At 42.4% G+C, this 72,089-nt stretch overlaps 2 protein-coding genes and 1 non-coding gene across 3 annotated transcripts in view; 1 reads left to right on the top strand and 2 right to left on the bottom strand.

Annotated features, from left to right (window-relative positions):
- The first annotated feature begins 3,356 nt into the window (after nucleotides 1–3,356).
- On the top strand, nucleotides 3,357–3,430 carry TRNAI-AAU (transfer RNA isoleucine (anticodon AAU)). The gene has a single exon. It is a non-coding gene; the product is annotated as a tRNA-Ile (tRNA).
- Nucleotides 3,431–16,514: 13,084 nt separating this feature from the next.
- On the bottom strand, nucleotides 16,515–35,284 carry LOC136885889 (apolipoprotein D). Its single transcript, XM_067158578.2, has 4 exons — nucleotides 35,150–35,284; nucleotides 23,908–24,023; nucleotides 21,960–22,334; nucleotides 16,515–18,085 (listed from the first exon to the last, which is right to left on the bottom strand). Exons 2-4 carry the CDS (start codon nucleotides 24,019–24,021, stop codon nucleotides 17,792–17,794), a joined length of 783 nt encoding a protein of 260 aa, XP_067014679.1. The 5' UTR covers nucleotides 24,022–24,023; nucleotides 35,150–35,284; the 3' UTR covers nucleotides 16,515–17,791.
- A 22,377-nt stretch (nucleotides 35,285–57,661) lies between these two features.
- Nucleotides 57,662–72,089, bottom strand: part of LOC137503380 (apolipoprotein D-like) — a 20,768-nt gene continuing 6,340 nt past the window's right edge. The window contains exon 4 of the mRNA XM_068230964.1: nucleotides 57,662–57,892. Within this exon, the coding sequence (XP_068087065.1) occupies nucleotides 57,662–57,892 (231 nt within the window). The remainder of the gene's footprint in view (nucleotides 57,893–72,089) is intronic.

The raw sequence follows: 72,089 nt of genomic DNA on the forward strand, positions 1-72,089 counted from the left end.
TGCTATGAAGGAACTGGCCTGTTCTGTGTGTGGCCCTTGAGGCAGGGGATTCACCTAGTTTGCACCCGGCACTAAAACGCCTACAAGTTTTAGCTCACCGGCTCGCAGGCAGGGGGTTAATCCCAGTGAAACTCACAGATCAGGTGAGTACAGACATTCACTTTTATTATTATTATTATTATTATTATTATTATTATTATTATTATTATTATTATTATTATTATTATTATTATTATTATTATTATTATTATTATTATTATTGCTCATTATTTGAGATCGGATTTCTTGGCGGATCTTAGCGGGTTTTTAGTAGTATTTAGCGGATCTTGAAAATATAAGTTGACAACACTGTTCCCGAATACCGAACAGAAGATTAAATTGTATGACATGTCCGGGATTCTCCGGACTTCTGATAACCTTTCTCTTGGCGGAGATGTATGAAAATTTACTCGACTGGAAGTACCGGTACTCGTAATTTTTTTCTACAATGTTTGCTTTACGTCGCACCCATCCATATTAAGTCTTACGGCGACGATGGGATAGGAAACGGCTAGGATCTGGAAGGAAGTGATCATGGCCCCAGCATTTGCCCGGTGTGAAAATGGAAAACCACGGAAAACTATCTTCAGGTCTGTCGACAGTGGGGTTCGAACCCACTGTTTCCCAATGCAAGCTCGCAGCTACGTGGCACAAGGCACGTGGCTGTTCGCTCCGTGGCTTGAAATAAATAAAAATGCCTGCATGCAACTGCAAAGCAGGTGCAAAAGTTAATTTTACTGCATACAACAATGAGCTCCATCCCAGTATTAAAATATAGGTACGTTAATATTACTTTATATGACAGTGGGTTTATTTAATTTCTATCTCCTGAAAGAATTTCATAAACCTTATCGTTATACCTCAGTCTGCATTCCTTTCCGTGAATTTCTTTCTCGCCGCTTTAGAAGCAAATAATATCGCTATTTTGTGTTGGCGCATGAGGTGAATGTTGCTCTCGGCTACACCGACTTCTCTTGCAGTCTACCTTTCATGTTTTTCTCCATAAAGTATTGCCTTCCCCTTGAAGCTCGCTTCGTACGAAACCTTTCGCTATTTGGCTTCCATATTTTCATTAAGTCAAACTCACAACGCAAGTCCTAATGAAGGCTTTTATTATCAACAGTGCCACCTAAAATACAGCATCGATAAAATGAAACACGAAAGCGCGCCAAGCGGAAATGGACCCGAGCTAAGCCGAACAGAGCCGAGGCATACGATTCTACCGCGCATTCTAATTTCGGCGATTAAACAGCTGAAAAAAAAGTGTTCTTTAGATTCGAATAAATATGGAAGGCTAATTATCTTGGAAGTGCAGTACCGGTATTAACTCAAAATGACTATTACTTTCCACTACCATAAATGCATAATTGACATTAAAAGTTAATTGAACTCTGATAAAGGTGAGGTATGAACACACGTGTAGCTTCATTCTTAATCAATCCTGAATATAACAAAAGTTGCAATAAAGGATTCCATCACTCGAATTAAAACCTTCCTTGGAATATCGTTTAGCACATGTTTTAACGGAAACAGAAATGGTTGTTCGTACCATATTCACAACCACATCTAAGAGGAAATATATATTATTGATTTTTACTTCCCACAACTACTTTTTTGTTTTTGGAGACGCCGAGGTGCCCGAATTTTATCCCGCCGGAATTCTTTAACGTGTCAGTAAAACGAGGCTGCCGTATAAGAAGAAAGAAATTAAACAGTGGTGATAATGGCAAACCCTCTGTGGTGTAGACGTTAGTGTGATCAGCTGCCACCCCCGGGTTCGATTCCCGGCTCTGCCATGAAATTTGAAAAGTGGTACGAGGGCTGGAACGGGGTCCACTCAGCCTCGGGAGGTCAACTGAGTAGACTGGTTTTCCACTTCTCCTCCAGGCAAATGCCGGGATTGTTCTTAACGTAAGGCCACGGCCGCTTCCTTCCCTCCTCCTTGTCTATCCCTTTCAATCATCCCATCCCCCCACAAGGCCCCTGTTCAACATAGCAGGTGAGGCCACCTGGGCGAGGTGCCGCTCCTCCTCCGCAGTTGTATCTCCCGGACGAAAAGTCTCACACTCCAGGACACTGCCTTTGCGGCGGTAGAGGTAGGATCCCTCTTGAGTCTGAGGGAAAAACCAACCCTGGAGCGTAAACGGATTAAGAAAGACAGATAATGACAGACACCCTCTACCCTCTTCCCATCCTTGTTTGGCGACGGTTGGGTGTAAAATCTCGGCGTTTCTACCCCAGGACAAAAATTCGCCTATTTTGTTCTCCAGAGCACACCTGTAGAACCCGTTACATTAGGTTTGCCTACAGGATAACCAAGTGCTTCATTCTCAGGAATATTTCTGGATGTCATTTCAGAAATTTAACTGAACCACAAAACTTTATCCAACAGGAAACAGCCTTAAAATATATCGGTGTGAAATTCACTATAAAACGACACGACCGTGGCAATTCGCAATAAATTGTGATGGTTTTATCATCATCATCATCATCATCATCTGTTTACCCTCCAGGTTCGGTTTTTCCCTCGGACTTAGCGAGGGATCCCACCTCTACCGCCAGGGCAGTGTCCTGGAGCTTCAGACTCTTGGTCGGGGGATACAACTGGGGAGTATGACCAGTACCTCGCCCAGGCGGCCTCACCTGCTATGCTGAACAGGGGCCTTGTGGAGGGATGGGAAGATTGGAAGGGACTGGCAAGGAAGAGGGAAGGAAGCGGCCGTGGCCTTAAGTTAGGTACCATCCCGGCATTCGCCTGGAGGAGAAGTGGGAAACCACGGAAAACCACTTCCAGGATGGCTGAGGTGGGAATCGAACCCACCTCTACTCAGTTGATCTCCCGAGGCTGAGTGGACCCCGTTCCAGCCCTCGTACCACTTTTCAAATTTCGTGGCAGAGCCGGGAATCGAACCCGGGCCTCCTGGGGTGGCAGCTAATCACGCTAACCACTAATGGTTTTATCCACATATTATTAATCAGAACCCCTTAGTTTGTGAACGTTAGTAAAGGTGAATTCTGTATCTAACATGATGTGATTATTGCGATCTCCACAAGTACCTGCGCGTATATGCGTGCCTATTATCGGAGGGGGGTAGAAAGACTCCAGATTGTAGCCGAACCTTCACTGTGACCCCAGCGGATCATCGGAGCATTTGTATGTCCATCACATACATTAGTAGATCAAGTTATCTTGTTCAATAACTGTGGCGGGCGTGGTATATGGTAAGAACTTGAAACCATGCGACTCTGTTCTAAATCTGTGCGCCAAAGATAAATCTACTTGAATATTACCTTATATTTCTTCTACACAGCACGTCGGCCCGTTAGCTCAGTTGGTTAGAGCGTCGTGCTAATAACGCGAAGGTCGTGGGTTCGATCCCCCCACGGGCCACTGTTTTTTTTTTTTTTTCTTTCCATTTGAACAGTCTTCTATTGCAGGTTGCGACTCTATTTCCTTCATTGCAACACCACTGGACGTTTCTTACAATGCTTCGTATGCAAGGTATTTTTTTATTGAAGACATTAATACATGCGATAAGCAGTTAGTTTCGGATTTGATCGCCAGGCTGCAGCACGAGACAGCAACTGAAAGGAAGGTGATCAGGCCAGAGCTTGTTGGTGTCCTTTGAATTATCCGCCATGTTTATGCCATCCATATGAAGTCGCTGCTGTTAACAAATTACAAAGTAATTGTTAATTTAATTCTTACATTCATATCCATCTGGATTCGAGTGATATGAAGACTAACAGCAGGAAAACTCATTGTTTTCACAGAATGATACATGTTTCAGATATTGTAAAGTATCTGCTGCTTCCCTTACTTATTTTAAATTCCAGCCAGTTCTATTTCTGGATAGTGTTTACAGTGCACTATATCTTCTGGTTCAAGCTAAAGCAAGTGTGTTACTTTCATCGACATGTCTTTGTGTCATCTTAGCGCTGCTGGAGGGTCGCAGGTCACGTGGCGTGGTATGTCACTGTCTTCGTGAGGTCCAGGTCATACTGTAATGCTGGTGACGTCACACTTTGGGTGGGACTTGGAGGCGATGGGCATTTGCTGCGCTTGAATAACGTGCTGTTTTAAACTACTTAAGAAACTGTCAGTACCTTATAAAACCGAACACTATCAATAAATAGTTGTTAATCCCGTAACGTTCCATTTCTCGCGTAAATTCGTCGTTTCCGTGAGTATAGGCTTATACTTCGCAACATATTCTTGCGATCTCCATCCATTTTTCTAGTCAACTGAAACATTCACATCATACATACTAATAGAAAATATGTAACCAAATACCAATATATATTGTATATTATTTCTGAACCTCGCTGTTTCCACCCCCACGAACACTGCAGCTTTCCTTGCCCTCTAGCCTCCAACAATAACAAAACAAAATGTTCCCTGCCACTGTCATGAAATTAAGCTACTATTAAAAACAAGTAGGTTGTGAAACAGCAAATTACGCCTATACAGTTATGTTCATGTTCCGTTTTCATGGAATAACTCAGTACTGTCGCCCAAGATTTGGAGTTTGACGGGCAAAATCTCAGCAGTCTTATTCCACAACACATTTCGACTTGAATGTTCAAATACATGGAACTCAGATAAGCCGTACGCCCGATGAGATAAAAAAAAATAAAAATAAAAAAAACACAGTTCTAGCCCTTCGGGGAAGCAACTCAATGTTGAAAATAAGATGTGAGCTACGACTTATAATAATAATGTTATTGGCTTTACGTCCCATTAACTATTTATTTTAGAGACGCCGAGGTGCCGGAATTTAGTCGCACAGGAGTTCTTTTACGTGCCAGTAAATCTACCGGCACGAGACTGACGTTTCTCAGCACCTTCAAATACCACCGGACTGAGCCAGGAGCGAACCTGCCACGTTGCGGTCAGAAGGCCAGCGCCTCAACCGCCTGAGCCACTCAGCCCGGCGAGTTACGAATTTTAGGTAAATAAAATATAATGAAGTATGAGAATACATTGCTTCTTTATTCCTAAGAATTGCAATCCTTTTCTTAATCATCGTTATCTGGTCATTAGATTAGCAGTTTGCCTTTGTCTACCGCTACGAGCGCTAAGGTGAGTCACTTAAGCCCTTATAACTACATTCGGCGAGGACTTTTTTTCAAAATATCAAAAAATACCTGAGAGTATTGAAATGAGGAACACATTAGAGAAAGCAAAAGCAAAGTCACCTCCGTACAGGCCATGAAGGCCCTTGGAGGAGTGGAAGGTAAAGGCTTCCACCACTGTTAAACTCGGCACGTGATGGGGTAGAGTGGTTAGCTTTACGCCCGGCCGCCTTTGCCCCCAGGAATTAACCTGGTACTCATTTTTGGTGTAGGCTGAGTGAACTTCAAGGCCATATGCACCTCCGGAAGTGGAAATCTCGTTTCTTAAATTTTACGACTTCCTGACGGGGATTCGAACCCACGTCCTTCTGGGTGAACCGAGCACACCTTTACCGCCTCGGCGAGGCAGCCCCTACATTACAGAAAGAATTATGTAAATAAATTAATTTGGCTGGGATTTGAAACAAAAAGAAGACGAGTAATGAAACGAGCTATTTTAGGCTGTTTTTCCGGAACTGCATTTAGGTAGGAAGCTATTTTCGATATTTTTTTATAGAGCCATCCAAGACTGTCCGACTCATTCGCTGAATGGTCAGCATTGAGGCCTTCGGTTCAGACGGTCCCGGATCGGGGATTTTAATCGCGTCTGATTAATTCTTCTGGCTCGGGGACTGGGTGTTGTGTTCGTGCCAACACTTTCCTCTTCATATTCAGACAACATTCTACACTTCGTAAACACGCAATAGTGATTAGGGCCTACATCCTTCCATATCGGGTTGGCGTCAGGAAGCGCATCCGGCTGTAAAACAGGGCCAAATCCATGTGTGAGACGCAGTTCGCACCCGCGACCTCGCAGCTGTGGGACAAGCGGAAGAAGAAGAAGAAGAAGAAGAAGAAGAAGAAGAAGAAGAAGACTCACAATTTGAAACCTTTCTGAGCCCTTTAGTCCTTCAACTTTCGGCACAATTGAGGAAATTGCTTAATTTGACGTTTTTCGTAGTATGGCGACTCCTACTTTGTCTGTTTTCAACATTTAAATAAATTCAAAGACGCTGAAAATAGATGGGGGAAGGCGATCTCCGTATGCTCCTAGAAATAGACCAAATATGTGCGGAAAACAATCACACAGGCTTAGATTTACCTAAATAAAATTATTTATCCCTGTCTAGTACACTTGTTACAGGTACGGAACTGGTTTGTACTCTTGAAGGATGTGAAACCACTTCCGTTCTCATTTCTTTTCACATGTCTCAATTAATGCCATCTTCTGATAAATAGTGCTCTTTTGTCAGATGTATTTTCTTCGGATAGTTCCTGACAACTTTAACAATAAATTGTGCGTTGAATTGTTACTGTTCGTAAGTTCTTGGTCCAGCAGCCAAGAAAGTTAGTAAAATTTTACTCTATGTATCTTTTTACATGACACGACACAGGCAGGTTCTATGGTGACGATGCAATAGGAATGGGCTAGAAGTGGGAAGGAAGCGGCCGTGCTCTTAAATGAGGTAGCTGGTGTGAAAATTGGAAAGAACAGAAGACCGTCTTCAGGACTGCAGACATTGGGGTTCAAATCCACTATACACGTAAAATAACGTAAAATCTCAAGCTATAATAATTTCACATCCTCGACTTTGTTCAAAAACTATAAGCAAATTCACTTTACCAAAACTCTACCTAGAAAATTCACCCATTGATTTCAGTGAATCTGTCAAAGATCTCGGCGTTATGATAGACGAACATCTTTCTTGGAAGCAGCAGGTTACCAGCATCTCCAGGAAAGTATTTGCGACACTTAACTCACTTAGAAGATTCCGCAACATATTTTCTCGAGTACTAAAAGAACGCCTCATTTGCACTCTGGTATTCATTTCGACTACTGACAACGACCTGACTGCTACTCTTAACGACAAACTACAACGCGCGCAAAACGCCTGTATTCGCTACATATGTGACCTACGTTACTTTGACCATGTTACACCTGCCTACGATGAACTCGGTTGGCTAAAACTCAAACAGCGCCGTAATCTTCATGCTTTATGCCTTCTTCGTCGAATACTCTCCTCATGCTCACCTCCCTATTTGTACAATCAATTTCACCACCTCTCATCCAAATCACAGTTTTGGAACACGGTCAAAATCTGATACACTCTTATCTATTCCACCTCACCGCACCATACGATACACAAACTCATTTGTTATTTCTTCGGCACGACAATGGAATGCACTACCCGTCTCTGTCAGAGGAGCCTGCTAGTTTTAGGCAACTTTGTCACCGCTACCTACTAAGTAATGCTATGGAAATATTGTAGATTTAGCCTTCCTCAAACTATAGACTTTATATAATCCCACTGTTATTACCAAGGATAATAGAAATTAGCTAATCATGTCATAATTGTGTAAATAATCATCTTCATCACCATCATCATCATCATCATTCTCTTATTTTTTTCGTATTTTTATTTTTTATCATAATATTGTATTGTTTAGTGGTTGCAAGATGTTTCAATTGTAAGTGTATTAATTTCAATTTTGCACATGTAGAAACTGTATTTTCTGGTTAGATGGAAGAGACGGCCTAATGGCCTTATTAATCTTGCCAGACAAAATAAATCCATTGTATTGTATTGTATTGTATTGTACACGAATGCAAGCTAACAGCTACGTGACTCAGACCGCTTAGCCGCCTGGCTCTGTAATGTTACTAAACGCATGTAATGACAACCTACAGGCACCAGCTTATACGGTGTACTTTAGAGTCAAATAATGGACAAGACATTGGACTCCGTAGTTGGTGTCGTTGCATACAAGAATCTAAGAAAAAATAGAAATAAATTAAGTATATGTTAGCACACAAGTAAGGGTCCCCATTCTAAGGAAAACGTAAAATTAAGGAATTTCCTGAATTCTGTCGAAAGTTGAAGGGCTAAAGGTCCAGACAAGGTTAATTGTGAGTCTTGAGTAGCTCTATCAAAGGAAAAAATGAATATCGAAAATCACTACCTACAGTTCCGGATCACAGCTTGTTTCTCTACTCGTTGTCTTTTTCATTCTAATCCTACCAAATTAACTAATTTACATAATTCTGTCTGTAATGTGTTCCTTGGTTCAATACCTCCCGGTGATTATTTTATCTTTGAAAGCTGTCCGCATGGAATGTAGTTATAAGAGCTTAAGTGAAATTCTGCATTGACTCACATTAGCGCTCATAGTGGTTGAAAAACGCAAACTGCTAATCTAATCGATCAGATAACGATGATTAAGAAAAGGATTGCAATTTTCAGGAATAAATAAAGAACATATTCTCATAATTTATTATATTTTATTTGTCTAAAATTAGTAGCCTCAGAATTGTTTTGCTTGCCTGAAGGGCTAGAACTGTGGATTATTTTTACAAGTTGCTTTAGGTCGCACCGACGCAGATAGATTTTTTGGCGACGGAAAGAGCTAGAAGTGAGCACGATTCGACCGTGGGCGTAATTAAAGTACAGTGCCTCGTGTGAAAATGGGAAACCACGACAAACCATCTTCAGGGTTGCCGACACTGTGGTTTGAACCCACTACACACAGCTGTGCGACCCTAACGGCACGGCTAACCAGCTCGGTAAGAAGATAAACTGTCATCTATATCAACTTAAATGTCTACACTGGCACAACAGCCTTGAAGAGCCATGGCCTATCAGGCGACCGCTGCTCAGCGCGAAGGCCCTGTGGTCAGCACGACGAGTCTTCTCGGCTTTCTGGACCGGGGACGCTACCTCACCGTCGGATGGCTCCTCAGTTGTAATCACGCAGGCTGACTCGACCTCGAACTAGCCCTCAGATCCAGATAAAATCCACAGTTAACTCAATGTTGAAAACTTCCTACGGTTGTGAGCTACGAATTTTAGGTAAATGAAATTACAAAATTACAATCATTTTCTTAATCATCGTTATCTGATCGATTAGATCACGGCCGACTTGATGCGTCGCTCTAGCTAGCTCCTTACCGGCCTTGACAATCGGGTCTACGCACTGTAATCGGAGTAGTTACACAGCTCGACACGTGGCGCTGGCGGCCGACCTATTTGCGGTTAGCATTAAAAATCCCTAACTTGGCCGGGAATCGAAATCGGGGTCTCCGAGTAAGAGACAGACACGCTACCCCTACACCGCAGTAAAAATATAAAGGAGACAATTTTGTCTCATCGGTCCTTCTAGTGTCAAAACAATAATCACCAGCACCATCCATCTTGTTTTGAACAAATCAGAAAGGAATTCGTGAGCTTATCCAGAAACATGCTATTAAAAGTAATTGTATGTCTCCTTCAAGGAAGGCACGCCCCTTCCTGTTCAGCGGCAATAAACACTGCTCTTAGTTCGTGGTCAAGGTTGTGCCTGCATTACAGCTTACTTCTGGATATTCATAGCAAGGCTTTGACAAGAATGGAGACTCGGCATACAAGCTACGTGCAAAGACTCACCTGTTGCTGCCTTTGCTTCTTTCTTTCTTAATCTGTATACCCTCCAGGGTTGGATTTTTCCTCAGACTGCGAGAGATCCCACCTCTACCGCCTCAAGGGCAGTGTCCTGGAGCTTCAGACTCTTGGTCGGCGGGATACAACTGGGGAGTATGACCAGTACCTCGCCCAGGCGGCCTGACCTGCTATGCTGAACAGGGGCCTTGTCGGGGGATGGGGAGATTGGAAAGGGTAGAGAAGGAAGAGGGAAGGAAGCGGCCATGGCCTTAAGTTAGGTACCATCCCGGCATTCGCCTGGAGAAGAAGTGGGAAACCACGGAAAACCACTTCGAGGATGGCTGAGGTGGGAATCGAACCCACCTCTACTCAGTTGACCTCCCGAGGCTGAGTTGACCCCGTTCCAGCCCTCGTACCACTTTTCAAATTTTCGTGGCAGAGCCGGGAATCGAACCCGGACCTCCGGGAGTGGCAGCTAATCACGCTAACCACTACACCACAGAGGCGGACACTTTTGTGAACAACTGATTGAAAAAGTGTTTCTTTCGTTTAGTGCAGTGTTTTTATAATCGTAGTGATATGTCTGAAAGTTCAGGAGACGAACCTGTATCTAAAAGGAAACGAGGAGTGGTAGACAAACAAACTCACACGCGTAATATTACTCGGAATGCAAGGGTAAAAGGAGAAGTTTATATTTCTTACTCAGGCAAGGAAGTACTAGGTCTGAGCCCTACATTATTCTTTGTTACTGTTTGTTTTAGGTGCCCATCAATATCAAGAAGATGTGATGAGATATGAACACCTGGCCTACTACACAGACAGAATGTGCTGTGGAGTTTATTTATGAGGATTGTTTATCTCCTGTCATGATGAGCAGGCATTATTGATTTCATCCTTTTGATAATTATATTTGTAGTCTAAACCTATTAAAATATTTTATATTTCCTCAAATACGGGTTTCATGACAAAATCCTTTCAAAATTTAATAATTATCCCATAAAAATATGTTTGCAACACTCGTTTATTTCAAAAACCAGTTAAGTGGAAAAATTTTGGAGTTTTTTACAGCATAATTAATAAGCACAAAATAATTTTCCTTAGATAGAAAGTATTAAAAGATAGAATACTTTCAAGCTAAAATATTAAAACCCCTATTATAACATTTTGTCTGATGCTGGACATTTTTTTTTCATTTTCCCAAAAATGACAGACTTGGCGCTTGACTGGTTTCTGAAATAATCGATTCAATTACTTAATCAATCAATATTGATCTGCATTAAGGGTATTCGCCCCCCGGTGGCCGATTCCCTATCTTTTGTTTTCTTAGCCCTTTCTTAAATGATTGAAAAGAATTTGGAAATTTATTGAACATCTCCCTTGGTTATTCCAATCCCTAACTCCCCTTCCTATAAACGAATATTTGCCCGAATTACAACTTTGTCTTCATAATATGAGCTTTCCTACTTTTAAAGACACCATTCAAACTCATTCGTGTACTGACGTCATTCCACGCCATCTATCCACTGACAGCTCGGAACATACCACTTAATCGACCAGCTCGTCTTCTTTCTCCCAGCCCAAACTTTCCAACATTTTTGTAACGCTACTCTTTTGTCGGAAATCACCCAGAACAAATCGAGCTGCTTTTCTTGGGATTGTTTCCAGTTCTTGAATCAAGTAATCCTGGTGAGGGTCCCATACACTCGAACCATACTCTAGTTAGGGTCTTACCAGAGACTTACATGCCCTCTCCTTTACATCCTTACTACAACCCTAAACACCCTCATAACCATGTGGAGAGATCTGTACCCTTTATTTACAATCCCATTTATGTGATTACTCCAATGAAGACTTTTCTTTTTATTAACACCTATGTACTTACAATGATCCCCATAAGGATCCTTCACCCCATCAATGCAGTAGGTAAAACTGAGGAAACTGAAACTGATGCTGACAAGGAAGGAGTTATATGAAATTGAAAAATCAAACCGTAGGAGGAATCCTTATCAACTGAAAAGAACTAACGCCCTTCTTACAGACCCTTTCTGAAGGTGATCTCCAATGAAGTATCTACAATTTGGGTTCGATTCCCGGTACTGCCAGAAATTTAAGAATGGCAGGAGGGCTGGTATGTGGTGCAAGCAGCTCACCTCCAATGGGGCTGTGCCTGAAAAGAACTGCGCCACCACGAGTTTTCTTTATTATCACATTTTCGAATTAATTTTACACACTCATAAATAAGCATTGTGCAGAATAAGATGTAAAGTAGACAAGCAATAGATTAAGAAGCAGAATGTTTAAAGGGACAGTTCGTAAAAGGAAAAGAACAATCATAAATAATAATGTTATTGGCTTTACGTCCCACTACCTACTGTTATGGTTTGCGGAGTCGCCGAGGTGCCGGAATTTAGTCCCACAGAAGTTCTCTTATGTGCCAGTAAATCTACCGACACGAGGTTGACGTATTTGAGCACCTTCAAATACCACCTGACTGAGCCAAGACCGAAGCTGCCAAGTTAAGGTCAGAAGTCCAACGCCTCAACCGTCTGAGTCACTCAGCCCGGCAAAAGACAATCAATGCGAAGATGAAATATCAAAATGAATTGAATGTTGAGTTCCCTTGCGAGGAGGAGCACAGAATACATCGCAGATATCCACAGCCTGCTGTAAGACGTGACTGACTTTTCTTGCAGTCTCCGATTGCTCCAACCGAGGAAGCTAACACAAGCTCATGAGTAGGATCCGTATGTTTTGATCTAAAAATCTCCCAAATATGCTCTTAAAATAGCTAGATTTTTATTTTTATCCACAGCCTGTTTCCAGTCATTCGACCGGGTCAGGAATGTAACGTATGAGGACCCCATCTAGCGGCGAGGATAGGAATTGGGCCGGCTACCGAAGACTTTCGCACTCCTCTGAGGCAATGATTAATGGCTGACAAGTGAAATTATACTGGAGAGTGTTGCTGGAATGAAATATGACAGGGAAAACCGGAGTACCCGGAGAAAAACCTGTCTCACCTCCGCTTTGTCCGGCACAAATCTCACATGGATTGACCGGGATTTGAACAATGGAACCCAGGAGTGAGGAGCCGGCCCACTGCCGCCTGAGCCACGGAGGTTCCAAAAATAGCTAGATATGACCCAAGATATGAGCAAACTTATTTAGTTCCAGCCAGTGATCTTTGTCACTATTTCTTTTAAAGGTACAGTTCATTATACAACCTTATTGCACTACTTCAATTTATTAATATCCTCGCTAGTTATTTTAACGTAATACCATTAGTCTCTATCTTCTTCTTCTTCTTCTTATTCCACTTTTCCCACACCTGTGGGGTCGCGGGTGCGAACTGCGTCGCACATGTGGATTTGGCCCTGTTTTACGGCTGTTTTACGTAGGGATGTAATCACTAGCGTGTTTCTCTGGTGGTTGGTAGTGTGGTATGTTGTCTGAATATGATGAGGAGAGTGTTGGGACGGACGCATATACCCTGTCCCCGAGCCAGAAGAATTATTCAGAAGCGATTAAAATCCCCGAAGCAGGCGGGAATCGAACCCGGGACCTCTGAAATGAAGGCCAGTACGTTGGCCTTTCAGCCAACGAGTCGGACCATTAGTCTCTATCATAAACTCATTATCAATCATTAAACTGTGGTTGGTAATATTAATACTGGAGTGCTACACAATAGTGACAGAGACCAGATCGCTGCTCTTGCAAACCAAAGAAAATCGTCTTTCATTCTTTCTTTCTTTCTTTCTTCATTTCTTTCTTAATCCCACCTCTACCGTCTCAAGAGCAGTGTCCTGGAGCGTGAGACCTTGGGTCGGGGGATACAACTGTTCAGGAGGACTAATACCTCGTCCAGGCGGGCTCACCTCATATGCTGAATAGGGGCCTTGTATTGTACGGGATGGAAAGATTGGAAGGGATAGGCAAGGGTAGGAAGCGGCCGTGAACTGAAGTTAAGTAACATCCCGATATTTGCCTGGAGGAGAAGTGGGAAACTACGGAAAATCACTTCGAGGATGGCTCAGGTGGGAACTGAACTCCCCTCTACTCAGTTGACCTCCCGAGGCTGAGTGGACCCTGTTCCAGCCCTCGTACCACTTTTCAAATTTCGTGGCAGAGCCGAGAATCGATCCCGGGCCTCCGGGGGTGACAGCTAATCACGCTAACTACTAAACCACCGAGGCGGACACAAAATTAAGAATGCGCCGACAGTCACCCGATCACCCTAAACAGGTAATCTCGTAGTCGAGCGTGTTGGACTGATAGAACCGACTAAATGTAAGCTGCGATATACATGCAGCTGTTGCCAACTGCACTTTTTACTCTCATAAAAAAACTGAAAGTCTTTGAGAAGTGCGCTGCACAATGGCGCTGATATATATATTTTTTTTTTAAAGTGCGCAAAGTGAATGACTTCATTTGACAACACTGTGCGGTTCAGGTTGAACCCCAATAATGAGCCTACCGGGCGAGTTGGCCGTGCGCGTAGAGGCGCGCGGCTGTGAGCTTGCATCCGGGAGATAGTAGGTTCGAATCCCACTATCGGCAGCCCTGAAGATGGTTTTCCGTGGTTTCCCATTTTCACACCAGGCAAATGCTGGGGCTGTACCTTAATTAAGGCCACGGCCGCTTCCTTCCAACTCCTAGGCCTTTCCTATCCCATCGTCGCCATAAGACCTATCTGTGTCGGTGCGACGTAAAGCCCCTAGCAAAAATAATAATAATAATAATAATAATGAGCCTTAAAGAAGCTCATTTCGCAAAGTGAGCCGGCAGCGAGCTTGGGAGGCCTCTAGTACTGTTCGAGATAGCTGCAGGAAATTAATACAAGTGGCGCCGCCTTTGGAGGGGGGGAAGGCGTTTTCTGCCCTCAAAATTCATATTAGGAGGCAGAGTGACATTTTGTCCCCCAAAAAATCTCACCGCTGGGTTCCGTTGTTCAAATCCCGGTTACTCCATGTGAGATTTGTGCTGGACAAAGCAGAGGTGGAACAGGTTTTTTCCGTAGGCAACGCCCTGACCCGGTCGAATGACTGGAAACAAGCTGTGGATTTTTTACTCACTGGATACTCTGTGCCGATAATACACAACTATCACGCAATGTGTGTTCTACTGAAAACGTGCAGACGTCACCCTAACGCAGCTCCGTTCGATTCCCCCAGTCACTTTTGTTTTATATAAAATGTTCCAAATATCATGTTCTTTTTCCTTTATCATAATCGTTAGTTCTTTTTATTTCTTCCTGCAATAAGAACCTCCTAATTTGAAATTCTTTGTATCCAAGAGATACGCAGCATACAACTTGGCATGAGAGCCTCCGTGGCTCAGACGACGGCGCGTCGGCCTATCACCGCTGAATACCGTGGTTCAAATCCCGGTCGCTCCATGTGAGATTCGTGCTGAACAAAGCGGATGCGGGACAGGTTTTCTCCGGGTACTGGTTTTCCCTGTCATTCTTCATTCCAGCAACACTCTCCATTCTCATTTCATAACATCTATCACTCATTAATAAATCACTTCGGGAGTGGCGAACCCATTGTACTAATAGCCTATATCTGCTTCATTCATTACACCCCTGACCCGGCCAATGATTGGAAAATAGGTTGTAGGTTTTCATTTTCACTACTTGGCATGCGTTCTTTTCTCGATTTTAGTATCTAGAATAAAACTGCCACATCATAGCAGAACATAATGATTACCACCTAATCAAACACGTTCCGTGTCATAAAATGAAACCGGATCTGCTTATAGTCTGCAGTTTAATGAAGTTGCGAGTTTCCTCATTTCTTCGTTCAGTCAATTCCAATAACAATCTGTTGCGTTATGTTACCAAGTGATTCCCACGGTCAATATTGTTATTCCTGAGTTCCTCCAGCAGTTCTCTCCTCACCTAAAAACGAGGACGAGCTCCCGTCGTAACTTTAAAGTGTTTGGGATGAAAATAGCGAACAAACTTAACGTTATTATTATTACACTTTTATTTTACATCGCACCGACACATATAGGTTTTATTGTGACGATGAGATAGGAAAGGGTAGGAATGGGAAGGAAGCGACCGTGGCCTTAATGAAAGGAAAGAACTGAAAACCATGTTCAGGGCGGTTCGAAGTTATTATTTGTTAATTTATCGTATGGCTTTTACATGAGTTTTGGTGCTGGAAGTGTCAGCTCGTCTGGAGCAGATATTTCTATTTGACGTACAAGGGCGACCTGCGCGTCAAGATGTGGGATGCTAATAGGGAGGTGTAGAGAGAGTGAAACCCGGTGTCTGCACATAACCTACTCCTGTCGAATAACACCAAGGAGTCTGTTCAAGGTTTAATGTCTCATTCAACATCAACAGAGTCATATACCCTCGCCTCGCTCCATGCGAACACTGGCACGCAATCTGTCGTACCCTGCCAGCTAACGCCACCTTAACGATCACGGCCAAAAGTCGTACTGATTGGACACTATGCTCATAAGTCTCTGGTGTCTTGATCATCTCTTATTCTCTTTCACAGTTCCATCTCTCCAGCTCTTTTTACCCTTCTCTTTCCCAAGCGATATCACAGAACTGTACCTTGTTATTAGAGGACCGAGCTCGATAGGTGCAGTCCCTGAAGTGCGGCCAGTATCCAGTAGATAGTGGGTTCGAACCCCATTGTCGGCAGCCCTGAAGATGGTTTTCCGTGGTTTCCCATTTTCACACCAGGCAAATGCTGGGGCTGTACCTTAATTAAGGCCACGACCGCTTCCTTCCCACTCCTAGCCCTTTCCTGTCCCATCGCCGCCATAAGACATATCCGTGTCGGTGCGACGTAAAGCGACTAGCAAAAAAACAAGTTATTAAAGGATGGACAACTTCCTTTCATCCTTTATCTCTCCCAGGAACAGGATATTCATCACACAGGAAGGACGAGTTCAAGCACATAAACAGAATAAAGACACAAAGGATATTTCTTTTCCGCTTTTATTAACAAGTGAAGCATTACAAACATCTTGTGAAATGCTCTGGTAGGACTAGGAGTTCTACATTGATCAGTCTTGCCAAAAACATGGATATTTAAAACAATATGTTTTCCTACGCTCATAATATCATGGTCCCATTAAATTTCACATCACACACACATACACGCACACACACACATACATACACAACAATTAATCAAACCAGACGAGTTTTTCATCTCGTCCGTTGAACAAGATTAAATCGAGATGTTTTTCATTGTTCATGATTATCTTTGAAACAGTTAACAACTAAAGTCTTTGGTCCAACAGAACGTTCATCATTCGTTGTCGACATTTCCTGGCCACAGTACAAAGAACATAAGACGGCAAGCACTTCATTGTAGTTCATACAATCTCCATTAGGTACCTCCACTGACAAAATGCGTGAGCTATGTCTTATAGTGATGCTTGTTTACATTGAGTATGAGGCATGTAACAGTGTTCCAGAAGCTCCATGATAAACACTGTTTACACCTTGGATAAGATGGCCATTGTAGTTTAGCTTTGTTTCTGAACAATTATACTATACAATGTGCCTGCTTGCACTCATTAATTCTTTAAAAGAAGAAGAAAGCAGAGAGTGTGGCAGTGTTCTAAACATTTAATACTAGTTGTGAATCTTCCCCACTTCTTTGATCTTTTAAAGGCATAGTCTCATATGTTACGTACACGTAAGAATGCCCAGGCTTTTGACTGTGAATTCCTAATGTATTTCGTCGAATCGAACGTGCTTCTACCAAACTACGAGTAGCCTAATTAAACAAATATGCAGTGCTCTGGAATTATTTTCTAGCATTTACTGAATTCTCTCTTCAGCAAATAGAGAGTGACAAACGTTGTATAATGAAAATGATTTATTAAGCACTTAAACAAAACTGATATAGGAATATCATTAAAACAGTATCTTACAAGAACAAATTGCTTAGAACAGTTCTTGAGAGACTGTATCTTGTACCAATAACCTACAATCCAAACAAGCTTTTTCAAAATTGAACATGTAACAAGGATGCGCTGGTTTTAATTGATAAAGAGGAATGATTGAAGAAACAATGCAATAAGCTCTAACATTCTAACAAGAGCGTTGCATCATCATTTAGGCAACATATTCTATTTTCAGCTCGGACACTAAGTAGACAGGCCGACATTCTTATAGAAATAGGCTCAGATTTTGAGCCATCGCCAGGTTATGTTCTTTGTGCTGTGGTCAAACGAGAGACCCCTGTTCAAGGCAGCCACTCAGCGTCGTTGCTATCATTGGTATTACTGAGTTCCTCGCGATCCCTGTCCCCTGATCCTTTCTTTCCACGGTTGTAAAGGTTCTTGGCTCCCTCCGCCACGAACTCGACGCCGTCTCCCAGCTTGTCTCCTGCAGTGCGCACGACTCCGGCGATGTTCTCTGGACTGAAGGTGTCTGGGTTGATGTCTATGTTGACTCCTTCGCCAGTGGGACAGTCCTTGTGGGAAATGATGCTCAGGTCAAATGGGTCCACATTGTAAGAGCTCAAACGGTTACGGATCTGAAAAATAAACAAGTACATAAATGTTATGTTTCGTAGATCTATATGTTGGCCACACTGAAGGATTATGGGATCAAATTAGGCTACAATGACAAATGATGGTAGAACGAGTTCTTGGTTCAAAAGTAATTGCAAAGGTTAGACAAGGTTGATATCTAGTCAACACCGCCTTACGAAGTAGAGACTTAGACTGTCAAAGCTTCTTTCGTGTACAGATTGGAGGCCTTTGAAATGTGGTTACACAGGAGAATGCTCAGAATAGCCTGGACAGATCTTGTAACCAATGATGAAGAGCCGAGTGTGAGCTGGCAAACACATCAAGAAAGCCAGGGAATTGGCCATGTTCTACGAGGTAGAAGACAAGCGAGAGCTTACTGGACGTACATCAACAACACCGAACCACTCTTCAAGTTGGCTAAAGAAAGGGCTACTTTCTCCAGGGTCATCGCAAAAATTTGAGGGATTGGATATCACACTTTGAGAAGAAGATTTTTTTCTTTTAAAAGTGGCTTTACGCCGCATCTGTGGCCGTAGCCGTAATTAAGGTACAGGCTCGGCATTTGGCAGTTGTGAAAACGGGAAACTACGGAAAACCGTCTTCAAGGCTGCCGACAGTGGAGTTCGAACCCACTATGTTCCGAATGCAAGCTCACAGCTGCGCGCCCTTAACCGCACGGCCAGCTCACTCGGTAGAAGAACAAGAAAAAGACATGGGTGTAATGTTCCGTCTTAATGTTGATAGTTTCCATGGATCACTTCCTGAAAGGTTTAAAATGGCAGACAGGGATTCAGTTGGGTGAAGACACTCGCGTGCCTGCAGACTTCCCCGCGAGAAAATAAATAAATAAATAAATAAATTTACCGAAATGCCATTCTGAACGGGAAACGATGCTCTTGTTGAAAAACAGGGTTTATACAATTCATAAGTAGATATTAGATAAGTGTATCTAGCTGCAATTATTAAAAATTTATTTTATTTATTTATTTATTTATTTATTTATTTATTTATTTATTTATTTATTTATTTATTTATTTATTTATTTATTTATTTATTTGCTGCTGCCATCGGGGATCACCTTAAGTCTTGTTACATTTGACAGCAAACTTTGTTTTCTTTTTAGCCTAGAATTCCTTCATTCTTTGTGAATTGGCCTGCTTGCATTCCTCTGTGTAAGGGACACTGTGTCTTCTTTTCGACTGTTCGTCTCCCTTTAGCCCGTTCGTCACTATATTTTTTCGAAAAACACATCAAAGGCGTCTTCCAGTTAAATCGGTAGCCCTTGAAGGCCTTATTTGGTGTTTCCAAACGAAGGCATCGTGGTGTTGTTGAGTCTAGCACAGCCGTCTCTCGTAATATGAGCGACATACTCTCCTACAAAACGTAACCAAAGGAAGGATTCACCATGACAACCTCTGTAACCGACTTAACATAGCAGCAAGTGTCCCAGGTACACGGTTGGTGTTTAACCAGGTTCTAACTCGTCCTGTTCACCCAACGATCACTTTGGAAACTAGAACTACAAAGAACTAGAAAGGATATGACCCAAGATAGATTCATTGAAATAAGCCTGCTCAGCGTGGAATGTAAAAGGACAAGATCCACTGATGTCAGTGAAATCCCCAACACTTGTGCATCCCAGAAAGCTGCCGCATGGCCCACAATTTCATTAGACTTCGATGTGAGTACAGTTAAGTTACAAACAGATTAAAACAAAAGACAGAAGTTCTGTTTATATTTGCTGCAGTTAAATTTATGTTTTATAAATTTCTTCGACGGAGCCCAACTATAATTCTGCAAGCGGGCCCACCTTTGTGGCAGTTAGGGCTTGGTCTCAGTGACATCAGCTAACGTGTACATTTTGAACTGTGAGCGTTCCACTTTGCTGTAGGAAATGGCAGGATAAATCAGCCATAACACTGTCTAGCCCAGTCCAAGCCACAAGAGCACAGCAGCGCATGTATTATTTAGTGCGAAGTCTTGCAGCAAGGTCAGGAAGTTCACACGAGGTTGTTAATTTCTGATGAATCAGCTGTATCCTCTTTCGAGAGAATGACTCAAGCACAAGCAGGGCGAATGACTCAAGCAAGAGAGGCCAAGCTAGACATATCGAACTTAACAATGAACAGAATTTACAGTATTTACTTTCAGCTTCAGATAGCTCCAGATTCCAGTTCGTGCCTATGGTGCTACTGACTTTTGCGAAAACATGCACTACTCTACCTTACGGAGTTACATTATTGGTAAGAGTAAATTATTATTATTATTATTATTATTATTATTATTATTATTATTATTATTACCCTTCAGGGTTGACTTTTCTCTCGGACTCTGCGAGGGTTCCCACCTCTACCGCCTCAAGAGCAGTGTCCTGGAGTGTGAGACTCTGGGTCGGGAGATACAACTGAGGAAGATGACCAGTACCTCGCCCAGGCAGCCTCACCTTGGGGATAGGAAGATTGGAAGGGATAGACAAGGAAGAGGGAAGGAAGCGGCCGTAGCCTTAAGTTAGGTACCATCCCGGCATTTGCCTGGAGGATAAGTGGGAAACCAGGGAAAACCACTTCTAGGTTGACTGAGGAGGGAATCGAACCTCCCTCTACTCATTTGACCTCACGACACTGTGTGGACCCCGTTCCAGCCCTCGTACCACTTTTCAAATTTCGTGGCAGAGCCGGGGATCGAACCCGGGCGTCTGGGGGTGGCAAGTAATCACACTAACCACTACAACACAGAGGCAGATACGAGTAAATTCATATCAATAAAACTATAATTTTAGTTTGTGACTATTCCGTAACATTGGACAATCTTCACTTCTACTGGCTCATGATGGGGCACTCTCCCTGTGGCTGGTCGTAAGAGGCGACTAAAAGGGGTCCCAGGGGCTCTGAACTTTAGAGTGTGGACTGGCGAGAGTGGTGCCCTTGGCTAAATCTCGGCATTGTTTGTACTTATTTGTGCCAGGCTCCTCACTTTCATCTATCCCATCCGACCTTCCTTGGTCAACTCTTGTTCTTTCCGACCCCGATGGTATTAGGTTTCGAATCCTAGGGAGTCTTTCATTTTCATGCCCTTGTGTCTCTTTGGCCGATACCTTCATTTTTGGAAGTGTCGGACCGCTTGCTCTTTTCTCCTCTGATTAGTGTTAATAGAGGATGGCTGCCCAGTTGTACTTCCTCTTAAAACAATTATCACCACCACCAGCACTCATGATGGGGCACTGCGCTGCATGACACGAGGACTGTTCTGTTATTGTTTATACGCCCCACTAACTACTTAGGACTACTTTAGGAGACTCCGAGGTGCCGGAGTATTGTCCCGCAGGAATTCTTTCACGTGCCAGTAATCTACCGACAAGAGGCTGGCGTATGTTGTATGTATGTTGGGTATTCAGCCCGAAGGCTGGTTGGATCCTCAACAGATTCACCATTAGCTGTCATAGATGGCCTAGGTGTCACTGAAGAGGCGTACTAGGGAAATGAGGAGTGACAAATACCACCGGACTAAGCCAGGATCGAACCTGCCAAGTTGGGCTCAGAAGACCAGCGCCTAAGCCGTCTGAGCCTTTCCGCCCGGCAGCTAGAACTATTCTTAGCTATTCTCTTGTGCTGCCAGTCACAACATCCAACCTCTGAATGACGGTTCACAACAACCAATTATAAATAAAACTTTGTTTAAAACGTTCAAAGCTCATTTAAATATTTGGTGCCGATTTAGTAATATATTCATAACTTTGGTACCTAAAAACTTATTTTCTTTCCAGTTCTAAAATTCGAGGTCTAATTATGTCAGACTAATTATTTTATAGAGTTAGCGGTTTCTTATACAGATATTCAAACAGCATGCATCTCGCTGAATAATGTGGGAAAATCTCACCTTGTCCAGCGTCTGCTTGTCGAGGGTCGGTTTTCGAGACAGGATGGAGGCAGACTGACGATGTGCGAAGGCCAGTTTCTGGCACGTGAAGACCCCGGCGTAGGTCTCGTAGTCCGTCATGAAGACGACGTAGGAAGCGGTTCCTGCTACGCTCAGAGGGAAGTTCACTACCATCTTAGCAGGGGTGTTGGCTTTGGGCACGCTGAGTTTCCCCGTGTAGCGGTAGATGTGGTCCACACTGGTGAGCCCCAGCAGGAGATGTTCACTCTCTTGTTCCAGCAGGTAGCCTCCCGTCTCGTTATCCACCTTGTAGTTGTTGACGAGGCAGCGACTACCCGTGGATGTCTTCTGGATGACGTACCACTTGCCCAGGAACTGGAACATAACACACATTGCCATAGAAACGCACTGCCCGCCAGTTATCACTCTGGTGCACTCAAGGTAGCTAAGAGAGGAAGTACAACTGGGCAACCATCCTCTATATAACACTAATCAGGGGGAAAAAAAAGCAAGGGGTCCGTCACTTCGAAAAATGAAGGTATCAGCCAAAGAAAGGCAACAGACTCCTTAGGCCTCAGAAAGCTGTCACCGTCGGGGTCGGAAAAGAACAAGAGTTGACCAAGGGAGGTCGGACGGGATAGATGAGAGAGAGAGAGAGAGAGAGAGAGAGAGAGGAGCCTGGCACAAATAAGTACAAAGAATGTCAAGACTTAGCTAAGGGCCCCACTGTCGCCACCCCACGCTCTGTGATCTTTGTCTTTCTTTGGTAGATACCTTCATTTTTTAGAAGTGTCGGACGCCTTCCATTATTTTCCTCTGATAGATTTTAACAGGGGATGCTTGCCCAAAGATTAAAACAGTAATCACCACCACCACCACCACGACTTTGGAATGGACAAATCAACAACAATTATGCCGTTCTAAGCCTAAAGGGCATTTTATGTGGGGGTTTTTTTTCGCCATAGTAATGTTTAGGCATCACTCTATGCATTTCTCGAGTGAAGTAGCCGTACCTCAAACCAAACCAAACCAAACCCCATGGCACTACAGCCCTTGAAGGGCCTTGGCCTACCAAGCGACCGCTGCTCAGCCCGAAAGCCTGCAGATTACGAGGTGTCGTGTGGTCAACACGACGAATCCTGTCGGCCGTTATTCTTGGCTTTCTAGACCGGGGCCGCTATCTCACCGTCAGATAGCTCCTCAATTCTAATCACGTAGGCTGAGTAGACCTCGAACCAGCCCTCAGGTCCAGGTAAAAATCCCTGACCTGGCCGGGAATCGAACCCGGGGCCTCCGGGTAAGAGGCAGGCACGCTTCCCCTACACCACGGGGGTCGGCCCGTACCTCAAAAGTTTATTGAAATCCTTCGTGAATTAGCAGTATCGTGTTTTCCTTAACAATGTAGCCTTAACTCTGAATCTCCTGTGGGGAGGAGTGGTAAAATAATAATATCCATGGTATCGCCTGCCTGTCCTAAGAGGCGACCAAAAGAGATTCCAAGAGCCGTGGTAGCTTGGGTTGGCAACCACGGGGCCATTAGCCGAGTCCTAACATTGCTTCAACTCACTTGTGCCAAGCTCCTCACTTTTACCTATCCTATGCGATCTCGCTTGGTCAATTCTTGTTCTTTTCCGACTCCGACGGTATTAGGCTTTCTAGTTTGACGATATCTTCATTGTTAGAAGCGTCGGACCTCTTACAATTATCCCTCTGTTTAGTGTTAATAGAGGATGGTTGCCCAGTTGTACTTCCTGTTAAAACAGTAATCACCACCACCACTACAAACACCTTAACTGTAAGATATATAAAGAACTGAAATTGGTATCAATGCACAATATAAAAACATGACACTATGATTTTAAAAGCGATGCGGTTCGTAATTTAGTAAATTGTTCATTAGCGAAACGTTTGAAGCCCTTTAGGCTTAGGACAACAGAACTGTACTCACCCTGTTCATCTGGAAGTCGGGCATGGGTTCCACTGAGGGGCAACTGCCCAGGTGGTAGGAGTGGCCGTGGACGAGCCCGAGGAGGGCCCCTAGTACCAGAAGAGTCACCGACATTCCTGGAAACATGAGAAACACCACATGAGACATGACGCACCTCTCTCTCTCTGCTAGGCCCGCCGGTCATATTCCTAGAGGTTAGACTAACCAGCTACTGCACTTTACGTAACAGACAATGTTGAATACTGTACAGCTTTTCCAAGAGTAACTTGATGTCAACTGGGAAGAAACCTAAGAGGACACGTTGGTCATTTCAAGTACATAACTACTACAGCCTACATCTGCTCTAATCTGCTTGTCATATTCATACCTTAGTCCGCCCCTACCGTTCTTACCACCTACACTACCTTCAAAAACCAACTAAACAAGTCCTGGGTGTTTTAAGATGTGTCTTATCATTTTATCTCTTCTCCCGGTCAAATTTCGCTAAAACGTTCTTCTTTCACCAATTGGATTCACTTTCCCTTCATTCGTGATTCGATCTAAACTTTTCACCGTCAGCATTCTTCTGTAACACCACATTTCAAGAACAATATGTATATACTCTTTGTAAATGCATAAACTTGGATACATTTACTTGTTTACATAAATAATACAGGTTTTATGTAAACAATGTTTTCGCAACATTTCGTATGACATCTATCATCCATGTCGATAATCCATAGAGAATCTCTGTTTAAAATTTTAAGACACCTTGGACTACACCCCAAATTAATAAACATGATAAAACTGACTCTCACCAACACCAAATCAAAAGTGAAGTTTAGGGGTGAAACGTCAGAGATATTTGAAATTAAAACTGGACTACGGCAGGGAGATGGGCTCTCACCACTATTATTAAATTGTGCTCTAGAAATGGTAATGAGGTAATGGTTTAGGAAATGTCCCCCAAAAATAAAGATTGGCCGAAAAATGAAAACAAATTGCCTGGGTTTTGCTGATGATTTAGCATTACAAGCAGTGGACGTAAAAGAAGCAAAAACCCAGATATCAGAACTTCAAAACATTGCAAATAAAATTGGCCTCAAAATATCATTTGAAAAAACAGAAATTATGCCCCAAAAACCAACACAACTAAAAGAAGTCGCCATAAATGGTAATAAAATCAAAATAGTAACTCAGTTTAAATATCTTGGAGAAGTAATAACACATAACTTAAATGAAAAAATCTCAATCCAAGTAAGAACAAATAGATTAGCTAAAACACAAACATTAACATGGGATATCTACAAAAAGAAATGTCTATCAATAAATACACAAATAAAACACTACAACTCAGTTATAAAACTGGAAGCTACATATGCAGCAGAAACACTTTTTCACCTGAATAAACAATCAAAGACTGACAGACTTCAGAAAATTGAAAGGAGGATTGGAAGAACCTGTATCAACAAAAAATATCAGAAAGATGGACAGTGGCGGTTAATACCTAACAAAGTCGTGTACAAAGAGCTAGAACCCATTACAGATACTATGCGTAAGAAGAGACTGGGATTCTTTGGACATATCATGAGGATGCAGGATCCGAGACTTCTGAAACAACTAGTACAACACAATCTCGTCTCAAAAAATACCACAACAGGATGCAAATGGATCAGAGAAGTAAGAGAGGATCTGAAGGAAATAGGCCTTACAACAGAAGACACCACCAATAAGATAAAATTGAATAGAAAACTCAAGAATACAAACCTCCACTTTACCCTTACAGAAAACAAACTAACAACACGCATATTTTCAACTGAGGAAAGGGCATGAAGATCGGAGCATCTGAAGAAGTACTGGGAGGACCGCAAAGCCCGAACAATCCCTTCAAAGAGACCTGAACGACGGACTGACTAAAGTGATCCTATGTGGTCATAAAATAATAATAATAATAATAATAATAATAATAATAATGTTATAGATTTTAGGTCCAACGAACAACTTTTAAGGTTTTTAGTGACGCTGGAGTGCCAAAGTTTTGTGTCAGTTTCTTTGTGTGGTGGCGTATTTGAGCATCTTCCAATTGCACCGGGCTGAACCAGGGTCGGAAAACTCTATAGTTATAAATTTAGATGGTTGAAGTACAGATATTGCAGAATACTGATCTACCGAGTTGGCAGAACATACTTTTGCTAGTGTTTTAACGCCGGACCAATTCAGAACAGATTATTATGGCGACGATTGGATGGGAATGGGTAACCGTGATCATAAGGTACAACTCAGATGTAAAAATGGGAAACCAAGAAAAACCACCTCAGCGCTGCCGAAAGTGGGCTTCGGACATATGAGCTAGCTACACTACGCAGCCAACAGAATTCTATATGGGAAGCGAGGAATGTCCTCCGCAATCACAACCTACACAACCATTGTAATATGTTAAATCGTCTGTAGGTTGACTCTGAACACGCGACCGAAGGCTCTTGAATGGTCTCGTTTTCGCAACCTAAATATTGCGCCATCTAGACAAGAAGTACATGAGATGTTTTAGTGTATCTGATGTAGGGCGTGAACTTGGTCTCCTGAACAAAGTGTAAGGCGGAATGTTGATGTACGGTACTTAAAATGCTTTCCCACCCTCTATTCCTGGTAAGACTTCGCACCAGGGAGAAAATCACCTCATTTATACTATTTTTCAATAAGAGAAATATGAAACACAATTAATGTGACCATCATCACATTGTGCTCTGTCTAATGGCAGGTCCCAGGCACCTCCTCCTGTCCCACATCTGTTCTCCTCGCCTCTTCACATGGCTCACCGTTGCTATTCTTCATCATTTTTTCGTTCTTTTCTCCTCCTACAGTACCTTCGAGAGCTATTGTTAGAAGCCCTTTCCCCCTCTCGTATAAACCCCCCTGTGAGTCGGGGCGGTAGAATTCTCCCATGATATCCCCTGCCTGTTGTAAGAGACGACTAAAAGGGGCCCCAGGGGCTCTCAACTTGGGAGCGTAGGTTGGTGAGCACGAGGCCCTTAGCTGAGCCCTGCCATTGCTTCCACTTACTTGTGCCAGGCGCCTCAGTTTCATATATCCTGTCTGACCTTCCTTGATCAACTCTCAGGCACCAACGGTGTTAAAGTAGTCAAGGCCTAGGAAGTCTTAAATTTTCACGTCCTTTATCGTTCTTGCCTTTCATTAGTCGATACCTACACTTTTCGAAGTGTTGACCCCCCTTCTATTTCTTCCCTCTGATTAGTGCTAATAGAGGATGGCTGCCTAGTTGTACTTCCTCTTAAAACAACAATCAGCCACCTGGGCGACTGCCCTAAATGCAGATCAGTATTGATTGATTGATTGATTGATTGATTGATTGATTGATTGATTGATTGATTGATTGATTGAAACATTAAAGAATATATCTTTTCTTTTTACAGATCTAGAAAAATCGAAACTATTAAATATGAATCCAGGTTTACCCACAGTTAAAGCCCTCCCTAAAATACATAAAATTGACGTTCCTATCCAGCCTATTATTAACAATAAACCCAGTCCTCTATATAAAATTGCGCAATTTGCTCAACGATTTTTAACTAAGAACTATCAATTTCTCTCTAAAAAATCCATCCTCAACTAATTGAAAAAAATGAAGTCATTTAATGTACAACCCAACCATACCCTTCATTCTTTCGACATAGTAAATATGTATCCAAGCATGCCCACAACCAAACTTTTCTCCATTATTGAAGATAACTTAAACAAACAGAGCTCTCCCAGCAAATTAGAAATACAAGATTTTATTTCTCTTCTGAAACTTGTCATCATCAACTACCACATCTCGTAATATAGGCTATCCAGTTGGCTTCTCTTTTTAAAGCAGTATTCACGAGAGTTATCTGCTCTTCCACTCTTTTTAATACTTGTTCATTCATTTTTCACTCAATCCGAAGACCACAGGACCATATAGTAGCCACTTGTTTTGTTCTTTATTTTTTTATTCTCCAACAAACTGATATTTCAAAAGCTTCGATCCTAACCTTAACTCCGTACATCCATACTTCACCACCGAACACTCCATACGAAACATTCCACAAGTATTTTCCTTCATTCTAATTCCATTCGACTATGACTAGCGTTTCTTTTAGTTAAATGCTTCCTTTGCCATGACAATTGCTCTTATCTATCACTTAGCCGATTTTCATTTACCACGCACCCTAGAAATCGATACTGGGTTTTATTTTTTTGCTAGTGGCTTTACGTCGCACCGACACAGATAGGTCTTATGGCGACGATGGGATAGGAAAGGCCTAGGAGTTGGAAGGAAGCGGCCGTGGCCTTAATTAATGTACAGCCCCAGCATTTGCCTGGTGTGAAAATGGGGAAACCACGGAAAACCATCTTCAGGGCTGCCGACAGTGGGATTCGAACCCACGATCTCTCGGATGCAAGCTCACAGCCTTCTGATGTCATCTCCATATCTTGTCGATCGTATATTTTCATGACTAGTGCCCAGATGTTGACAAGTCTTACTTTTATCGAGTGTTCAGTTGCAATGCTCCTCTTTTCATGACACCTCGATTATAAATATATTATTTTTGTTTTGCATTATTTGTATTTTTTAATTTTAAGAGTATTTTCTTTGATTTTGGAGAATTTTTCGGTCATGTTTTCAAGACTTTTGTCTCTTTAGCGTCATTTTGTTCCGTTTGTTTGTCATGTTATCATATTTTATTAAATTACGTATGAAAGCGTTAACTAGTAGTTATACAAATTAAACATTTCAGTATAATATTAAGTAGTCGAGCTCGATAGCTGCAGTCGTTTAAGTGCGGCCAGTATCCAGTATTCGGGAGACAGTAGGTTCGAACCCCACTGTCGGCAGCCCTGAAGATGGTTTTCCGTGGTTCCCCATTTTCACACCAGGCAAATGCTGGGGCTGTACCTTAATTAAGGCCACGGCCGCTTCCTTCCAACTCCTAGGCATTTCCTATCCCATCGTCGTCATAAGACCTGTGTCGGTGCGACGTAAAACAACTTGCTTCTTTCGAGTCCCTTTTTCTCAATCATACTTATATTTTAATTTTTTTAGAAAATAATTTCTCATGTTGTTTCTTATAAAAGTTTTTGCAGATTTTTATTTCAAATTCGTCTTTTATTATTTCGAGTTATTTCGACTCTGCTATGGAGGGTAAGAGAAGTAGAGGTAGACCAAGACGACGATGGTTAGACTCGGTTTCTAACGATTTAAAGATAAGAGGCATAGAACTAAATAAGGCCACAACACTAATTGCAAATCGAGGATTGTGGCGACGTTTAGTAAATTCACAGAGGCTTGCAGACTGAACGCTGAAAGGCATAACAGTCTATAATGATAATGTATGTATGTATGTATGTATGCATTTTCAAACTGTTTCTTTTTCAACCAATATTCTTTGTCGTCGAGCAGCCTCTAAATAAAAGACTTTTATTATGTAATTTGTAAGTTTGTGTCTAACCTATTATTTTTTGAAGGGTTCTTAAACACTAATTTTTAACATTTTCAAGTGCATTTCGTAATATTATTTACGTCATCAGTATTCGGACTTTACTCATGACCTTCATTTCTTAAGGTTTATTTCATCCCGTTTCCCAACAGGAAAATGATGTAATATATTTCAGCAAAGCTCCAAGTCGTTCAACATTACCTGAGCTACAAACATGAAATTTTCAACTTCATTTTTTTAAGTAGGTTCTGACATCATGTCTATCCAGAAATAACTAGCAGAAAAAATTGTTGTATCTTCCAAACACACCGTATACTGTTATCCCTGAAGTTAAATACGGAATTTCGAGAGATGATCTTTAGCCGTTTCTCCATGATGACATTACAAACAGGCAGAACAAGAATTGAGCCCACTTTCGAGTTTAATACATCTAATCGAGCATAAAAACGAAATGTCTGGCAAAGAATTGAAGTGTACTGACAATTATAATCAGGACAGTAAAACCATAAATGCCACCATGTCAAGGGTCAAGGATTGAGGAGGAAGAAATGGCCATGTCGACAACACTGAAACTACATTTAGCAACAGTTAAGCTATATTACTGTTGTGTTCACATCCGAACGGCTGACAAACGAAAAGTAGCTTCAGAGTCCCTTAGTCCAACGCATCACTATACTGTGTTTTCCGCACGAAATAAACACACCGGAAGCAGAGCCACTGTGGGAATATCGCCCACTTCACACACCGTTCCGGATGGTTTTGTCCTTAACTACCACACCCTTCTGTGTAGCTCTTTATTCTAGGGCTAAAACCTTGTTTCACGAGGCAAGCATGGCCTTTCGTTCCCATAGCAATGCAATAATAGCTAAGGTTGCCATAAGGTTCAGGATGAAATTCAGGACACCAACATCGTCAAGTTCCAAACATAGGCGTCGACTCCAAAGGCAGCACTTGCCCCCATGTATCAGTGGTAGGGGGACGCAAACGAGTGTATTTGGTTAATTCCATGTGAAGTGTCCCATCCATAACCGAAAGACACACTTGTTATATGATGATAATGTTAAAAATCAAGTAGAGAAATAATAAGAAAGCATACCTTAAGTAAAATACCTACTTTAACGACCACTCCAAAAATATATATAATTTTCAATATTATTTGCATAGATTTTTAAGTTACAGATGGGACATGCCCTTCCAAAAGCATCTGAACAAAATTTTAAATAATTTGCTTTGATTTTTAAAATTCAGGATATTTAGGGATTTTTAAACATTCAGTCAGGATGTCGGGACTCATGCTGATACTCAGGACAATCCCGCTTTTTCAGGACGTATGGCAACCTTAAATAGCGCTCTAAGTCACTGCCTTCTAGACTTGTTAACAAAGCAGAGTAAGCACGGCCCCTCCAACAACAGCAGCAGCTTTCCTGGGAGCAAAGAGAAGCTAAGAAACACAATAACATGTTGTTATAATTGCCTTGGGAAGTGAAGGGTTATCTTCCTTAACCTCAACAACTTCCTCATCAAGGCTGGCACTGTCGCCGATTCTCACTTCTGTCCTCTCTCGACTGGCTACGTAGCAATCAGAATCAGTAGCGGCCCTTTGTCTCTCAGTGCATCTTAAAACGTACCATTGAAGACACATTAAATCCATATTATTATTATTATTATATATAACTGTTATGCCTTGCAGTGCCCAGTCTGCAAGTCTCTCAATTAACTACTACGCGCCTCGAACATATTATTTTTGTAAGTAAGTCCATGACCTCGTCCAGTTCTACATCTCTTATCATAGAATAATCAATAACTAAATCCAACCATCGTCGTCTTGGTCTCCCTCTGTCCCCTTTACCCTCAGTGGCCGAGTACATTATTATCCCCCATTTTCCTGACATGACCCCACCATCGAAACCTGTTCCGTACATCCAGATTATTCCTACCTCAGCCTTGATCATTTCATTCCGAATGTCCTCCTGTTACTACACCCATCCCCCTGTCGGTGGGGGCAGTAGAACAACATCAACGGTATCCCTTCCCTGTCGCAAGAGATGACTAAAAGGAACGTCGGTTGACGACCTCCGGGCTCTTATCCAGAGTCCTGGCATTGGTTCCTCTTACTTGTGCCCGGCTCCTCACTGTTATCTATCCTGTCCGACCTTCCTTGGTCAACACGTGCTCTTTTCCGACCCCGACGGTATTAGAACATTATTATTATTATTATTATTATTACTGCTAGGGGCTATACGTCGCACCGAGACAGATAGGTCTTATGGCGACGATGGTATAGGAAAGGCCTAGGAGTTGGAAGGAAGCGGCCGTGGCCTTAATTAAGGTACAGCCCCAGCATTTGCCTGGTGTGAAAATAGGAAACCACGGAAAACCATCTTCAGGGCTGCCGATAGTGGGATTCGAACCTACTATCTCCCGGATGCAAGCTCACAGCCGCGCGCCTCTACGCGCACGGCCAACTCGCCCGGTAGGTATTAGAACATTCGAGGCCCATGGAGTCTTTCATTTTCACGCCCTTTGTGGCCTTTGTCTTTCTTTGCCAGATACCTTATTTTTTTCGAAGTGTCTGATCTCTTCCATTTTCTTTCCTTCTGACTGCCTAGTTGCACTTCATCTTAAAACAATAATGACCAACACTTCCAACTTACTAATCAGACTGGGAATTAAAGGAGATGTTTTTTAAGTGGGCAGAAATTCGGTTAAATAAATAAATACCGAGTGAGATGGTCGTGCGGTTAGGGGCGCGCAGCTGTGTTTTTACATCCGGGGGACAATGGGTTCCAACCCCACTGTCGGCAGCCCTGAAAATGGTTTTCCGTGGTTTCGTATTTTCATACCAGGCGAATGCTGGGACTGTACCTTAATTAAGGCCACGGCCGCTTCCTTCCCACTCCTAGCCCTTTCCTATCCCACTGTCGCCATAAGACCTATCTGTAACGGTGCGACGTAAAAAAATGTAAAAATAAATAAATAAATAAATAAATAAATAAATAAATAAATAAATAAATAAATAAATAAATAAGCCTTAGAATTCCTTCTCAAAAAGTGGAGCGCACGACATTGTTGTCAAGATGTCTACAACACAACGTCTGAATACGGCTCGTAATTGTCCTTTCGAGTCCCGGTTCTTTCCTCGCGAGGCGAGCAATTAGAGAGCCTTTGCTGGCAGGACCTAGTGTTTACAGTGCACCATGTCTTCTGGTACAGGCTAGAGCAATTTTGTTACTTTCATAGATCTGTCTCTGTCTTATCCTTGGCTTTGACAATATGCAAGTGACTGAGGTATGAGCGATGCTAGTAATGCCATTCCATGTGCAGCCAGTCCCTGCTATGAATGGTGTGAACATGTTGCTCATAGGGTCGGTTGGTGCATGCATTTCAGTGGGCTTGGCAGACTGATATGTAATAGCAACTTCTGGCTCGGTGAGGAAAGCAACGGGAAACTACCTCACTCCTCATTTCCCTAGTACGCCTCTTCAGTGATGCCTAGGCCATCTATGACAGCTGATGGCAGAGCTGTTGAGGATCCAACCAGCCTTAGGGCTGAAGACTGAACATACATACAAGAAACCATTCTGCGTCACAGCGGAAGATAACAGAAGATATTTGCCCCTAGCTGGTATAGGAACAAGAAGTTTCTGAAGAATGCGGCCACGCCAAGGCCATTTCTACCCTCCTACATGCTTTCCCCTCTTGCTCCCCTCGCGTGAAGCTCGGGGCAACGATACATGCACACATGACGTAACACATGTTGGTCTGACGCCAATTCTCGCAGTCATTGTCTTAAAAACACGTCACTATGTTTGCTAGCGACAGCAGGGCGTAGACTCTTCCTTATTGTCTAGCACTTGTTGCAACTGAGGTGTTAAAATCGTTTGAAATATTAGCAGATGTATTTACTTCATAGCTTCTAAACAAGGCATGCGGTACGATCAACGTTCCTTTACTGTAGTTTCTGCTAACAGCTAGGCATAAGCTCTGTTCTGTCCGAAAATACTGTACACTGTTCGATTTTTCACTTCTTTGCATAGAGTACCCGAAGCTTTCGTGAGTCCAAAGAATCTATACCGTTAATAATAAAGGGAAGTGTTTGTCGGTGCGTGTGCCCGCGATATATCTACAGCACGCAGAGATCTGAAATTTTTAACACAGGTAGATGGAAGAGGGCCCAAATGCACCTCAGAGACGGATTTTTAATTTTCGCCATCGTTGGTGAGTTATGAACGAAAAACAAGCTGAAAAGTGTGTGGTATGACAATCCAAAGTGCTGCCTGTCACCTGATATCGCTATCGCTAAGACAGGAGGCCATTTTCGGTATACCGTTTCAATTTAGACGTGTGCCGTTCCCGTTCGTTTGAGTTTTTATATCAACAAGGCACGAGGACTATCGCCGTAAATTGTAGGACTTTATCTTTCTCTGCTTTCCTCTGGTTAGCTGTACGTGGGTTGTCCAAGAGTTGGAAAGGCAAACACGCTTCAGATGGAAAGACACTTTATTTCGAAGCTTTATAAGGATATTTTTTTTGGAATATGGTACGGTATTTTATGTTGTTTTCATATTTTTTGTACCATCCACCAACCCGATATCTTAGGCATTAAAAGTAGCAGTATAATTAAAAGTTAAATAATGCAATTCATGCAATTTATGTAAAAATATATGTATGTTCATAAAAATAATGTTCTTATTTTGGTTAGGTCTAACGGCTGAATTAGTAAACGCAGGTGAAGCCGCAGGTACATGCTAAGGCTAGTATGAAATATGTGCACGTTCTTGTAACAACAGCAGGCGCACCAACGTCAACTAACACTGAAAATCCACAGCCTGTTTCCAGTCATTGGAGCGGGTCAGGAATGGAATTACCGGACGAGTTGGCCGTGCGGCTGTGAGCTTGCATCCGGGAGATAGTACGTTCGAATCCCACTATCGGCAGCCCTGAAGATGGTTTTCCGTGGTTTCCCATTTTCACACCAGGCAAATGCTGGGGCTGTACCTTAATTAAGGCCACGGCCGCTTCCTTCCAACTCCTAGGCCTTTCCTATCCCATCGTCGCCATAAGACCTATCTGTAACGGTGCGACGTAAAGCCCCTAGCAAAAAAAAAGGAATGGAATTAATGTAGCCCCCATCTAGCGGCGAGGATAGGAATTGTGCCGGCTGCCGAAGCCTGTCGCACTCCTCTGGGACAATGATTAATAAATGACAGATGAAATGAAATGAAGTTCCTTCATCACATTAGAAGTTCGTAAAAATACAACTAATGCTGAGATTAACCATAGAAAATATATGGTTAATATGATGACAGCAGATGTTACTATTTTATTTACGATTTATCTTTATTCTGATCTTAATCGTTACAAAAGTTAGTGGTTCAAGCCCCGCAGGTGGAAAGACATTCACCATCAGAATGTTGGCCAGCAGGGTAGAATACGTCTAGGCTATCTGCCGACACCGGGTTTCGCCCTCTCCTTATCTCGTATCATCATCCATATCCAAGCGCGCAGGTCGCCCATGGGAGTCAAATAGAAAACCTGCATTAAGCGAGATGAACATGTCTTCGGACACTCCCGGCACTAAAAGTCATACGATAAATGATAACAGAAATTGGTAAAAGTTATGCCTTTATCAGTATTAAATCTCTCCATATCCCCTCGATTCACTGAAAAATGCACTATTTTTCACTGCACCCTATGAAGACGGCGGTATCAATCACTCCGAACGTGACAGTTGTGTAACCTAGCAACCAGACAAGCATTCATAATGACAGGAGGCTTTGACTTACCGACTACGATGTGTCGAACAACAAAGACACTCACAGCGCACTACAACTCAGATTGTGGACTTCCTCTGCCAGATTTTCGCTTTTATACAGAGAGGCACGCGCGGTCTGGGTAGAGGACGCGTGAGTCATCCAAAGAGTTTCGTTGACGCAGAACAACCACATCCTCCGCGCGCGCACACAGTGAATCACTCGGTAACTGGGCCATCATCAGAACTGAGCGAATTCAACACGCGAAGTCACCGAGATTACTTCTTTTTACCAAGATTAATCACAAAACAGAGTAATTATGTAAGATCAAACTGCGAAATATCTACATAAAATACGCTGTAGTATACTTCTCTTTCTTTCTCAATCCGTTTATCGTCCACCGTTAGTTTTTCAATCAATCAATCAATCAATCAATCAATCAATCAATCAATCAATCAATCAATCAATCAATCAATCAATCAATCACTACAGATCCGTATTTAGGATAGTCGCCCATGTGGCAGATTCCCTATCTCTTGTTTTCCTAGCCTTTTCTTAAATGATGCGAAGAAATTGGAAACTGGTAAGTTATACCAATCCCTAACTCTCCTTCCTGTAAACGAATATTTGCCCCAATTTGTCCTCTTGAATTCCAACTTTATCTTCATATTGTGATCTTCCCTACTTTTCAAGACACCACTTAAACCTATTCGTCTGTTAATGTCATTCCACGCCATCTCTTCACTGACAGTTCGGAACATACCACTTAGTCGAGCAGCTCGTCTCCTTCTTCCCAAGTCTTCCCAGCCCAAACTTTGCAACATTGTTGTAACGCTACTCTTTTGTCGGAAATCACACAGAACAAATCGAGTTGCTTTTTTCTTTGGATTTTTCCCAGTTCTTGAATCAAGTAATCCTGGTGAGGGTCCCATACACTGGAACCATGCTCTAGTTGGGGTCTTACCAGAGACTTATATGCTCTCTCCTTTACATCCTTACTACAACCCCTAAACACCCTCATAACCATGTGCAGAGATCTGTACCCTTTATTTACAATCCCATTTATGTGATTAACACCTAGATACTTACAATGATCCCCAAAAGGAACGTTCACCCCATCACGCAGTAATTAAAACTGAGAGGACTTTTCATATTTGTGAAACTCGGAACCTGACTTTTAACCCCGTTTATCAACATACAATTGCCTGCTGTCCATCTCGCAACATTATCGAGGTCACGTTGCAGTTGCTCGCAATCTTGTAACTTATTTATCACTCTATAGAGAATAACATCATCCCAAAAAACCTTCTTACTCACTTTCCCTCGGACGCAGTGAGGGTCCTACCTCTACCGCCTCAAGGGCAGTGTCCTGGAGCGTGAGACTTTGGTTTGGGAATACAACTGGGGAGAAGGATCAGTACCTAGGCCAGGCCACCTCACCTGCTGTGATGAACACAGGCCTTATGGACGGGGTGGGAAGACTGGAAATGATGAGGAAAGAAGTGGGAAGGAAGCGGCCGTGGCCTTAAGTTAGGTACCATCCCGGCATTTGCCTGGCGGAGAAGTGGAAAACCATGGAAAACCACTTGGAGAATTGGTGAAGAAGGAATGGAACCCCACTCTACTCAGTTGACCTCCAGAGGTTGAGTTAACCCCGTTTCAGCCGTCGTAGGCCCTACCACTTTTCAAATTTCGTGGCAGAGCCGGGAATCGGACCCGGGTCTCTGGGGCTGGCAGCTAATCACACTATCCACTACATCACAGAGGCAGATCGCAACAGTACTACTGAACTAAATTTGCAAAACAAAACCTCAGTATATTCCTTTCATTATGGCTTACGGTTATAACATGAGACAATAAAATACCTCTGTATTTTATGATAGACATCGTTGTTGCTTGAAATCATTTATATACTCTACTGCTTTCTAATTTTGACAGTATTAAATAATCAAATTGAAGACATAAACAAAATACTTGAAATATTTATAAACAATAATGGTATGCCCTGTGAATCGAAGAGCATATTACACAAAGTATTGTAGCTAATTTCCTGTTGCCATCATGCGCTGAAAGTGAAACAAACATAAAATGTTACTAAATAAATTTAATACAGAGTCTGTCTTTGATGATGATAATTGTTGTTTAAAGGGGGTAATAGCTAGGTCATCGGCCCCTAATCATACGAGGTGCAACAAAATGAAACGATAATTAGAACTTCAAAATGTATCCACTGACTACAATATAAAACGAATGATGATGAAAAACTGACCATGAATCCTAAACAGTCAGTGGATCCGATTCACAATTCCTTATTTTGGAGATGATGCTTGTTGTCCAAAGGTGTCCAAAATCCAGACCCCTTATAATAGCTACCACCGGTAAAGCAGAGCCAGAGTGTTCTTCCTCTAGTGGTACTAATCATAGAGAATGTAGATGACACATGTAACACCCGCAGACAATAAAAACCCATGCTGTTCCGCACGTAATGGGACTAATCACAAGTAGTCTCATAGTTCTAGTGTCGCCCCTTTTAGTCGCCTCTTACGACAGTTAGTTGTATTCTTCGTCTGCGTCCACCACCCACAAGGGGTAATCTGTCTTCAAACCCCTATTAAGTAGCATCAATTGTACTGTTTGGTTTTTTTTTTTTTTTTTTTTTTTTTCGCTATTTGCTTTACGTCGCACCGACGCAGATAGGTCTTATGGCGACGATGGGATAGGAAAGGCCTAGGAAATGGAAGGAAGCGACCGTGGCCTTAATTAAGGTACAGCCCCAGCATTTGCCTGGTGTGAAAATGGGAAACCATGGAAAACCATCTTCAGGGCTGCCGACAGTGGGGTTGGAACCCACTACCTCCCGAATACTGGATACTGGACTGCAGCTATCGAGCACGGTAGATAGAGAGTGCTATGAACTCCCACCAATGAAAGGCCATCGCAGATCCTGAGAAAGGATTAGTGAAGCACTCGGACCTACTCTACTTCACAAAGGTTAGAAATCCTAATTTTAAAGCCAACTTTAGGAATTGAAATATATTCTATATGAGATGAAATTCGCTAGTACCGGAGTAACGGGCGAGTTGGCTGTGCGGTTAGGGACGCGGGGCTATGAACTTACATCCCACTGTCGGCAGCCCAGAAGACAGTTTCCGTGGTTTTCCATTTTCACAGCAGGCAAATGCTGGGGCTGTACCTTAACGCCACGGGCGCTTCCTTCCCACTCCTAGGCCTTTCCTATCCCATCGTCCCCATAAGACCTATCTGTATCGGTGCGACGTAAAGCAATAGTAAATAAAGCTGTGCCAGACTCAGCTAGGAGGAACTGTGGTCACCAAACCCCGCTCCCTTGCCCCGTTTTTCTATAGGGTCGGGTATGAGTTGCGATGAATCTGTCGTGGCGGGTTTTATGACCGGATGCCCTTCCTGACGTCAGCCTCATCAGAGGAGTTAATGAGCTGTAGTGAACGACGTGATATATTATAGTAGGAAGGGAAAAGCTGAAACCCGGTGTCGGCACGTAGCCTACTCCTGTCGAATAGCACCAAGGGGTCTGCTCAAGGCTTAACGTCCCCATCCGACGGACGAATCACCATCAACAGCGTCATATGAGCACTGCGGAGAGGTTCGGAATTTAATCCAGGCTTTCGGCACGCAATCTAGTGATTAGAAATTGTATACCACCACCTTCCCTTCTTTGCCGGCCAACATTCTGATGGGGAAATTTTTTCGACCAACGGGACTCGAACCCAGATCGTTTAGACTTCAACGCCTTAACGATAATGGCCACCAGGCGGGCATATACTGTATTTCGCACTTCGATATGATATCAAAATCCGGACTGTTGATATCGGTCTAGGAAGTGTATCGTACGATGACTCATGAATGAGGACTAGTAATGTTCCGAGAAGTTATGAATGAATCAGACGGAACGTCCTTGTGTGATTAGTAGTAGAGAAGTGTTTCCCACTGACACACTCGCGTGGTCCACCTGACCTAGCGCACAGTAGCGCCGCTCATCAGCCTCAGTGCAGTGTCTCGGTATGGAAAAAATAGTAATAAAGAGGAAATAGAGAAGGCTCTACTAAATATTTTGAGATAGAGAGAAGCCAGCTTAAGAAACATGTCCACGGCACTGAAAGCCATGCGCTAAATAAAACCCTCACAATAGTCCCTCAGAATGCCGGCCACCAACCCCAATGCAAGACATTCTGCCGCACCTTGTCAAATATCGAATCACATCACAAGTGAAAACTAATTCCATGTAAATATTAGCTGTAAAATTAGCAGTGAAAACATCCTGTATCTACGATATTGCCCGCCTGTCGTGCTTGTCTTCTTGGATGAATGGTCAGCATCAGTTCGGGGAGCACTGGGTTCTATTTCCGGCGGGGTTGAGGATTGGTTAATTCCTTTAGTTCGAGGACTGCGTGTTTGTCTCAAATACACACCCAGGTACAACAGATCACACTACCAACCACCACAAGAACACACAGTGTGAATACATAAGGTTGACGTCAGGAAGGGCATACGGTCGTAAAACAGGGTGACACATTTCGGACCCGAAGCCCCACCACGGTTTGAAAAAACCGACGGAAGGAGAAGGAGAGGACTATGAAGGGACCCAAGAGATATTATTTGTACTTTTACCAGCTTCTTCATTTTCAGTTCTCCTATCTGACCTTCCTTGGTTATTTCTCATTCTCTTCCGACCCCAAAATTATTAGGTCTGCAAGCAGTACGGAGCCTTTCATCTTTGCGTTCTTCGTCGTCTACCTCTGCCAGAGTATTGAGTTTTCTTAAGTTCTCTGTATATAAAAATAGAGAACTTTCCCTAAGAAGCGGAACAATCCGATAGTCGCTAGGTTCACAGGTACCTACCTTAAAACGGCCCTCGTCTTCAAACAGGAGGGGCTGACTGTTAGAATATCGAGACTGACATGTTAATATTGAAACAGGAGGCTCTGACTGCTAGAATATCGAGACTGACATGTTAATATTGAAACAGGAGGCTGTGACTGCTAGAATATCGAGACTGACATGTTAATATTGAAACAGGAGGCTGTGACTGCTAGAATATCGAGACTGACATGTTAATATTGAAACAGGAGGCTCTGACTGCTAGAATATCGAGACTGACATGTTAATATTGAAACAGGAGGCTCTGACTGCTAGAATATCGAGACTGACATGTTAATATTGAAACAGGAGGCTGTGACTGCTAGAATATCGAGACTGACATGTTAATATTGAAACAGGAGGCTCTGACTGCTAGAATATCGAGACTGACATGTTAATATTGAAACATGAGGCTCTGACTGCTAGAATATCGAGACTGACATGTTAATATTGAAACATGAGGCTGTGACTGCTAGAATATCGAGACTGACATGTTAAAATTGAAACAGGAGGCTCTGACTGCTAGAATATCGAGACTGACATGTTAATATTGAAACATGAGGCTGTGACTGCTAGAATATCGAGACTGACATGTTAATATTGAAACAGGAGGCTGTGACTGCTAGAATATCGAGACTGACATGTTAATATTGAAACAGGAGGCTCTGACTGCTAGAATATCGAGACTGATATGTTAATCTTCAAACAGGAGGCTCTGACTATTAAAATTTAGTGAGTTCCTATGAAGATAGGCGAAGATCTGTAGAGCCTCACTGTGTTTGATCACATTCTAGAACAAAGGCTTCTTGGAAGGTTACTCGCGATGACGTCAGCGGCACCCAAATGGTTGACGCAGCACTTCCGGGAACTGGCTGGTAACACCAGTGTATGTGGAATGCGATATACTGTAATTACACCCAGACCTTGCCGTTCGTCGGCACTGGTTTAATGACCTGGTTCATCTGTGTAGGTGCCCCTCTGTGCTAGTATCAGCATCACATATCGCTCTTTTCTTTGCCGTCCTTGAGTGCATAGAAACAGAGCCCTTTTAAAGTAACGACGAAAAGAGAACAGTGAAGGCCTATACCCTACAGCTGACGGCTAGATAGTGAAATAAGTCATGAGCGCACATAAGAATCACTTTTTTGTTTCTTTCCTACACTATTTAATTACATGAAATGAAGTCTATACGTTAGCAGTCAGCGTAACATCTTTGTATGATCTGATCTAGTCATACAAGACGGGATGAAGAGCCTCCGTGGCTCACCCGGCAGCGCGCTGGCAATCAATCAATCAACCACTACTGCTCTGCATTTAGGGCAGTCACCCAGGCGGCAGATTCCCTATCTGTTGTTTTCCTAGCCTTTTCTTAGATGATTTCAATGATTGGAAATTTACTGAACATCTCCCTTGGTAAGTTATTCCAATCCCTAACTCCCCTTCCTATAAATGAATATTTGCTCCAGTTTGTCCTCTTGAATTCCAACTTCATCTTCATATTGTGATCTTTCCTACTTTTAAAGACGCCACTCAAACTTATTCGTCTACTAATGTCATTCCACGCCATCTCTCCGCTGACAGCTGGGAACATACCACCCAGTCGAGCAGCTCGTTTCCTTTCTCCCAGTTCTTCCCAGCCCAAACTTTGCGACATTTTTGTAACGCTACTCTTTTGTCGAAAATAACCCAGAACAAATCGAGCTGCCTGTCGTCGCTGGGTTTCGTGGTTCACATCCCGGTCACGCAGGGGATTACACAGAGGGAGTGATTGGGGGATAAATCGCCCCACCCCGAAATTTTGAAGTTTAGAACTTATGATTAAACGTGGCAACCGTGTAAATGGAGATTTTAGGTAGTTCATTGTTTTGCTTTTAATATGAAATACGGTACGTAATTGCCAGCAACGTTGAGCTTGATCTGGCATTTCACCTTCAGCGTCTGTTGTATTCTGCAGTTGTTAATACATTACAGTTCGCAGATAATAATAATAATAATCGTATGGCCTAAGCTACCGTGTCCTGCTGTCTGCTCGTCAATTTCGACGTTCCGTTTTACTCTAGGCCTACTAGATGACAGACCGAGTAAATCGAAACTCTCTTGGGCGACTATGGCTGACATTTAATGAATGTGTCGCTAGAGATCTTTTACATGCTGACATCGTACGACATGGAGTGTCGAATAGACTTTTTTCCGCCCTTCAAATATCCTACTACCTCTGCCGGGTTTGAACCTGCTGTCTTGGGATCCGGAGGCCGACACTGATCCACAGAGGTAGAGATGAAAAGGGTATTATAATACCTCTGAGAGGAAGTGTGGACCTGTGGAGAAAGGGTACAGTGAAGTCGGAAGATGAATGACCCACAGCACAGGGCTTTGTGAACAATGGATGACACGAGCTGATAAAATATTTGTGATGTGACGAATTCAGAACTTCAGACGTAGAGAGTCAGACACCAGACTGTGCGCCTTGTGAAGTAAACTAGTGATGTCGGTTTCTCAAAAAATGAGCTGGAGAATTTCATTAGTTTTATGTAATTAATTTGATTGGATCTACTTCATGGACAGATTGTCGCTGTATCATGATAGTCTGGTAAGAAATGATGTATATAGGAGGATGGAAACACGCCGCCATGTTTTATGAGATTCCTTTCTTGCTAGGAGATTCATGACCGTGTCTGTAATTTGGAAATAGCAATCCAACATGCCGTGATCGAGATGTACTTTCATGTCATGGGATTAACTTTGAACGGTCTGCCATATTTGAAAAATATAGCCGTGCATTCGATGTGAAAAAATATTTAAGAAACTGTGGAAAGTGTAGAATGTCAACAATGGAATGACACGAGTTATCACCCAGTCCTAACGAAGAGAAACGAGGGCTTTGGGGGCGGAACGAGAAAAGGCGATTGTATATACAGTACTATAATCTGAACATGGACGTAAATTCCACATCTCCTCCTAAACCAGTGGAGCAATTTCAACCAAACTTGGTACACTTACGACTTATTATCTGAAAACAAACATGTGGCGGTAAGCCACCCCTAGCATATCGGTTAGGAAGAGACATATACAAATAATACAAAACGACCAATGTTAATGTAGAATCACGGGTCATGTGACACTCCGGAGGCCAAGCTCAGTCCCCATTGGCATAAGGGGTGAGAAGGGGTGAAAATGAGAGAGATTACGGATAAATGCGTGTGTGTTCTAGCATAGCTTTCAACTAAATTAGATAAACATGTAACTTACTATGTGGAAAAATGAGTGTGGGGGCAAATGCAAAAATATCCGAAAATTACCGATATTAGTGAAAAATTAGGGCGTAGCTGAGGTGAACTGCGGCACTCTGCATGCCGTTTACGTCAAAGTTCATTCCCAGTCGATATGGGGGTTAGAAGGGGTGAAAAAGAACATCGAAAATGATCGAGATTATGAAAGTACATGCGCATGTCCCAGTGTACCTCTCATCCAAATATATACGCCCATCCCGCGTCCAGGATAGCTGGCGTAAAGATATCACGATTAGATCTCAGGGTTCATTATTTTTGTACGTGCGTTACAACGCCTTTTTATCGTAAAAACTTGTTTGATTGCTCGTGGGATTCAAACAACGCTGATACCCTATGCAAATCTATCATCGGAATTGATGGACGTCTCCATCTGACGTATCATGAAATTGCAACAAAATGGATAATTCTACAACATAAATCTAAGTTAATCTTTGTTTCTATGGAAAACATCAATAACACATCATATTAACCTTAATCAATGTCATTTATTCAAGAAAGTAAGAATTAAGTGGATGAGAAAGGTAAAATGTGAGAATTAAGTTTAAAATTTCATTAATATTCATACTTCTCATATGTAATAATCATCTGTGCTCATATAATCGGCATCAGTTATGCTATTTGGCTTCTTGCCTCTCCTATCTTTCACTATTTTCACAATGAATTACAATTGAAACGGATTATTAATTATAACTAAACCAAATCCCATGGCACTTAACGCCCTTGAAAGGACTTTGGCCTGCCCAGCAACCGCTGCTCAGCCCGAAGGCCTGCAGATTACGAGGGGCCGTGTGGTCAGCACGACGCATCCTCTCGGCCGTTATTCTGGGCTTTCGAGACCGGGGCCGCCATCTCACCGTCAGATAGCTCCTCAATTCTAATCACGTAGGCTCAGTGGACTTCGAACCAGCCCTAAGGTCGAGAGAAAAATCCCTGATCTGGCCGGGAATCGAACCCGGGGCCTCCGGACGAGAGACAGGCATGCTACCCCTACACCACGGGGCCGGCATTATTAATTGTAGTCAATAAAATATCCATTAAAATATATAAATTGCATCTTCACATGGGAAATTGTTGGCTGTATCGATCTGAGGGTCATTCTGTATATTATCGTATCGTTTGTTGTTCAAGAATCACCCAAATCGCAACATGTTTCCTTATTTTACATTAGTTTTCATTAACTTTGCTTAGAACAAGGGTTATTAACACAGAACTGATATTTTATTTCGTAGCATTTCAATATAAACTTCTGGAAAAGATAGGTTTCTCACTCGATAGCACAAATTCACTTCTATTCAAGTTAAAATTACTATGTTAACCATCATCATAGTTTTTATCAATTCATTTTAACGTAAATAATCATTTGTTGTATCTAACAGGATGATAATATTCTCAAATGTGATCAAATGTATTAATAAATGACCTAATGTGCGAGTTATTTTAAGTATCTTGCCTAGGGAAAATCATTTTTAAAGACACTGTATAGCATCTACTCTCGATTATATTTATCACACAATATGATAGTAATTATCCATGTTAATCTCTGTTGTGCCATCATTATTTGCGAAGAATTGGATTTTTAAATAGTAATATTAAGTTTAAATATCCAAGTGCATAGCCAATTATTCATATAAGAATTCCTTTTTTGATGATCTCGCCCTACAATCATGACATTCCTTACGTATATGTCTGTATAACCACGTCACCGTTAATCTAGGATATGGATTCTCAGACAATATACTGCTCCTGTGCGTCAGCAAATACTTTCCTTACTCTTCAAATAAATTATTTATGTCTCATATCTCGTCATACTATTACATTCAACAAATTCCTATCAAATAACGTTAACATGTTTTCAATCTGCCCTTATCTCCATATTTAATGCATATCCTAATTTATTACGGTAACATATAACCTCTAGACATCGTAATATCAATTGGCGTTGCGTATTGAAGACCCTCTTATAAACATATCACATATGCTTCAGTATAACATGGCTAATTGGGATTCTTTGTTTTCATTAGAACACTAACACTTTATTACACTTCCTAACTAGGCGTTTGTCTTATATTTGATGAAGACTACCTATTCCCTTATATCATTGGCATAAATAATCACTCGCGAGAATACGTAATTGAAGTCATTCTGAAGATTCTAAACACATATCTATCAATGTAGGCTTTAACTGCAGACATCCTAACCCTGTTATTATTTATCTATACACATGATTATTATTTACAGAAGAATGGAAAGACAAGTTGAAACTGAGTTGGGAGAAGATTAGTTTGGTTTCAGAAGAAATGTAGGAAGACGTGAAACAATGCTGACTTTGCGTCTGATCCTAAAGGATGGAACTAAGAAGGACAAGTCCACATACATAGCGTTCGTAGATCTAGAAAAAGCATTTGATAATGTTGATTGGACCAAGCTATTTGAGATTCTGAAGATGATTGGGATCATACCGAGAACGAAGAATTATCTACAATCTGTATAAAAATCAGTCTGCAGTGATAAGAATCGAGGGCTTTGAAAAAGAAGCAGCAATTCAGAAAGGAGAGAGACAAGGCTGCAGTCTTCCCCCCCCCCCTCCTTTTCAGTGTTTTCATAGAACAGGCAGTAAAGGAAATCAAAGAGGAATTTGGAAAGGGAATCCTATCCGAGGAGAGGAAATCAAAACCTTGAGATTTTCGTATGATATTGTTATTTTATCTGACACTGGTAAGGTAAGGAGTACAAGATGAAAATAAATAAGTCCAAAACAAAAGTAATGGAGTGCATTCGAACGAAGGCAGGTGATGCAGGAAATATTAGATTAGGAAATGAAGTCTTAAAGGAAGTAGATGAATATTGCTACTTGGGTAGTAAAATAACTAACGATGGCAGAAGTAAGGAGGACATAAAATGCAGACTAGCACAAGCAAGGAAGAGCTTTCTTAAGAAAAGAAATTTGCTCGCTTCAAACATTGATATAGGAATTAGAAAGATGTTTCTGAAGACTTTCGTCTGGAGGGTGACACTGTATGGAAGTGAAACATGACAATAACTAGCTCAGAAATAAAGGGAATAGAAGGTTTTGAAATGTGGTGTTACAGAAGAATGCTGAAGGTGATATGGATATATCGAATCACGAATGAAGAGATACTGAATCGAATTGGTGAGAGGAGATCGATTTGGCTAAATTTGACGAGAAGAAGAGATAGACTGACAGGACACATCTTAAGACACCCAGAACTTGTGCACTTGGTTTTTGAAGGAAGTGTAGGTGGTAAGAACGGTAAGGTAGACCAAGGTATGAATATGACAAGCATATTAGAGCAGATATAGGATGCAATAGTTACTAAGCCATGGAACCCTTCAAAAACTGGAGTGAGAATGCAGAATACAATTATGAGATCAGCTGTGACATTATACAGTCTTCTAGCATGAATATTGTATGTATGTTGGGTAGTCAGCCCGAAGGCTGGTTTGATCCTCTGCAGTTCTCCCAACAGCTGTCATAAATAGCCTAGGTGTCACTGAAGAGGCGTACTAGGGAAATGAGGAGTGAGGTAGTTTCCCGTTGCTTTCCTCACCGAGCCAGCCGTTGCTATTACATATCAGTCTGCCAAGCCCACTGAAATGCATGCACCAACTGACCCTATGAGCGATATTTTCACACCATTCATAATAGGGACTGGCTGCATAAGGAATGGTATTACTAGCATCGCTCATACCTCAGTCACTTTCATATTGTCAAAGCCAAGGATGAGACTGAGACAGGTCAATGAAAGTAACAAATTTGATGTAGCCCATACCAGATGACACAGTGCACTGTAAACACTACATCTCGCCAGCAAAGGCATACATGAATATTATATACTGTAATTGGGTTCCGCATAACATAACTTCATATACCGTAACAGCAATGTTTCTCCAATATGTCTGCAGATACTTCAATTGGCTTTAATGGTTGTTTGATGGTGCTGTATAGTGAATATTATTTCATGAAATCACGGCCTTGTCGTTGCTCTTCTTGTTTGCCGCTGCGAATCAGTTTATGTGGCGTATTTCATTAATGTACGCGTATTTGTTAAATCTTCCTGTGCTGCATGCTTATAATAAATAAAACATTTATTGCAGCAAAATAGCCATACATTAGTGAAGGGTGTTATAACAATTTAACACTTGCACCATCGGACGCATAGTCTCTGATTGATCTAGTCCTCTTGTTGCAGAGTTCTAAGTGATATCGTCCACATAATGTACACTTGCATGAGTTTGACGGTTCGTGGTATGTCGTACGGTGGAATCCATGTACTGCAAGTCTTGTAAACACGTGCCTCGTCTCAAAATTTGCTGCTGTCCATGTACGATCGATCATGGCCCCAGTTCCATAGAATTTCGTGGGTACTTCTTCTCTTTTCCTTATTAGTGTCCTTAGTAGGTTCTCCGATGCCGTTGTGTTAGGCAGGGGGTACTTTGTCCTTAAATCCTCTATGAGGAAAGTTTTCCGCACAAGAAGGTAGACTAATCTGGATCTTGTTGATTTTGCCACTCCGATTGCTCTTTTGATGTATGTTGCTTTAACTCTTTCCACTGTTGCTAAGTTCTTTTCATTCAGGTGTGTCCATGTAATTTCAGTCCCATACGTAAGTACTGGAACAATTTTCGATTTGAAGAGCGCCATTGTTGTGTCAAGACTTAGTGTTCTGATGAAGCTTATGTCGTTTATCGCTCTAATTGCTTGTGTCGCTTTCTCTATTGTGTGTGTAGTGAAGCATTTCGCAGACGGCTGGAGTGTTATCCCTAGATATTTGTATTCTTTGCTGGTCGATATTATTTTCCCGTCTAAGGTGATTCTTGTCGATTTTGATATTTGCCCTCCTGATCTGAACACCATCATTTCCGTCTTCTCAGTGTTAATTACGAACTTGTGTTCAATGCACCATTTTCCCACTTCGTCTGTAGTGTTCTTTAGTAAGCTTTTTGAGCCAATCACAATATCATCCGCATAGGCGTATGCTGCTACATCTTCATTTTGCGCAATTTCCATAATGTCCTTCGCTGCTAGGATGAACAGCAGAGGGCTTAGTAGGTCGCCTTGGAGTACACCATTTGTTTGAATTATTGGTTCTGAAAGGTCTAGGCTGTCCGAGATTCTTATCTTGTTCCATTCATTTATGGAGTTTATGATTCTTGTCCAGACGCTGTCTCTTCCTAGAGTTTCCTCGAGCTTCCTTTGTACTAATGCTCGGTCCAGGAGATCAAAGGCTTTTGTGAAGTCTATAAAGACTGTATAGTATTTTTCCTTCTTTTCGATGGCTTCCCATATGTTATTAAGCAATAGTTCCACCGCTGCGACAGTGGATCTTCCTCTCCTAAATCCGAATTAAGATTCTGGGAGGTGCTCTTCTACTGTGTCTCTTATTCTTTCTGTGATTAGTTTTGTGAATACCTTAAAAGGATTGTTTTCCAGGGCTATTCCTCTGTATTTATTTGTGTACTTTGGGTCTCCTTTGCCTTTGAAAATTACCTTTACTATTGATTGTCTCCACTGATCTGGGATTTTGGCTGTTTCTATGCATTTATTGTAAAGTTTCGTCCAAATTGGAGCTAGTAGATAAGCCGTGTCTTTCAGGTATTCATTGTATATCATATCCGGTCCTGCAGCTTTTCTCTTTTTTGTGGATTCAATAATGTTATGTATGTCCTATAAACAGTTTTTCTTTCTTATTTCCTTCACTGTTTCTGAGAATTTGACGCGATTTTACTGCTTCTTCTTCAGAATACGTCCATATACTTAAGTTAGGCTTTCATTTGTATTTTTAAACAGTGTCGTCCGAAGGTATTCATATACGTTTGAAATGACGTATTTGGACGGAATTTTCACTTTTTCATTTTTGCTTCCCGGTGAAAACTTAATTCTTCTACTTTAAAAAATGTATAGTTATTACATGTTTCGTGAATAAATATACTCAGAAAATTGATTTAAAGGGAACAGTGCACCCGTGTCTCGGTCTGAGGTGGGCGTGGCTTCGCTGCACGGAGAATTTCATGGTTCCTTTCGATGTTTGAATTCAAATTTGGGGCTCGTTCTTGCAGAATAGCTCTCCGCAGATGGCTCCACATGGTATTCTTTGTATCCAGTAGTAATACTCTTTGGTAATGGCAGCTTCCGTCGTTTCCATAACTGCGTGTTTTGAGTGAAAATATTGTCACGTTGCCTGTTTACCCAGACTGGTTACTCCTGCTCGTGACTGTGCAGCTGTCTGTCTTACAAGAAAGCGATTTCCACGTAATATCAATATGTAATTTCTTTCCGAATATTGCAATTGGTTTGAATAGTGGCCTGCTGTATTTTGCGTAGTGTATGTGTATCGTAGTTCGTTTCTGTGAGATCTGTGATAAGTTGCTGTGTTTCGTGCAGCGAGATGAAGTTATTTTCTTTTCGTTAGTTGCGTGAACAATATAATAGTAGCTGGAGCGAAATTTCTGTGCGTTCATAGTATCATTGCAGTGTATACATTTGCGTGTCTTTTTTGCGATACTTTGAGTGTGAATAACATTTCTGAAATGTTGTCTAGCAGATGATAACGGGTCGAAGTAACTGACAACAATGCCTGGATGTGCAGTAAGTGGCTGTCTGTCATACAGCAGAAAGACTAAAGGAAGAGATATCAAGTATCATTCGTTTCCTGAAGAGGGATTTCGGAACCCCGCCGGCTGCATCACCTACCGTGGAAGGAAATATGGCAGGTCAATGGGGAGTCCCACCGGGAAAATGCTTTTCATTTCTTCTGGTACAATCCCTGTAGGATTGATAGAAGTCTTATCTCGGGCAGGTCTACTCGTTCCATCGGAAGAATGGCTAAACCAAATAAAGGAATTTGAATTAATTTTCACGGACACTCAAGGACGTGCTGAACTGTCAAGCGTACCGGCATTTAATATTACTGCATTACATTATACGCAAACTGTGTCAAATAATTGACAGTAAATTCCCCGTTGTGCCACCAGAAATAGTAAAAATGCATGTTGGAACGAGAACATTCTTACGCATGCGACAAATGAACATTCGAGCAAGGACTGAAAAATCCATTGCAGATCATCAGCGAAAGGCACAACAGTGGATTTCGTTGTCAAAAACAACCACTTCATGACATCTGACATCACAGGTAGAACTGTGTTCTATTAAATGTTTTCTTTTTCTTTCTCATTCTGTTTTTAAAGAGTAGAGACATCTATGCATGGTTTCGAATATGAACTTGCTTCTGCTGGTGTTATAATATGTGTTAGCCTTAAACTCGCTACCTGCCGAAGTGTGTCAGTATATCGTATGTTAACATATGGTATTTGACAATTACTCACTACTGATCTGCATTTAGGACAGTCGCCCAGGTGGCAGATTCCCTACCTGTTGTTTTCGTAGCTTTTTTCTTAAACGATTACCGAGCTCGATAGCTGCAGTCGCTTAAGTGCGGCCAGTATCCAGTATTCGGGAGATAGTAAGTTCGAATCCCACTGTCGACAGCCCTGAAGATGGTTTTCCGTGGTTTCCCATTTTCACACCAGGCAAATGCTGGGGCTGTACCTTAATTAAGGCCACGGCCGCTTCCTTCCCACTCCTAGCCCTTCCCTGTCCCATCGTCGCCATAAGACCTATCTGTGTCGGTGCGACGAAAAGCAAATAGCAAAAAAAAAAAAAAAAAATCTTAAACGATTGCAAATAAATTGGGAATTCATTCAACATTTCCCTTGGTAAGTTATTCCAATCCCTAACTCCCCTTCCTATAAATTAATATTTGCCCCAATTTGTCCTCTTGAATTCTAACTTTATCTTCATATTGTGATCTTTCCTACTCTTAAAGAAGCCACTCAAACTTTATCGTCCACTAATGTCATTCCACGCCATCTCTCCACTGTCAGCTCGGAACATACCACATAGTCGAGCAGCTCGTCTTCTTTCTCCCAAATCTTCTATTCCTTCTATTTCCTAAGCGTTTACTGTCAACATTGCATATCTCTAAATATTTATGTTTACAGATTTGAGAGCGCGTGACTTTCCTTAAAGTACTGAGGAACTTGGAAACGTTAATAAATTTCAAGCGTTGATCAGTGTACCATCAGGTATTCACATTTCCGCCTTATTCGTAATATAAATTATGAAAACTATGCTGTACCATCTTATAAGAGCAGTAATCTTTATGTCTGATCTGCCGTGAGTTCTGAGAAACTGCAATGTTTGATATTGTTATGAGTTTCCTACTGATTTGCTCAGGGCTCGGCTGCTTTGCTCCTACGGTGACGTCATTTCGTTAACCAATAGCAGCTCGTCTCGCGTTGAGCCCAACATTTAGTAGTGTTTGCCTGTTTACCTGTGTATATTCGTTGTCATGGGCTCTAAATATCGAAACGTTAACAAGAAACAACGTAGTTGTCGTGGTAACCGGTGCACAAAACTAAATACAGTAGAGACAATACGCGTCACTCAGCGAGATATCGAGGGTCAGCTATTAGAGCTCTCCCTAGCGGATTGACTTGAGAACTACTGATTCTGTCATTAGAGCACGTGTATTTGTGTGTGAAGTTTTTGGTGTTATTTATGCGTTTTCAGTGAGTAGACATAATTAAATAGCAGCGTGTGTCATTCCTTGATATCTCCTCTCAACATGAGGGGAAAGGTATGTGCTGTGTTTGGCTGCAGTAACTATGAAGTAGAGAAGAACGCGCGGTCTTTGAAACTGAAATGACCGAGTGAGTTGGCCGTGCGGTTAGGGGCGCGCAACTGTGAGCTTGCATTCGGGAGATAGTGGGTTCGAACCCCACTGTCGGCAGGCCTGAAGATGGTTTTCCGTCGTTTCCCATTTTTACACCAGGCCGCTACGTTTCGTCCCCTAAAACTTTCGATGTGTTACACGGGGCCCCTAGCTGAGTCCTGGCATTGCTTCCACTTACTTGTGCCCGGGTCCTATCCGACCTTCCTTGGTCAACTGTTGTTCTTTTCCGACTCTGACGCTATCAGAGCATTCGAAGTCTAGACAGTCTTTCATTTTCGCGCCCTTCGTGGCCCTTGTCTTTCTTTGGCCGATACCTTCATTTTTTGAAGTGTCGGATCCCTTCCATTTTTCTCTCTGATTGGTGTTATAGCCTATAAGGGATGGTTCCTCTTAAAACAATAATCACCACCACCACCTCCGATGTTTTAGTGCGACGTCAAAACACTAGGAACAAGTCCCCAGGGGCTCTGAACTTTGGAGCGTGGTTTGGCGACCACAGGGCCCTCAGCTGAGCCCTGGCATTGCTTCCACTTAATTGTGCCCGGATCATATCCGACCTCCCTTGGTCAACTCTTGTTCTTTTCCGACCCCGACGCTATTAGGTTTGCGAGGGCTAGGGAGTCTCATTTTCATGCCCTTCGCGGCCCTTGTCTTCCTTTGGCTGATACCTTCATTTTTCGAAGTGTCGGACCCCTTCCATTTTCCCCCTGATTAGTGTTATATAGAGGATGGTTGCCTAGTTGTACTTCCTCTTAAAACAATAATCACTACCACCACCACCACTAGGAACAAAAGGCAATATAGTTCCTTTTCCACTATATTTTAACATTCCATGTTTGATTTCATTTATTCCTGCTGCTTTATGACCTTGAAGTTTATTTTCAAACCATACAATAAACAAAAATAAAGACTAGCATTGTTTCTTGTGACACCTCAAAGTTTGCTCGTAAGGGTAGGGACAAAAATAAAAAAGTACTAAACTTTCCTGTTCTCTCTTTTTTATTACATGTTTTATCAGATACTTTATTAGCAGCATTGCATACATGAAATAGTGTTCACTTAAAGTCGAGGAATCACTTAACCAGCTCCGTCACTCGGCACATCCATCGTGAAGTCAAAGGGAAGGGAGTTCAGTATTTTCACTGAACCAAAAGAACAGGAAAGACAAGATTAGAAATGAAGCTGGCATCAAAATACCTGTTACCGAGCTTTTAGAAAGACGCAGGCTACAATGACGTATGCTGGGAACTAGACTTAGGTTACCCCTTTTCGATGGTTGGTTTGGTGAACGTGAAGCCTTAAACGTTTTGAGCTGCAGCCAACGGAGAAGCCTGCTGCGTTGTCAAGGCTGCTTCACAAGCTACTGCCCTGGCCTCTGCTACTGTCAATACCCAACACCTGATCAGTGGAGATGGTAGCGTAAGGTTTAGCAAATTAAAGACTGGCTTTGTGGCTGAATGGACAGAATGATTGGCTTTAGTCCGATGGCCCCGGTTCAGTTCTCAGAACCAACCGCATCGTATTCTTAATTCCCCTGGCTAGCGAACTGGGTGTTTATGATGTCTTCGCCGTTCATTTCATCCTCATTAGGACACCACCAAACCTATACAGATGTCATCCGCTATTATTATTATTATTATTATTATTATTATTATTATTATTATTATTATTATTATTATTATTATTATTATTATTATAGCTGCCTCTGTGGATCCGTAGTAGAGTGTCGGCCTCCGGATCCCAAGATAGCGGGTTCAAATCCGGCAGAGGTAGTCGGATTTTTGAAGGGCGGAAAAAAGTCCATTCGGCACTCCATGTCGTATTATGTCGGCATGTAAAAGATCTCTGGTGATACATTTGGTATTTACCCGACAAAATTCATTAAATCTCAGCCATAGACGCCCAAGAGAGATCCGGTTTACTCGGTCTGCCATCTAGTGGGCCTAGAGTAAAACGGAACGTCGAAATTGACGAGCAGACAGCCAGATGGCGTCAAATCGAAATGTCTGCACTCGGTAGCTGAGGCCATACAATGATTATGATTATTATTATTATTATTATTATTATTATTATTATTATTATTATTATTATTATTATTATTATTATTATTATTATTATTATTATTATTATTAAATGCAAGTTTTAATTTTACGGCATTACCAGTGGTTGACTGGTTTATTAGCTTCGTCGAGAGTTCAGTAGTGGTGTCCGACCCATGATCACGGCATCTATTCCAACCAACAAAAGAGAACACTAAACCTGAAAGACCGAATTACATTTCAACAGATCTACCTATAAAAAGGAAAACTATATTACTTCTACTACACTACCCCTGCAGTGTCTTCCTACAAGGATGTAGAAGTACACGGGAGTGAAATACCAGCGCTCTGTTAGCTGTGAGTATGAGGTGAGGAAGTACATACGATGAGTACCGCTAGCAGTGGCGATCTGACGGAGCGAAGCCTCCGGTCGCCGCACCTGTCGGGCATACAGCAGTAAGCCGCGTGAAGAGAGGCACATAGAGTCTGTGATGCCTTGCTCTTAGGAATAAGTACGACGTTTTTCCTCATTACTTTTGTAAATGGAACAATGGGTCAGACACTTATAATGTTCTTTCATTTTTCCGTTGTTCTCACTTGCGGTCTGGGCTTCACTGATAACCTTGATAACCCTGATACACGCCAGCGACAGGCTAAATGGTTTGTCCGTGTTATGATAGACAGAACGAGAATGACAAGGAATTACGTTGACAGAGAAGTTAAAGGAGGGAGACCAGCAAGGAGGCCAAGGAATCCATGGACAGAGACAATGAAATTGGAGATCAGCAAGAGGAATGCCCAGTGGGAGGACATAGAGGAACAGAAACTACATATACTCTGACAGGAGGAAGTGGTGAGCTTTTTACACCACACCTCGGAAACCAAAGGTGGATGATGATGACTTCAGGAGGATAGAATTCGGTGTCAAGAAATGAAGTGGCAAGGTAAGTTTTGGTTAAGCATGTTTCTTCATTCCTTTAGGAAAATATCTGGGACACCCCTCACGAGTCATCACTGCCTTAGGGTGCGGTTATAGTGGAGCGCAGAGGGCGAGAACAGAGAAATCAAAATAATGTAACAGCATGTGTAGAATTATAGTGGAGAGGAGAACTGTGAGAAACGATGTGGCGAAGAGTGGCGGAGGGCTCTCAGGAGCACATGAGCAGTGAACACCCAGTTCTAATGCACTTTCACGCTTTCATGGATAATTCAAAATTGTTTCCTTTGTTTCTGCCTGATTTCATCAATCGATCGAAAGTATTCGACTTATATCGGAGCTCCGTTGCACTGACAGCTGTTCGTTCCGACTGACAATGCAGGGAGCACACTGGAGACGTTGCTACGAGCCTGAAGACTATACGCATGCGCATGGAGATGACGTCATGGTTTATCCACAGATACCTCCGTAAGCGAGGAGCACGGCAAGGTATGTGCCTTTCAGTCTACAACTACCCTCAAACAAGTGATAGTATTACAGTTGACCACAAGGGTCCGCCACATCCCCTGTTACTGTTGGCCACAGCTCCCAGAAGTTACTATGGCATTACATTGCCGGAAGCTTTCGCTAGTACGTCATTCTGAACACACGGGAAGTAGTTTGCTTTACATTGTGGGTGGGGAATCGTTTCAATTTGAGTACTGGTAAATGTGGTAGCCTAACTGCACGGACTATTTTTATGCTTGTTGTCACACTTAGGTGAACTTCGTGCTATGCAATTCCAAGAATACAATACAGCCTTGTAGCAGAGTTGCTGTGAATTTTACTTTTACCGAGCTAACTATCGAACCTGCCAACTTGTGGTCAGAAATCCGTTCAAGCCACTCAGCCTGGCAGTCATCATTTTAGTTTTGTTGTGCGCTCACTGATTAGTTTGTTTCACATGGCGGCGTCGGGTAAGTTCGGCAACCCTCGGTCGTTTCCCTGGATACGCGGTTTCCTTCCTCAGAGCGTAGCTTTCTTGTATAACGTAGACCATGTGTGTTTGTTCACGTCTTTAAAAGTCTTTTTCATCTGAGCAATCAGTAAGCGCAGTTTCTATACGTCGGCTCTTATTGGACAAGCTTTGGGAACAGGTAGCATCTGAGTTACAGGCTACAAGTGTCTGACAAACTGCGGGATATAATGGAATGTTGGAATAGACATCCCAAAATACTGCCCAAATTCGGATGTAAACGCAACTTCTCCTATAAACGACTGAATTCCCCGTTTACTGGCCAACAGGATGATCATTACATTGCCTTGGGTTTCTGGCTATATATAATTATAATAATATATAACCACACGATAAGTGGTCCGCCTCTGTGGTGTAGTGGTTAGCGTGATTAGCTGCCACCCCCGTAGGTCCGGCTTCGATTCCCGGCTCTGCCACGAAATTTGAAAAGTGGTACGAGGGCTGGAACGGGGTCCACTCAGCCTCGGGAGGTCAACTGAGTAGAGGCGGGTTCGATTCCCACCTGAGCCAACCTAGAAGTGGTTTTCCGTGGTTTCCCACTTCTCCTCCAGGCAAATGCCGGGATGGTACCTAACTTAAGGCCACGGCCGCTTCCTTCCCTCTTCCTTGTCTATCCCTTCCCATCTTCCCATCCCCCACAAGACCCCTGTTCAGCATAGCAGGTGAGGCCACCTGGGCGGGGTCCTGGTCATCCTCCCCAGTTGTATCCCCCGACCCAGAGTATAAAGCTCCAGGACACTTCCCTTGAGGCGGTAGAGGTGGGATCCCTCGCTGAGTCCGAGGGAGAAACCGACCATGGAGGGTAAACAGATTACGATACGATACACACGAAAAGTGAAGTTCCTGCAGTCAAGTACTTAGGAGAATGGATCTCAGCAAGCAAGAGTGGATATAGACGACAAGAACCTAAAGCTGAAGCACTACAACTCTATACTCCTCTGTACTGCCTCTTGATGAAAGGAAACGTCTCACTCACGAAACTAGAACCTACAGAGATGAAGATCTTGAGGAGGATACTAAGACCCATAAGAGAGGATGATCTGTACGAGCATCAGGAAGACGTAGTCACTTCTATGAGGAAAAGGCGGCTGACCTACGGGCACATGATCCGCCTGTAACCCTGCAGGCTCACCAACAGAATTCTCACAGTGACAAGTAGGGAAAAGGCTTCCATCACCTCAGTAAAATCAGACCTAGAGGAACTACATATTCCATTAGAGACCACAGAGAACCGATCTCAGTACCAACAGGTCATCCTACAGCGAGCCTTCCCACTGTCCCTCACAGACAAAAAGAGTACACGGACCTAAGTGGGCGGATGGAAGGAAGCAGGCAGTAAATGAAAGCGTATTGGGCCGAGAAAAAACAGAAGACCATTGCTTAGAGTTAAGATGAGCCCTGTGGTCCCTAGAAGGCCAAACCGAACCGAAGAAAAATGTAACCACATTACTACTTTCAAGACATGTCAATTTACGATACTTCGATAGAGCTGCGATTAGATTGAGTAAACACTGGATAGTCGTCCTCAAACACTACGCACTCTCCTCTTCTCACCCCTCGCTGCTCCACTATAAACCCAGACACGGCTGCGTCTGTTGACGTCCTCGACTTATCCCTAGCCGAAAAGATTCTTCACCGCGCCAAGTGCGGACGAGACTAATTTACCCACCCCTCGCGCCGCATTATCAACGTGGCGGCCGACGGTTCGCCCGAAACCAACCAACTTGCCGGGGATGGAGTCGTGGTGCATGTGTATGTTGAGGGCTTCCTTTTCATTAGGGCACTTGTCGTGAGGAATCTCATTCAGGGAGTCGCTCACGTGGAAAGACCTCAACTGGTGCAGAATCTGTAAGAAAAGCCGGGAAAACAAAAAGATGTAATTATTTACATTTCTCCACCATACAATAATGTTGTGAGATGTCAACCACACCTTACTATTCATTATGCTATTTCCCTTCTTTGACATGTATCGCGCCTTGCGATCTATTGTATCGGCTGATCATCCAAAGAGTGTGTCTGCATTATCGAACAACTCATCTGTACGTAGACAGATTCTCAGATTCGTCATTCTTTATTTCTGCCTAGTCTTGTCCTTTTTATCTGCCCTCTTATTTGTTCTTGTTCAGTTTTGAAAAAGGAAATGGCGAATGATTTTCCTGACATGGCTTTGTATCCTATAAAAGATACTTAACCGCTTTAAATATGGTACTGTGAAACTCTCGGTTTTTTCCAGAAGCTTTTTGTTCTTATTATCCATCAGGTAATTATTTTCTTTTCCTTATTATTTTGCTATTTTTGGTCCTCTTGCCATGGTTGTCTTTAAGTGTTTTCTGGGGTTATGTCTTTGTTATACTTTAATTTTATTGCAGACTTCTTTCTCATTGATCTTATATTCTCGTATGTCGGCCAATTTATATGTTCTGTTCGGAGACCAAGGGCAGTGTAGATCCCGTTATGTTTTGATTGGTTCGTGTGTGTGTGTGTGTGTGTGTACATGTGTGGAGACCTATTTTGTTTATGCATGGGCATTTCGACACCCTTTGGTGCTTTCTTGCTCGTCCTCTCTTGGTGTGTGCTATAGATGTGAACAGATAACGAGGGTTTTGACTGCATGATACGTTGTTACTGGTGTTTCTCTATTGGCCTGGTTCTGTGTTCGTTTTACCAGACTGGATTCACGAGCAAACTGATTGTTTTGACTATACGTGTTGTGAACTATTACGACATGCTTTGTCCCTCCGCCCTACGAATTGGTCTCTATGTGTGTTCGTTTGAATGAGTTTGATATCTGAATCTACATTGTTTTCTTTTTGTGTGTTCGATTTATCTTTTGTTATTTCATTCTTGTTTCTGGCTTTCCCAGCCATTCTCTCGTTTTGCTTTTGGCTCTCGCATCTTTTAACTTCATTTGTGTATTTTAAAGGCAACATGGAAATTTCGTATGTATTATGTTTTTTCCATGTACGTATTCACTTCCTTGCCTCGCCCACCTGCCCTCTCCTTACTTCTTATTTGATTATGATTTCTTTGTACCTGAAGGATAATAGATTTTTCTTTGGGAATTGTTGTCGCCACAAAAAATGGAGGTAATGTGGTAAAAAAAAAGGAGGAGGACACTTTGATTCGAGGTCACTCCATTGACCCCAAATATAAAAGGGTAATACCCTGGTGTCATAGCCTTTTTCTGCGTGACAGAGGCGACTTCCTAATTCGGTGGCATTCTTATTTCATGCTGATGGTATTGTAAAAAATAAGGAAACACAGAGAGAGTCTCACATGGCTCAACCATACATATTCTGATGTACCTGATACGTAAGTAACGTACCCCACTGTATTCTTTCTTCTCTAATATGAGGGTAAGGCAATTGTTATTATGTGTTTCCTGTACATTTGAATAAACTCCCTTATATTTAAGACTATCACTGTGTATGTGTATCGATTTTAGTGTTGAACAAACGAACGAACAAATAAAAACACCAAGTAAGGTAAACACAGGCTCAAATTACACCGGCACTCTTAGCAACGAGTCTCGTAAAGCAGGCTAATGCCAGCTTCTCAGCGCTCCAAGCGCCTGAACTGGTAACTACATGTGTGACCGGGCGAGTGAGAAGGCGTATTAGCGCAGCCATAGTAGAGGGCGATGGTCGAACATACGAGAAGGAAAAAAAAAAGAGAAGACGTGATTGGATGATAGGTTTTCTGGAGAGGAGCATTGTGATTGGAGGACACTCTACTAGCAGGGGTGGCAACATAAACAAAGCATACAGAATACAAGATCAAATTTACACAAACAAAATTTCTTCAACCGGACGGTGTTAACTGAAACTTCTTCCATCAGATATTTGATGAATGTTGAATTAGGCAACAGTACAGTAGAGCTGGCGGACAATTTGAAGAGACAGAGAGGGCAAACTCGTGGTTCAACTGTTATTATTATTATTATTATTATTATTATTATTATTATTATTATTATTATTATTATTATTATTATTATTATTATTATTATTATTATTGTACCAGGCGGTACACCTCTACACCGTTTATTTAAAAGTTGCGCCAGTTGAAACTCCTCTTCTGGAGGAAGGTTGAACTTTATCTATTCTATTAATTCTCTACTTTCTCAGAAGATGTCACCACGTGGAAAATTTTGAGTTTTTGAACTGTGTCACTTTTGATGTGTTTTTGTTTCGCTTGAAGTAAGAAGTGTGAACTTTCTCTTCTAGAGGACACTACTGAAGATCAACAATAGCGCACCCTAGTGCGGAGTCAAAGAACTATTTTGTTGGAGAAATTTTTATTTCAAAAGTTTGTTTCTTGTTAAATTTCTTTCTGTTATTGTTTAAGTTGGCTGTATACCCCTCTTTTTCCCCTTGTTTTAGATTTATCCAATCCCGAATTTCTTTTAGTAATTTCTGACCAATCTGGTGTATCTTCCCCCAACTTGTATCTGTTGCGGGGTCCTATCCAATAAAAACATTGTGGGCGGGTGTTTTCATTCCCCTAACGCCTAGAAACTTCCGCGAGAGTATATAAACTGCTGATTTTGGGGTCTCCGGGCCACTTCTGTTCCATCTTTCAGTGTATTAAGTATATAGCAGGAGGCGGGAAGCGCCTCTTTCTTCTTCAGCCGTTCAACACCAGGTAATGGCCTATTAATAACTTCTTTTCTTGCTAGGTCGGCAGTTTAACACTCGCGGCGGGTTCGAAGCATTTCCATCATGTAACCTTTTCCTAAAATGTAATTACTCTTTTCATCTTTTTCTTGTAAAGCTACATATTGGGATAGAGAGTGCTAACCCTCTCGAGCTCCCACTCACATTTGTTTTGAGGTGAACTTATTTTCTCAAACTATTCTTCGTTTATGTAATGTAAAGTGTTCTTCTCTAAGTCACCTCTGTAGTATGGGATTAGCCCTTGCGTTAGCGGCCCAGAGCCAGATTAGGTTTTAAAAACAAAGTGTATTAGGAGTGCAAGATCGCCTCCTCTCAAATTGTTATTTTAGAGGTCATGTAATCAACCTTCTTTTCATGTAATAGACCTCCGTAGGTTGGGTATTTTACCCCTGTGAATACGTCCTTAGAGGACAGCTTGAAGGTAGAGTTTGGTGTGGCCTTGTGATAGGCTTACAATTTTGAGAGCGGATCGCTCTTTGAAATTTGTTTCTGTATGCCTCGTGCAGGCTTTATGTGTAATGTTTGGAGCCAGTGCTCCTGGGCATGAATGGGGTTTTCTGCCCCTTGGCTAATTTTTTTTTTTTTGGAGTAAGGCGGGGCTGATTGCCCAAGAGTTATGAAGTAAGGGCACTGAGCCCGAATCCAGTAATATTGTACCTACTTTTTTGCTACTCTGTACCTGTTATGATTGTTATCTCTTGTTTTTGAAAAGAAAATATAACCTAGTTAAATTTTAAATTAATTTTACATTGCACGTTAATTTTGTAGCTTGAAACCCATTCACACCCGCACCTTCTTTCACCTCTACCTACCACGGATATCTCCGTAACAAGTGGTAGCAGAGCGTGGTTGAATGGGTCTCAATTTAGCCCCTTTTGACGGCTAAACATTGCTTTAATTCGAACTCTAACAATTTTCTCAGTTGCTGGAATTTTTTGAGTTTTTTTTAAATTGTTCTGTCATCATGTCCGGCCCTCGCGATGTTCTCCTCCTTAACTACTTGCGCAAAGAGGAGTTGATATACGAGTTAATTATCAGAAATGTGCAATCTGGAGGCACGGTTGCAATCGACACCAACAAGCTTAGAGAGTCCCTTGATTTGCCCATTTCCATCCCCAATTTGGGAGAGAAAGAAATTGATGACTCTCTTTCCACGATCGTCGAGAATATTACTGGGCTAGCATCTGTAGTCAGCTTTTTTGATGAAAACGATCCGTCTCCTAATCAAATTAAGCGTGTGCAAGGCAGGCTGTATCACTTTGCAAATAGAGTTAATGATCTGTTGTCTCTGAAGGTGAATGACGTTCAGAGGAAGCAAGCTAATACGCTCCTTGAAACTATCTCTGAATTGTCTAGTAAAGTCACTCAATTGTTAACTGGGGAAGTTCCTCCCAAATCTGATCAGCCCACCATAGTGAATGTAAGTAGTGAGGAAGAACCTGCTAAGGGAGAAGGCAATAGGATAACCGTTGCTGCTCAAACTATCTCTGCCCCATCGGACAACGAGTCTGAACGCCGCACATCGTTGAACAATGTACGTGCTGAATTAACTTCCTTGCCATTGAAACCTTTACCTACTATGTCGCCCGGGTTTAGCAGCTTGCCTCATCCATTGGCAATGTTGCTTAGAGGTATCTCTAAGTTTTCCGTCAACACCACCAGTGATGTAATTTCATTTTTAAGATTTCTAGTGGAATTTCAGGATCATGCTCTTGTTTTTTCTCTTTCGCCATGTCAAATTTTGCAAATTATCTATCCGTATGCTATTGGTATTCTCTCTGATAAAATCGTAAGAGCCATTGCCGAGCAATCATCTATTGAGGATTTCCATGCCCATTTGCTAGCTAACTTCATCCCGGCTAGGGCCAGGTCCTCCCTGATTCAGAAGTACTATTACCGTGTACAGCGCTTGGATGAAAACTTGGCTGATTTCATTCAAGATATCAAATTCTACACTAGGGTGTTTGCTCTGCACTTTCCTGAAGATCAGATTGTGCAGGCTATTGTAGAAGGTATTTCGCCATCCTACAGGTCATATTTGTGTTTCGCGGCGTGTCCGCAAACCTTCTCTGAACTTGAAGCATTGGCCGTCTCAGCGGAAGGAGTTAGATACGCCGATTCTTTGCGTGTCGCGAAAGAACCCCCGCCTTCCTTTAGTAACACTCGGCCTCCACCTCGCCGACCAGTCAATCCCCGTAAATGTTATGCTTGCGGGTCGCCTGACCATCTGCGGAATAAGTGTCCTCTGATCAAGTCAAGTGGGACAAGGAATGGAGCAGGGTCATCACAAGGCTGTTTTAAGTGTGGGGCCTTCTCACATATCGCCAAGAATTGCCCAAACTCAAATAGCACCCCCTCCTGCTCAACTTCTGGTGCAAATTCCAGCTATGCCAATAATAAAAAGTGACTAGTGGCGTCGGCTGAGCCGACTAATCCATCTTCCCGAGACTTAGCCCCTAGTAAACAGGTTGTAAATGCAGAGAACGACCAGCCTTCAAATTCATCTTTTGAATGCCCTAAAGAGTGTCTTAGGATTGCGGCGGATACCCCCGCACCTGTTCCTTTTCTTAAGATTGAGTTAAATAACGAGCCTATAACAGCTCTCTTAGATTCAGGCAGTGTTTGTTCCATTATTTCGGCTGATTGGTATTCTAAATTGAAATCTGTTTGTAAACTCCCTGACTATGACTCATCTCCTGTTAAATATGTTTCGGCTAATTCATCTCCATTAGAAATTCTAGGTTCCTTACATGTCAAAATTCGGGTTTTTAAATTTACATGGAAGATCAAATTGTTTGTGGCCAAGCGTTTGTCTTGCCCCATCATATTGGGAGCGGACTTCATTTCTCACACTGGTCTTGTGCTCGATCTCCAGAGTAGGTCGTGCACATTCAAATTTGCGTCCAATTGTAGAATTCCCTTGTTAAAGTGTAATTCTGTATCATGTTCATCTATTTCGCCTACCCAGGATGAGATGTTGTTAGACCTTAGACATCTACCTGAGGAGCAGGCTGATAGTATTCGGAAACTGTGTCAGTCGTTTCCCGAGGTGTTCTCTGATACTCTTGGTGTTACTGACCTTATTGAATACAAAATTGAGGTCACGGATTCGATTCCTGTCCGTTTTCCACCGTATAGGCTATCTCCACCTAAAATGAAGGCTCTGAAAGAAATCATCGATCAGATGTTGAAGGATGGTATTATTAGGCCCTCTAAGTCAGCGTATTCTTCGCCTATTTTTCTAGTCCCGAAACCCCAAGGAGGCTTCAGGCCTGTCATTGATTACAGGGCTCTCAATCGGAAGGTGGTGTTGCAATCTGTGCCCCTTCCCGACCTTCATTCTTGCTTTTCATGGTTTCGTAAGGCCAAGTTCTTCACCATCTTGGACTTGAATCAGGCCTATAATCAAATTCCCCTTGCCGAAGAGTCTAAACATCTTACAGCGTTTGCCACGGACTGGAATTTATATGAATACAACCGCGTGCCTTTCGGGCTCCCCACGGGGGCAGCTGTGCTCACTAGGCTACTAGATAGGGTCTTTTCCGACATCAAATTTGAGTACTTATATCACTACTTGGATGATGTCGTCGTATTTTCCGAGACTTTTGAAGAACATCTAGATCATCTGCGAGAAGTTCTGAATCGCCTTCGTAAGGCTGGGTTAACTGTTAAGTTGTCCAAGGTTGCCTTTGCTAAGCCCTCTATGTCATTCCTAGGGCATATTGTGTCACCTGATGGTGTAGCAGTCGATCATTCTAGAACACAGGCCATCCGTGATTTTAAACCTCCCAAGGACATTAAAGGTATCGCCAGGTTCATTGGCATGGTGAATTTCTTCAGGAAGTTCATTCCTAATTTTGCTAATAGAGCGGCGCCCTTAAACCTTCTCCGTAGGAAAGGCATCAAATTCGAGTGGGGACCGTCTCAACAAGCCGCTTTTGAAGACCTTAAATTAGCTCTCTGTAATGCCCCTGTACTTGCTATGCCTGATTTCTCGAAGAAATTCATCGTCCAAACCGACGCGTCGTCGTCGGCGGTAGCTGCAGTCCTTCTTCAAGAGACTGAACTAGGGAGGCGCCCCATCGCCTATGCATCTAGGACTCTCTCGGCTCAAGAAGCAAAGTACTCCATATATGAGCTTGAAGGTTTGGCAGTTTTATTTGCCTTAGAAAAGTTCCGTCTCTATCTGGAACATGTCAAATTCGACTTGGAGACAGATAATCAAGCCTTAAGCTGGGTCTTAGGTAGGCCGCGTCGTACTGGTCGTATAGCCCGTTGGGCCATCCGTATTTCTGCCTTCCAATTCGATGTACGACATATCAGAGGTACTGAAAATGTTGTTGCTGATGGACTCAGCCGTATGTTTTCTAACGACGTCGAGACCCATGAACCTGTCGACAGTTCATCACCTTCCGAGTCCATACTATCTGAGGTTAATGCCATCCTAACAGATGCTCCCATGCTCTTTAGGGATATCGAGAAATACCAACGTGAAGATCCGACGCTGGGTCCGATAATGGAAACCCTTTCTTCTGGGGAACATGTCGTCCCTTATGTTCTGAGGAATGGTGTTCTATGTTGCCCTTCGAGGCATGATAAGTTGATGAAAGTTGTTGTTCCAGCGGTTCTTGTACCTATGATCTTCAAATACTATCATGAGACCCCATTGGGGGGGCATCTTGGAATCTTTAAAACTCGTGAAAAGATTCGTGAAATGTTCATATGGAAAGGTATGGACGGTGAAATTCGGGAACTCGTAAAAGCTTGTAAATCTTGTTTGATCAGTAAACCCACCATGTCCACTAAAGTAGGCCTTTTGTCTTCTCATCAAGCGTCGCGCCCCATGGAACGCCTGTATATTGATTATGTGGGACCCTTCCCCCAGTCAAAGGGCAATGCCAACAAGTTCATCTTTGTGTGTGTAGATGGTTTTACAAGATTTTCCTGGTTATTTCCGACTAAGCTGGCTACCGCTCAGTCAACCATTACTTGCTTAAATTCTATTTTTGCTTCTTTTGGTCCGTGTCAATATATTGTATCTGATAATGCTAAGGCGTTCACATCAAATTTATTTCGTAAATTCTGTTTTGACTTGTCCATCTCTCATGTAACTACTTCTGCTTATTACCCTCAACCATCTCTGGCTGAACGGGTTAACCGTAATCTCAGGTCCGCACTCATTGCCTATCATCATGAAGATCATTCTAGGTGGGACACGTCCCTGCATTGGTTAGCTTTGGCTTTGAATTCGGCGGTTCATGAATCACACAAATTTACTCCAGCTTCTTTGATGTTTAAGTTCGTTCCCAACACGCCGCTCTCTAACCTCTGGTCTCTGAATGACATTCTGCCCGAGACAATAGATCCGGACAACATTAAAGATCTTTGGAAGAAGGCTAAAGCTAATCTTAAAGTATCTCATGAAAAGGTTAGGGAAAGGTATGATCGTGGACGGAGACCCACCACTTTGAAGGTAGGTGACCAGGTTATGGTCAAAAATTTTGTTCCCGCGGGCAAGCTTGCCCCCAGATTTCATGGGCCTTGTATCATTCTCGATTTTCTTACGCCGGTTACCTTATTGCTAAGTAATCCAGCCACCGAGAGGATATTTAGAGTTCACCTGTCCCAGGTGAAACCGGTGTAATTTCTGTGTTAACTTGCTTCATATTATTTTGAAAGGATATGAAGGTTATATTTTTTTTTTTGAGTTTCACTTTTAAGGCATTCTGCCCCTTCTGTAATATTTTGGTTTTAGATGTAAGCCTTGTGTAAAACCTGCCCCGACCCGTTAAACTGCCATCCTGTTCTTGCCACGGCCATTACCACGCTCCCGTCTCCTGCTCCACCTTACACTGTGGCTTCATAATAGTAAATGCCATGGATATCTACACGCCGCTGGCCCCTCAACCTCTCCACAAGCCAGTACCCTCAAAGAAAATGATTGTCCAACACAATTCTGCCGCCTAGCTTTAATGTTTCAGCGCCCCCGCAGCCGCGCAGCGCCGTGCAGCGACTGGGGAGGGGGATGGGCCCCCTCCTCTCCAGCGAGGACGACATGTGCACGGCGAGCCGGAGCTCTCCTCCCGGCCAAGGCTGATGTGCGACGCACGACCTGCTACATGCCCGCAGCCTGTATCTGTTCACCGCGGGCGCGGCGTACTTCAACACCTCTGCTCCCCTCATAGTGCGGGCGAGCGGTATCTCAGGGTACTTGAGGGGTCCGAGCGGCCTCCGTTGGACGCAAGCTGCAACGGCCGGTCTGGCCATCCGACTCAATCTACATCAACTACATGGACAGTCACCATAAGCAATAACTACACTTGGGAATTCAACAACAATATTTGGTGGACATTGCAAAATTTTTCTTCACCTTTAAGTATTAAAAGTTTATCTTCAGAAATTCAAATTCTACAAACATAAAGACTTTCATTCACCTGCAACAACAACATTTTGAAACTGAATTAAGAAATCTTGTAAATGCTTCTGCTATCTATCTTCGTATCAACATCATTACTTGGACTTTGTTTCAAACTGATTTCATGTGTCACCCCTGGAGGAACTTTTGGGGGGGGAGGTCTGTACCGGGCGGTACACCTCTACACCGTTTATTTAAAAGTTGCGCCAGTTGAAACTCCTCTTCTGGAGGAAGGTTGAACTTTATCTATTCTATTAATTCTCTACTTTCTCAGAAGATGTCACCACGTGGAAAATTTTGAGTTTTTGAACTGTGTCACTTTTGATGTGTTTTTGTTTCGCTTGAAGTAAGAAGTGTGAACTTTCTCTTCTAGAGGACACTACTGAAGATCAACAATAGCGCACCCTAGTGCGGAGTCAAAGAACTATTTTGTTGGAGAAATTTTTATTTCAAAAGTTTGTTTCTTGTTAAATTTCTTTCTGTTATTGTTTAAGTTGGCTGTATACCCCTCTTTTTCCCCTTGTTTTAGATTTATCCAATCCCGAATTTCTTTTAGTAATTTCTGACCAATCTGGTGTATCTTCCCCCAACTTGTATCTGTTGCGGGGTCCTATCCAATAAAAACATTGTGGGCGGGTGTTTTCATTCCCCTAACGCCTAGAAACTTCCGCGAGAGTATATAAACTGCTGATTTTGGGGTCTCCGGGCCACTTCTGTTCCATCTTTCAGTGTATTAAGTATATAGCAGGAGGCGGGAAGCGCCTCTTTCTTCTTCAGCCGTTCAACACCAGGTAATGGCCTATTAATAACTTCTTTTCTTGCTAGGTCGGCAGTTTAACACTCGCGGCGGGTTCGAAGCATTTCCATCATGTAACCTTTTCCTAAAATGTAATTACTCTTTTCATCTTTTTCTTGTAAAGCTACATATTGGGATAGAGAGTGCTAACCCTCTCGAGCTCCCACTCACATTTGTTTTGAGGTGAACTTATTTTCTCAAACTATTCTTCGTTTATGTAATGTAAAGTGTTCTTCTCTAAGTCACCTCTGTAGTATGGGATTAGCCCTTGCGTTAGCGGCCCAGAGCCAGATTAGGTTTTAAAAACAAAGTGTATTAGGAGTGCAAGATCGCCTCCTCTCAAATTGTTATTTTAGAGGTCATGTAATCAACCTTCTTTTCATGTAATAGACCTCCGTAGGTTGGGTATTTTACCCCTGTGAATACGTCCTTAGAGGACAGCTTGAAGGTAGAGTTTGGTGTGGCCTTGTGATAGGCTTACAATTTTGAGAGCGGATCGCTCTTTGAAATTTGTTTCTGTATGCCTCGTGCAGGCTTTATGTGTAATGTTTGGAGCCAGTGCTCCTGGGCATGAATGGGGTTTTCTGCCCCTTGGCTAATTTTTTTTTTTTTGGAGTAAGGCGGGGCTGATTGCCCAAGAGTTATGAAGTAAGGGCACTGAGCCCGAATCCAGTAATATTGTACCTACTTTTTTGCTACTCTGTACCTGTTATGATTGTTATCTCTTGTTTTTGAAAAGAAAATATAACCTAGTTAAATTTTAAATTAATTTTACATTGCACGTTAATTTTGTAGCTTGAAACCCATTCACACCCGCACCTTCTTTCACCTCTACCTACCACGGATATCTCCGTAACAATTATTATTATTATTATTATTATTATTATTATTATTATTATTATTATTATTATTATTATTATTATTATTATTATTATTATTATTATTATTATGTTCGTATGGACCCAATGGATCACGCAAAGCTCTAACGATTCTGTTTTCTGAGTTGCCAAACAGCTCTCATCCTTTCTCCGTGGATCCTTTTTCGTTCTTCTGTCCACTTTGCTCCAGTCTTCTTTTTCACTTCGTTCTCTGGTTGCACTTTCCATCCATATTTTTTTTTCCTATAGAGGTTTCTGTCCGCGGTGTCAGTTGAGTCCATATGGGCTTTTTCCACATCCTTCTTCACTTCCAGTACCCATGGAATATGTTTTAGATGTTCCATGTAGAAGAGAATCTTGTGTGTCAGTCTACTTGCCGGCAGTCTGCGAACGTGCCCATAACATTTCAGACGTCTTTTGCGGATGTCCGATGCAATGTTGGAAAGTTCTTCTGTCACTTTGCGTGACCTCAGTCTACATCCATCTTCTGTTTTTCGGGAGCCGAGAATTTCCCTCAGGATTCTTCTTTCTTCTTTTAAAATGTTTTCTAGGTCACCTTTCCCGTTTACTGTAAGGGTCTCGCTGGCCTATAAGACTCCGGGCTTGATTACTGTATTGTAGTGTCTGATCTTTGCATGGCGGGCCACGCACTTTTTATTGTATATGTTGTGAACCCTACCGTAGGCTTTCGGAAGTTTTTGTTAGGCGAATTTTCTGGGTAGCCTTCTCGCCTCCCGTTGGTTCAAATATTTCCCCCAAGTATTTGAAGTGTGGTACTCGGTTGATTTGCCCATAGTCGTGTTCAAATTTTCGATGTCAAGTCTTGAGCAGAAGAACTTGGTCTTTTCAAAGGAAATTTGTAGGCATACCTTTCCAGCACATTCGCTAAGGGTTTCAATTTGTTTAACGGCTGCGACTATATCATCTGTCAGTATGGCCAGGTCATCTGCAAAAGCGAGGCAGGATATCTCAATACCGTCTTTGGGTCGTCCTAGTCGTATGGAGCGCCAGGATTCCATGTCTTTCAATGCCTTCTCCCACTCGCGGATGACTTTGTCTAGGACGAGGTTGAAAAGAAGCGGTGATAAGCCGTCACCTTATCGGATGCCAGTTTTAATCGGGAATGGTTCAGAGATCTCCCCCATGAATTTAACTTTGGAGATAGTATCAGTGAATGTTGCCTTGATGAGAATGAGGGTCTTGGAATCAAGCCCCAGTTCCTCAAGAATAACGAAGAGAGACTGTCGATCAACCGAGTCGTACGATTTCCTGAAGTCGACAAAAATGCAGATGACCGGTTTGTTCCTCAATGCTTTGTATTTAAGAGTTGCCTTCAAGTTGAATATTTGTTCTGCACACGAACGACCAGTGAGGAAGCCTGCTTGAAATTCGTCAATATTTTGTTCAAGTTGTTCTAGCGTTCTCTTCAAAAGGCAAGCTGAAAGAATTTTGTATGCCACTTGGAGAAGAGAAATGCCCCTGTAATTGTTCACGTCAGTCTTATCTCCCTTTTTGTGTAATCGGTGGATGAGGGCGCACTTTCAGTCCTGAGGTAATTCTTCCGATTGCCATATATTTGTAATACCGAGCTCGATAGCTGCAGTCGCTTAAGTGCGGCCAGTATCCAGTATTCGGGAGATAGTGGGTTCGAACCCACTGTCGACAGCCCTGAAGATGGTCTTCCATGGTTTTCCATTTTCACACCAGGGAAATGCTGGGGTTGTACCCTAATTAAGGCCACGGCCGCTTCCTTCCCATTCCTAGCCCTTTCCTTTCCCATCGTCGCCATAAGACATATCTGTGTCGGTGCGACGTAAAGCAACTTGCAAAAAAAAGATATCTGTAATGATTTTAGTGAGTTCCTTTGAGGGAGTTAGGTCCAAGATTTTTCGGAAGTTCCGCAATGATGCCATCTTCTCCAGTTTATTATTATTATTGTTGTGTGTGTCCTCCGCACTCTAGCTCCGCGCCTGCACGCTCCGCAGCCCGCCGTATCACCGATGTTTCCAGAGCCTACGAGGTGACTGCACTGCGCCTGGCATGCTCGTCTGTGACGTCAGCCATCGCTATATAAGGAGCGACGTTCCTCGCCTTACCAGGACTACCCCAGTGTCCAACGGCCACACCACACCGCAAGTCAAACACGGAGGCATCCTCTTAAAAATGTGTCTTGAACACGTGGACTGATTGCTGGTTGTGAGGTCTCACCTCCGGACATTGCCTCATCTTCCTGATTCCCGTAGCCACGTCGAGCTCCGAGTTAAGCATTCTGCTACTCTCTCAAGTCCTCACCAGTGCTCCGACGACTATCTTTGCAATCTGCGAATTAGAATATGAATGCAAGTTCCTTCCAAGCCTAAGTCTAATACTAGCATTCTGCTAACGCAACTCTCTCTACAAGTTACACTTGTTATCCCACAGCAGATAGTTTCGACTATCTAAGGACATTTCCCAGTGGAACAAACTATCTCCTCAAGATAGGATTTAATGTGTACATAGGACTCTCACTTTGTAAATGTATATATGCCACAGACTTTCAGTCTATCATTTAATATCAGCATTAACTGCGTGCAATCAATCAAGCTTCAAGACAAGTTTCATTATATTTGTTGTAAATACTGTATAAAACTACTGAAGCAATAAACTTTATGTTGTGTTACTGTATACCAAGTTCCTTGTATACAACAATTATCATTATCGTTGCTGTTCATTGTAATAATATAAACCTTGTACTACGAAATAAACTTGTAACTTTCCTTGTCAGGAAAGGGGGAGGAGGGGGGAGCTTCTTAGCGCCGCTACTGAAGTCAACCTTGTCATAAGAGCGATACTGTTTTCTTAACACGGAGTAACCTATAGCTTACTGTGTGCTGTCATATCCTCTTTGTTCTCTGAGATCCGTTGCACCGGCCGCTGGCCTTCGGTACATGCGAATCACTTAATGTGTTCTGTAAGAGTGTTTTCATTGAAGCCTAGTAACATATTGTACACCGTAAAAAAAAAAAGACATCAAACTTTTCAGAATGTCACACCGGAGTTCTATTTGTGATATTTGTAAACACATCTACTGTCGGTGTAATTGTGACAGGTGTATTTCGGAATGAATGATAACATTCTTATGCTAAAAGCAACATTTAAAAATGATTCTTATGGGTGCGTATTTCAGGGTTCCGACTGCGTCTTTTCATGCGCCGTGAAGATTTATCCGTTTAAAGATTGAATATTCGAATCCTCAAATGTGCGTAGAGCTCAGAGATTAGTAGTCTTTGAAATAATCATAA

Source organism: Anabrus simplex, chromosome X (genome assembly GCF_040414725.1).
Source record: "Anabrus simplex isolate iqAnaSimp1 chromosome X, ASM4041472v1, whole genome shotgun sequence".
Lineage (NCBI taxonomy): Eukaryota > Metazoa > Arthropoda > Insecta > Orthoptera > Tettigoniidae > Anabrus > Anabrus simplex.

Bases quoted from the DNA above. Each gene is read 5' to 3' on its own strand.
- LOC136885889 (XM_067158578.2), bottom strand. From the start codon at position 24,021: ATGTCGGTGACTCTTCTGGTACTAGGGGCCCTCCTCGGGCTCGTCCAC. The intron at 22,335-23,907 runs GTGAGTACAGTT...GTTATGTTCCAG, and splicing joins CCGACTTCCAGATGAACAGG to TTCCTGGGCAAGTGGTACGT. The intron at 18,086-21,959 runs GTGAGATTTTCC...TTTATTTTTCAG, and splicing joins ACAAGCAGACGCTGGACAAG to ATCCGTAACCGTTTGAGCTC.